General features: G+C 34.8%; 4 protein-coding genes across 29 annotated transcripts; all 4 read right to left on the minus strand.

Moving 5' to 3' along the window:
* Positions 1-27,664: 27,664 nt before the first annotated feature.
* Positions 27,665-40,756, minus strand: LOC113734988 (putative disease resistance protein RGA3). Of its 26 annotated transcripts, none has more exons than XM_072082617.1 (7): positions 40,648-40,756; positions 35,605-39,497; positions 32,472-32,661; positions 31,491-31,603; positions 31,185-31,297; positions 30,630-30,671; positions 27,665-30,523 (listed from the first exon to the last, which is right to left on the minus strand). In XM_072082617.1, the coding sequence occupies exon 2, from the start codon at positions 39,479-39,481 to the stop codon at positions 35,756-35,758; it is 3,726 nt and encodes a 1,241-aa protein (XP_071938718.1). In that variant the 5' UTR covers positions 39,482-39,497; positions 40,648-40,756; the 3' UTR covers positions 27,665-30,523; positions 30,630-30,671; positions 31,185-31,297; positions 31,491-31,603; positions 32,472-32,661; positions 35,605-35,755. The 26 variants fall into 26 exon arrangements, with proteins under 26 accessions (XP_071938718.1, XP_071938716.1, XP_071938711.1 ...); XM_072082615.1 differs by lacking the exon at positions 30,630-30,671 and adding an exon at positions 32,224-32,385; XM_072082610.1 differs by lacking the exon at positions 30,630-30,671 and adding an exon at positions 32,224-32,385 and having other exon boundaries at positions 31,185-31,362.
* Positions 40,757-53,469: 12,713 nt separating this feature from the next.
* On the minus strand, positions 53,470-55,775 carry LOC113735860 (replication protein A 70 kDa DNA-binding subunit B-like). Its single transcript, XM_027262837.2, has 10 exons — positions 55,632-55,775; positions 55,265-55,472; positions 55,086-55,221; positions 54,851-54,975; positions 54,673-54,751; positions 54,446-54,575; positions 54,208-54,359; positions 53,985-54,105; positions 53,684-53,912; positions 53,470-53,597 (listed from the first exon to the last, which is right to left on the minus strand). Exons 1-10 carry the CDS (start codon positions 55,773-55,775, stop codon positions 53,470-53,472), a joined length of 1,452 nt encoding a protein of 483 aa, XP_027118638.1.
* Positions 55,776-55,893: 118 nt separating this feature from the next.
* On the minus strand, positions 55,894-57,520 carry LOC113735861 (uncharacterized). The gene is made up of 2 exons (XM_027262838.1): positions 56,694-57,520; positions 55,894-56,605 (listed from the first exon to the last, which is right to left on the minus strand). Exons 1-2 carry the CDS (start codon positions 57,518-57,520, stop codon positions 55,894-55,896), a joined length of 1,539 nt encoding a protein of 512 aa, XP_027118639.1.
* Positions 57,521-57,589: 69 nt separating this feature from the next.
* On the minus strand, positions 57,590-58,567 carry LOC140037925 (uncharacterized). The gene has a single exon (XM_072083100.1). It carries the CDS (start codon positions 58,565-58,567, stop codon positions 57,590-57,592), a length of 978 nt encoding a protein of 325 aa, XP_071939201.1.
* Between the last annotated feature and the right edge of the window lie 2,381 nt (positions 58,568-60,948).

Genomic DNA, 60,948 nt, shown 5'->3' on the forward strand with positions numbered 1-60,948 from the left:
TTGGGGCTTAATCTTCAAATTTTCTTTGTTTCTTGAATTCTGAGAACACCTTCATGAATTCTTGATAGATTCTTAAAATTTTTTTAGGGTTTTGGTAACCGAATCTTGTTCAAAACAAAGTTGCAAAAAAATTCCAGCGGCTAAGTCTCTTTGTGACAGCCCCACCTTTCCCTAAGGCGAACCAAAGGATTCGGCGAACCACCTGCCCAACTCTCGCTAAGATTACGGAGACAAGATGCATAAAAACCCTATGTAACGCACAATAGAACCAAAACTACAGGTATCAAATCTCACAAAAGGGGTAGAAGATACCTCTACAGTTGTAGGTAGACTAACTCAAAGTCAGGTAAACATTTATCAAGTCCTCACGGTCCTAGCATAAAGGAAACAGGTCTTAGGTGCGAATTTTCTTACAACCTAGCCACCCTCTAGAGAAACCCTAACCAGACTAGTACAAAAGTAGTCCATGATAACACTTCCATATCCAATCCCCTCGATCGGTCTAATAACTAGGTCCAATGTGAAAATCTTTTGTGCTTTGGCCTTTGCCATCAATACTTACCTCAAGTTCAATCAAGATACAGATCTTTATTCTACCGCTCTCCACCTTTTGGTACTCAAGTTCAAGAATCCACAATAAGACAATTCACAAATCGAGCCGGCCGGTCCCAAGAGTAAATCATCTATATTAAAGATTCCTACCCGACATACATATCTATCATTCCCCAAGTGTCATGATAAAGGTCTAAAACCTAGAACGTTTCATGATTCATAACCTATGCTCAAAAGAGCTGCTTCGCGTGGTCTCTGCGCGGAGTGACCTTGAGCCAAGTGGTGTTTTGCTCCTGATTTCATGAATGAGTGTAAGGGGTTAAGTGCTTGGCTCAAGGTCACTCCGCGCAGAGACCACGCGAAGCAGCTCTTTTGAGCATAGGTTATGAATCATGAAATGTTCTAGGTTTTAGACCTTTATCATGACACTTGGGGAATGATAGATATGTATGTCGGGTAGGAATCTTTAATATAGATGATTTACTCTTGGGACCGGCCGGCTCGAGTTGTGAATTATCTTATTGTGGATTCTTTTACTTGAGTACCAAAGGGTGGAGAGCGCTAGAATAAAGATCTGTATCTTGATTGAACTTGAGGTAAGTCTTGATGGCAAAGGCCAAGGCACGAAAGATTTTCACATTGGACCTAGTAATTAGACCGATCGAGGAGATTGGATATGGAAGTGTTATCGTGAACTACTCTTGTACTAGTCTGGTTAGGGTTTCTTTAGAGAGTGGCTAGGTTGTAAGGGAATTCGCACCTAAGACCTGTTTCCTTTATGCTAGGACCGTGAGAACTTGATAAATGTTTACCTGACTTTGAGTTAGTCTACCTACAACTGTAGAGGTATCTTCTACCCCTTTTGTGAGATTTGATACCTGTAGTTTTGGTTCTATCGTATGTTATATAGGATTTTTATGCGTTTTGTCTCCGTAGTCCTGGCGAGAGTTGGGCAGGCGGTCCGCCGAACCCTTTGATTCGCCTAAGGGAAAGATGGGGTTGTCACAGGCCTCCCTAGCCGATAATACCTCTGACCAATATTGTCCCACAGTTAACTGTCCCATTGGGCCGTGGGTTTTGTTTCTAGAGGTGGGGTTATAGCCCACAACAAGTAAAGAGCCTAAACCCGCAGGTCAAGAGGCCCATCACCCCATCCCAATTTTTTTTCAACTTGCCCTGCCAATCCGGCCGGGTATCCGGCCAAGTTTTGGCAGGATTGTGACGTGGCGCGTTTTCGTTTCGTTTTTATTTTTTTGTTTCGTTTTTCTTAATGTTGGTAATCGATGTCCCATTTCACCGTATGGTTTGGTAAATCATAGTTTGGCTTGGTGGTCTCCAATTGTTATTTTCTTTTGGTTCTATCATGTGTTATATAGGGTTTTTATGCATTTTGTCTCCGTAGTCCTGGCGAGAGTTGGGTAAGTGGTCCGTCGAACCCTTTGGTTCGCCTTAAGGAAAGGTGGGGCTGTTACACTCTTGTTCATTGAGTTCTTGGCTAGTTCGACATTGACTAGAATTTGATCCATGAAATTGTTATCATAGCCACAATTTTGATCCCTTAAGAGACCAAAATCGCACCTTATTTGTGTTTTTGAAAGCTTTCAAGTCAGCTAAGTAGAAAAGCAACAAAACAACAGCATTTACCATTCCAATACCCATTTGGATTTCACCAAGTGTATCCAACAGCTTTGTGATTAGTTGTAGTTGGAAATTTCATGAGTCCAGCCTTGATTTTGATTCATAAGTATCCAGAAATTGAGCTTTATTTGTATTTTAGAGGTCTTGAATCGGCCAAACAAATAACAAAAGGAAACAACCGCATCTTTATAATCCAAATCCCATTTGGATTCCTCCAAGTTTCCTAAATTCGACAGCCTTGACCATTTCTTGCTGAAAAATCCATGAAACTAGCTTTGAAATCCTTGTGCCATTGGGAAAAAAGGGTAATTCCGGATTTGTTCCAAGAGAATCAGTCCAAGTAAATTTTTAGATTGCACAGCTCTTGAACTAGTTTCGAGTAACCTTGTTTCCAATTGTTCTAGAGTTGAAGTCCAGTAGTCCTTTGTGTCATTACTTTTATTCTTTTTTCAGTAGTTTTTACTCCTAAATTTTAGTAGTTTCCAGTTTTAAAGACGTCCTCACAATTTCAGTTAGTCTAGTGTTAAAATTTTCAGATTTTGTGTCATCATGAACTAGCTTATCAAGTCAACTCATTAGTCATTTCATTATCGAGTTTTTAGCATCAATTCTAGTAGTTCCAGCCACAAAATTCATCCTTAAGTCCAGAAATTATGTCCAAATTTCTAGTAGTTAGGTCCTAAGTTCGACAAAAAAATTTTCAGATTTTTTTCAAGTGTCGAAAATTCCAGGTTTGTTGGTGTTTTCTTACTAGTGTCGGTGCCGCATCTTTAATAGGCCTTTGAGTCGATTCTCTTAAGTTCATTCCAATAGATTTCCAGCGTTATTCTTGTTCCAAAGGTTTGAGTTTCTTCATCCAAATTTCCATATTTGTGTCTTTTCTTTGTACCACTAATTCCACTTGAAACATGTGAAAGTAAAGTTGATAGTAAAGTTGGCTACATTCAAGGCATGTGATAGTAAAGTTGATTGAAACACTTGAAGGTGAATTCTTACCTATTCAAGGAAGGCAGTCGAGAGTCCATATGAGAGCTTTGGTGAGATCAATAGAGTGGAAGTTAAGTGAAAACACGAATATGAGTAGATACACGTGAGGGAGTGATAAAGGACATATTTTCTTTTATACTAACATTTTTCTTGCAGGGTACCTAAGTGATGGAGGAACATGAACCAAAAGTAGAGCTTACTCTTAAATTAGAAGCCTTGTTTGGTGATTTCACTAGGAGAATCACTAATAACATGGAGGCTCTGCATAAAAGGATGGATCGATTGGAGTTGTCTCAAACACCATTTAAGGGATGACGAGACAAAAGTAAGATGGGAGAATCCAAAAGCTCCAATGACGATGAAATCGAGCAGAGGTTGAGACCAAGACGTCGTGACACAAACCAAGGAAGTGATCTTATAAATCAAAATAAAGATTCCAACGTTTCAAGAGAGGTCAGATCCTGAAACATATCTCAAGTGGGAGCAGAATGTGGAGGTGATTTTCGAGTGTCACAACTACACCAAGGAGCAGAAGACCAAACTCACGGTAATCGAATTTACTAATCACACAATTTTTTGGTGGGATTAGTTGTGCACAAGTAGAAGACGAAGTGGAGAACCCTTCAGCACTACTTGGATTGAGCTACGAGGTATTATGAGAAAGAGATTTGTTCTGAGCTACTACTACTGTGACCTGTACCAGAAATTACAAACATTATCACAAGGAAGTTGCTGTGTCGAGAACTACTACATGGAGATGAAGGTTACAATGCTGAGGGCAGATGTCCAAGAGGACCGTGAAGCCACCACCATGGCGAGGTTTCTCAACAAACTAAGACCTAATATAGCTAAGAGACTCAAACTACAATCATATGTAGAGATTGGCGAGATGGTTGACAAGGCCGTAAAAATTGAGTAAAGGCTCAAGAAGACTGGTTAACGACGATCGAGTTATACATACTCAACCCTAAATCCAAAGTCGAGCCAACCAAAGAGAGACTGCCAAAAACCAATGCTTTTACTCCACAGTCGAAGGGGGAATCACCCAAGGGGGATACTAAAATAGCCTCTAAAGTGTCTTCAGAGATGCAAAAGGGAAGGATTCGGGACACTAGATGCTTTAAATATCAAGGACGAGAATACATAGCTAGTCAATGCCCCAATCAACGGACAATGATTATGCTCCCCAATAGCGAGATAGTGTTCAATGATGAGGTAGAGTACGAGCGTATGCCACCTCTTATAGATGAGGAAGAAGATTCAGGTGAAGAGTGAGCCGTAGATGAAGAAGTTGGGCTCAAACTCGGGCACGAAAAGCATTAACGGCCCAATTCAAGGAGGAAAATGCACAGTGCGAGAATATCTTCTACACATGATGTCAAATCAAGGACAAAGTGTGCAGTTGGATAATTCACGGAGGTAACTATACCAACGTGGTGAGCGTATTGATGGTCGAAAAGTTAGAGCTTGAAATTACGGATCAGCCACAACCTTACAAGTTTCAATGTGTCAACAACAGGGGTGAAATTTGTGTCTCTAAATAGGTATTTGTTTCGTTTAAAATTGGCAGATATGAGGATGAAATTTTGTGTGATGTAGTTCCTATGCATGCTAGTTATGTTATACTTGGTAGACCTAGACAATATAATAAAAAATTATTTTTAATGGGGTTTGTAACAAAAACACTTTTACGCATAGACATAAGAAAGTTATATTAGCTCCTTTTACACCTAAACAAATGCATGAAGACCAACTTAGTTTGCAAAGAGAGTTTGAGAAGGAAAGTGAGAGAAGAAAATCAATGATTAAGGCCAAAATTAATGACCCAAAGAATCATAAGATAGAATCGGCCAAGTTAGAAAAATTAGGGAAGAAGTTGAACTTTCTTATAAAACTTAAGGTAGTAAGATATGCTGTAAGTGCGAAGCAATGTTTACTCTTACGTTATAGTAAAGAGGCTTTATTGTCTACTAACAAGTTACACCCAACTTTGCCGAAAGAGGTACTGTCTCTTTTGCAGGAGTTTGAGGATATTTTTCTAAAGAGATATCAAGTGAACTACCACCTGTCAGAGGGATCGAGCATTATATTGATTTCATCCTTGGAGCAGCTATCCCTAATCGACTAGCCTGTAAGAGCAACCTTGAAGAAACCAAGAAGTTTCAATGCCAAGTCAATGGGTTGCTGACCAAGGTTTGGGCGATGGAGAGTTTGAACCCATGTGCAGTGCCAGTCATCCTAGTGCCTAAGAAAGACGAGTCATGGAGAATGTCACCTACTGTTGAGCAGTTAACACAATCACAGTAAAGTATCGTCCCCTTATCACAAAGAGTTATGATGTATTAGATGAACTATATGGTGTAATTGTATTCACTAAATTTGACTCAAAAAGCAGGCATTATTAAATTAGGACAAAGGAAAGAGATGAATGGAAAGCAGCATTTAAGACTAAGTATGGGTTGTATGAGTGATTATTTATGTCTTTTGAATTAACTAACACACCTAGCACTTTTATGCACTTAATGAATCATGTACTATGATCATTTTTAGAAAAATTCATTGTACTTTATTTTGATGATATATTTATCTACAGTCGTACTTTAGATGAACACTTAGACCATTTGAGATCCGTTTTTGATATATTTCAATGAGAGCAGCTATACACCAATCTCAAGAAATACACCTTTTGCACTGATCGATTTATGTTTCTAGGTTTTTGTAGTTAGTGCACAGGGTATACAGGTGGATGATTGGTCAATACCCAAGTCCGTGGGTGAAGTTCGAAACTTTCATGGACTCGCGAATTCTATCGACAGTTTGTGAAGAACTTTAGCTCATTGGCTGCCCTATTGACCACAGTTATCAAGAAGCACGAGAAATTTGTTTGGAGAGAAACTCAAGAATAGGTTTTCCAAACCCTTAAACATAAACTCACACACGTACCAGTTTTGTTCTTACCTGATTTTAACAAAATGTTTGAAATTGAATATGATGCCTCAGGTATTGGAATAGGTGCTATATTGATGCACGTAGGGAAGCCGATTGCCTACTTTAGTGAGAAGTTTGGTGGGGTAGCATTGAACTACTCGACATATGATAAGGAGTTATATGCCCTAATTCGAGCATTAGAGACGTGGTAGTATTATTTGCGGTCTAAGGAGTTTGTGATTCACACAGACTACGAGTCTCTGAAATATTTGAAGGTGCAACATAAGTTGAGTAAGAAGTATGGTAGATGGATTGCCTTCATTGAATCATTTCCATATGTCATTAAGTACAAGTCTTGTAAGCCAAATACTGTTTCCAATGCTTTGCCACACAGGTACGCTCTAATCACTACTTTAGATACTAAAATTCTAGGGGTTTGAGTTTGTTAAGGACTTGTATCAACATGACAATGATTTTGGAGTGATTTATGAATCTTGTAGAGCACCTCATGAGGGTAAGTTCTTCATTTATAATGGATACATTTACTATGTCAACAAGCTATGTATTCCCATTTGCTCAATTTATGAGTTATTATTGAAGGAATCACACTGTGGGGGATTAATGGGATATTTGGGAATATCTAAGATTTATACCATTTTGCACGAACACTCCTATTGGCCGCGCATGAAGCGGGATGTGGAGCGGTTCCTTGACAAGTGTATCACATGCCGACAAACCAAATCTAAGGTACGTCCACATGATCTTTACACTCCATTATCTATACCTAAGGAGTCATGGGTAGATCTTTCTATAAATTTTATATTGGGGTTATCTAGGTCTAAAAAGGGCAATGATTCCATCTATGTAGTCGTAAATAGATTCTCGAAGATGGCGTATTTCATTGCTTGTCATAAAACTGATAATACATCTCATATAGTTGATTTGTTCTTTTGGGAGATAGTGAGATTGCATGGTGTTCTTAAGTCCATAGTGTCTGATAGAGACATTAAGTTCCTTAACTATTCCCTTAAAATATTGTGGTCAAAGTTAGGGACTAAGTTGTTGTTTTTGACAGGTAGTCACTGTCAGACTGATGGCCAAACAAAGATAGTTAACCGAACTTTCTCTTCTTTGTTGCGTGCCATATTGCATAAGAATCTTAGGGCATGGGAAGAGTGTTTACCTCACATGGAGTTTGCAAATAACCGTACTATGCATTCTACTACCTAATACTTACCATTTGAGGTTGTTTATGGTTTTAATCTACTAATGCCTTTAGATTTAGTGCCTTTACCTATTTCTAAGCAAGTGAACTTAGATAGTAAGAAAAAAGTGGAGTTTGTCCGCCAATTTCATGAGAAGGTGTGAGCTACTATTGAGAAATGGATGATGCAGTATGCTACCCAAGTCAACAAGGGGCGCAAGCGCGTGGTGTTCGAACCAGGTGATTAGGTTTGACTTCACCCGAAAAAGAGCATTTCCTAGTCCAGCGTCGAAACAAGTTGTTACCACGTGAAGATAGATGGACCATTCCAAGTACTCGAGTGTGTCAACGATAATGCCTACAAACTCAATCTACCAGGTGAGTATGGAGTTAGTGCCACATTTAATGTGTCTAGTCTAAGTCCATTTCTTGCAGGTGATGAGGTCGATTTGAAGGCAAATCTTTTTGAAGAGGAGGGGATTGATAGAGCTCAAGTTGTTCAAGTCAATCGTCGTGCTCAGGTTGATCCCATTGTGATATCGATGGATCCAATAACGCGAGCTCGAGCCAAGTGCCTTAATGAGTCATTGTAAACCATGGTTTGAGTTGTCCAAGAATCAATTGAGTGCCAAACATGGTTCAAGCCAAACATTCAAGTGTAGTTAATTTACTCCAAATCGAGGTTAAAAAGGGGGCTTGATGACCGAATGATCCAGCACTTATGGAGTTGTTAGTTCAGTTCTTAGCTTAGCATTAGTTAGTCATTATTTTGGGTAGGCTTAAGTTAATAATGGACCAGTTTTAGATCTTGGATCTGACTTTAGTTAGGGTTAAAAGGTCCAACTAGTTGTGTTTTTTATTTGGCCTAGTTTCGTTAGGAGCTTTGTATCAAGAAACATTAAAAGACGATATTTGTCTCTTCATGAAAGATATATAACATTTTACAAAACATTTCTTCAGAGTTGCTCTCTTGGCTCTATGAGTTTTTCTTGAACACTTAGAATCATTTTCGTGTTCATTCAGCTTATCAATCAAGTTCATCATTCTTGATTGTGGTGCCTGCTATTGTTCCTAGGGTTCGCTAGTTCGTAGGATTGTGGGTCAAGATTGTATCAAGATTTGTAATCATGGAGATTAGAGGGGTACGTGTAAGGATTCCGCCAAATTCAAACTTGTGTTAATCACCATCGATCTGGGGTTTGGTTGTTCGTGAATTTCATCATAAACGGGGTTCATATCATTTAGGTTCTGTTCTTAATTGTATTTTGGTCCCTAAACTATATTTATGACTAATTTTAAACCTTTATCTTTTCAAAATTATATTTTTAACCTAAAACTTTTAATTTTTGCAATTAGGTCCTTGACAGCTTGTTAATTTCTCAACTGTGATTGTTTCCTTTCTTAATTACTACTTATGCTTCTCAAGAATGCATTTAGCTAGTCATTTTGAGTGTTTTTAAATTCCTCTGCATGTTTAATATGGTAATGTAGGCTTGATTCATTTTAATAATTTCTTTTTAAAGTATTTCAAAGATAATGGTATCTATACTTATTTGTTCATATTTTGAGTGTTAGATAGGAGACATTATATTTATCTTAACCCACCACTTCAAAAAGGAAGTACTCCCATGACTCTTTAAATTCTCAAAACATATGCTCTTAATAGTTTATAAGTTTTATATGCTTTCTTTGCCATTTCTTTTGTTTACATTTAGTTTTATTTATTTATCTTCATGTTTATTTCTTTAGTTAAGTTTTTGTTATTATTTGAAGGGTACTTGAATATCTTAGGTTATATTATAATTTCTTTTTCTTTTATTTAAAAAGAGTTGTAAATAGAATTGCTTTTCTCCTCAAATATAATGGATGAGTTAGATAAACCTATTAGGTTGTGTATGTCTTGTGTGGCTTATGTGCTTATGTTAGGGGTAAGGGTGCTCATCGGTTGGTAATCAAAAATTCGGTAAATAAATTTGAGCATTTGGGACCGATTTTAATAGACCAATATCTGATTACCATCCAAACTTTACTTTGGTAAATTGGATATTAGTAATTGGATTTCAATTAGAAAATTGGTAACTAGGTAATATCCAAAATTCAAAATGTCAATAGTAAGATAAATATTTCAATTTTTTCCAAAAAAATTGTTGCACCAAAATAATATCCCACATGTTTTTTCCAAAAAAAAATTCAATCTATTTGGCTAGTAATACTTTACTAGACTCCTAGTTAGTAGTTAGTAGTTAATTAATTACTAATTCAATCAATTTCCAAAATGTCAATTTTGTATTCTCGTGACCCCTATAAGGGATCATTCTTGGATTCCAAAATTAATGCATTGGTACTAATTAGATCTTGAAAGGACATTTTTTCTCTTCCGATTTTTCCCTTAGTTTAGATTTTGCATCCATATAGAAACATGTAAATGTGATAGCTTTAAAAGTTAGATTATGAAAATTTTAACTAGACATCACAACCAGCTTAAGTTAGGTTGAAATGATGCTTTAGATTTGAGCCAATCAAGTCTTTGCCGTTTCTTTTTTCAACTGTAATTTCCAAACACATTTTCTCTTACTTTCAAAGATATGGAGTCATCCAAAAAGAGTCTTCTCAATTTTCAGTAAAAACTTTTTTCAATGACTTGATATATATATAAATTCAATACCAAATGACAACTTCTTTTTTTCTCAAAGCCTTTTAGACTATTGTTTTGGCCCAAATCCGTCGCATCTTAAAGTCCCCATTTTAGGCCTTTCCCTTTTTTTTAACAAAAACTATTTCTTGTTGGGAAATGAACTTCTTTTTTGATTGAAAAATGGCGCAACAACACAAATAAGACATTCTGAAATTTTGGGGGTCGAAATTAATATTAGCCATGAGATAAAACGAGCCCGCTAGGGCCGGTACAAAATAGCATAGGCAAATAGTCCTCTATTTCTCATTCCAGGACCTTCTTACTAGGGTGTTCAAACTTCGAAAAAAACCAAAAAATCAACCAATCCAATTTAGATTGAATTCCCAATACAATGGAACTCAGTAAAATCGAAATATATCCAATTATAATTTTTGGTAAAATAATTTGAGAACAGATATTGAGAATATATTGCCAAATTGCCAATTACTGGCTGAATTTTTCAAACTTATATATATACACATATTACTAAATACTAATTACTGATAAGTGATTAGTAAACTACTAACTACTAGCTAGTAGCCTATTGAAGTATTACTAGCTAAATTAATTGAATTTTGTTGGAAAAAAAGTATGGGATATTAATTTCGTGCTACAATTTTTTTAGAGAAAATTAAAATATTTAAGTTTACTATTGACATTTTGAATTTTGAATATTACTGAATTACTAGTTTTTCAATCAAAATCCAATTATCAGTATCCAATTTATCAAACTAAAGTTTAAACGGTAATCGGATATTGGTCTTGAAAAATTGATTCCTGAATTACCGAAACTTTTTTTTATTGAATTCCTAATTACCAACCGATGAACATACGTACCTCTTATCCTTTAGGTCCTTTATGCTCCTTCAACCCTTAAACAGAAGAAAAAAAATAAAAGCGAGACATGAGGTAAATACATTTTGTGGATTTCATGTATTTTGAGATAGATCAAGATTTCTTCTTTTTTGTATGCAAAAGTAAATCTTACCAGTATGCACATATCTTTGGAAGTCTACAGAGGAGTTTTCAATTTATGAAGGGTTTTTACAGTTCCTCTGAGTAAATTGAAGAAACAAATATTTGCCTGTCTTATGCAAGATTAACATCGTTATTCAAGAAAAGGCAAAAACTCAATTTTATTTAATGTTGTAAGTGTAAAAGTTTTATTGATTTGGCATCTTCTTTTTTGCTAGTTGATCAATTATTATTATTATTATTATTATTATTATTATATATATATATATATATATGTATATATATAAATCTCTTGTATTCTAATCTTGAGGAATGTGATACTATGGTAACCACTGGAAATTCAAAGATACTTGCTTTGCAGTTTAAATTGTTTTGCATCTTGCTTTGCAGTTTAAATTGTTTTGCATTTTGGATTATGGGAATTAAGGATTGATGTGTACTAAATTTTTAGAGAACTCTAGTGGATAGTGTGAGCTGGCTTCGTTTTTTAGTATCCTTATTTGCCAAAATGGCTTGATGCCCTGGTTTTATCTCCTCCCATTCTCACCTCTCAATGCCAAATTGTCGGCTTAGCATCGAACCCAATGGGAGTGAGAGCCAATGGTGATCTGCTTGAGTCCATTTATTCTGTAGCTATTTTGCTTTCATCAAGGACAGGCTAAATAAGTAATCTCACTATTAGCGGTATCCTAGGCAATTATATATAAGAGAGAAATCTCGTTTCTCTAAGTGACTCAAACTCATTTGTACGATTTTGTGCAGTGATAGTACAATTTGGATGGGTTCTAATTGGAGGTCATTCAGATGGGAAACCTTTATGGTTGGAAGCCTTTACCATTCCTACCGTAGGCAGCCACTCAGAGCATGACACGTATTGGAGTTGGATGGAGTGTAAATGGAGACGTTAAATTATGGAAGAGCACGTAAGGAGCAACATTAAATTTTAGTCTGCGGCTACAAGCAAAAAAGCACACGTTCGGACTTCCATTTTCCAATGTAGTAGGTTGGGCCAGGAAAGGGTAATTATAGGTCAGAACCACCGGCATTTATACATTTGCAAATGTACCCGTTAGCAACGGAAAAATACTGCAAATGGCTTCGACAAAAAAATATGCGTAAAGAAGGTACTGAAGTTTTAACAATTAATAAATGTAAATGTTACACGTGTCGGGGATAATAACTTGAAAGAAGGAAAAGTGGAGTAGAGGTAAACATAGTAATTCCACGGCAACGCGAAACACAAAGAGATTGAAGCCTTCATTATATTTATATACATATATAAATTTAGTACTCAAGTGTTCAGCTTAAGCATCCGGGAAAATGGTCCCATAACTATTGTTACGGTAAATAAAACAGTTTTAGACATGATATAATAGGTTCTAAAAATTTTAGCGACCATTTGATTACTCGTTAGACCTATCCACTTAAATAGGATTATGGGCAAAATAAGGAAGTAAATTTCTCATTTAAAATAGTAAATTAATGTAATAAATTAGTAACTTTTGCAGTCCAAAAGGTAAATTGTAAGTAATATGAAACATACTTTTTAAAGAGATAAATTACAATAGTATATCCCAAATATACTTTTGAGGGAATAAGTTTATTTGAAGTAAAAGTATATTTTTATACATAAATAGTGATTTTTACTTATAACATAGTAAATTTGATTAATGACAAAAACATGCTAATTTATGGCCAAAATATTGTATAATGCTTAAAAAACTTATACGAAGCCCATATTTTAGTGTTATTTGAAATAACACTAAAATGTATTGTTAATGATTAAAACTGAGTATGTTACTTAGTAAGTACTGTTAATATACTTGTCGCGCCCCATTTTTCGCGATGGAAAAAATAAAAAGAATGGGTTTGTAAAAAAGATGTGATTTTATTTTAATAAATGGAAAAGGACCAAGAATGGGACTTAAAAAAAATGCGACAATTTGGATCCAAAATTTAGTCTAAAAGGGTTTTGAAGAAAAATTAGAAGTCGCCACTTGGTATCGAGTTTGGGTGTACCAAGTCACCCAAAAAGTGTATTTAAATAAAATAAAATAAAACCCTTTTCGACAACTCCAGGTCTTTGAAAACAGAGAAAATAAGTTCGGGAGTCACGGTTGAAGAAAGGGAAGGCAAAGGTTCGATTAACTCAAACCTAAGGCACCCTTTCAACCTAGTCTAAGCTAGTTGCGTGGTTTAGTCAAAATTTTCTTAATCTAACCCTTAAATTTATCACATTTGGATATTTTCTATATGGATGCAAATCTAAAATAAAATATCGAATGGGACAAAATATCCATTCAAGGGTTTAATTGATATCAATCGCATTGATTGCGAAGACCAAAATAATTCCTTGAAGGGGGCACGAGTATGCAAATGATGAAATAAAATAAAATTAAATTAAATTATACATAGGTATAAGTGATCAAAGAAAAAGGAAATGCAGCATAATGGGTACGGGAGACAAAAACTCGTGACATAATTTTATTATACAGGGATTAATGGGGTATTTAAACTAAAGAGTTATAATCACCCATATCCATGTTCAAAAATAATTCTCCTACTATGAACAAGCAAATGAACTAACGTATTCCACAATTTCTTAAATGAAATGCAATTCTAAATGATATGATTAACATATGTAGAGGGTAAGGGGTAGAGGATAATATAATAGAAAATATCATGCAAATGAGAAAAGATCCTAAAAAATAAAGTATGCATGAAAATGTAATGAACATCACACAACAATGAATCTGATGCATGAACCATATACGGGTCTAGCGTTGGACTAGCCCATTTCTAAAAAGTCTTACTAGCGTTGGACTAGCAAGTGGGCGGAGGGAGAAGCCACAACTAGCATTGGACTAGTGTGGTGACGTCATGCATTTATAATACTCAGTAAACAAATAAAGTATAAATTAAAATAAATAAACACATAAGAGCACGTAGCACATAACACATACATATAATATCTAGATGCTAAAATCCTAAGAAAAGCGGATAAAACACATAACACATAAGCCACATAAACACACAACTTATCTATTACATCAGGGAGCGCCTGACTACAATCTAGGAGGGAAAAATATAATAAAACAAATCTAATTATCCTATCTATTACATTTTTGAGGTATTTAAATACCTCTCGAATCATTATAAAAATTAACTAAAACGTATATAAGAAAATTTGAATGAATATTTAAATCAAATAAATAAAGCATATAAAAATACATAAACACATAGGAACACATAGAAGCACATAAGAGCACGTACTTGACATTGAAATAATAAAAATAGGGGTACCTCCCGTTTGAAGTGGTGACTAAATGGAGTCAAATTGTTCTATTTATACTCACAATGAACAAAAGAATTATGGCACCACTTTAATTGAAAATAATAATAATAATAATAAAAGTACTAAATTCACACTAATATGTCAACATAAAGAAATTTAAAATATCTAAAAATTACAAGTTGAACATGTTCAAAAGTAACATAATTAGTTAAAAAAGAAACAATCATAATAAAGAGAGCCAAAATTTGTTAAGGACTGAATTGCAAAAATTGAAAACTTTTAGGGGACAAAATTATATTTTTCCAAAGTTCAGGGGTCAAAATTAAATGAAAGATAAAATTCAGGAACCAAAGTGCAATTAATTTAAGGACCGAGTTGAAAGGAAAATGTTCTGGGCTGCAGTAAAAGTACTTGAAAGTACAGGGACTGATATGCGAAAACATTTTCTTATTCCTTAACAAATCAGGCCACTGGGCCATCATTTATTTATTTCTGGGCCAAAAACTACCTAAGCCCAACCGAAACCCAAAGGAAAATAAATGGCCCGGCCCATCCCTTTTGTCAAACAAACCCAGCTGAAATACATGGGCTTCAACTCCCAAGCCCATGCGTAAAACCCAAAAAAAAAAATAACCAAAACCCAAGTCAAAACCCAACTAAAAACAAACACAAGCCCACTAAAACAAATAGCCCATTTCCTTTTTCTTCTTCTTTTCTTTTCTTTCTTTTTTTTTTCTTCTTCTTCCATCCTTCCGGTTCTTCTTCTTCTTGCCTGACCGGCTGAAGCCCTCCGCCACCGCCAACCATGGCTGACATGGCGGCTGCCGGCGCCGCCACCGCCGGTCGCCGGCCATTTTTCCGATCACCAAAATACACCCTCTCACTCGATTTTTCACGTAGATTCCAAATCCGGATTTAGTTTGTACAGAAAATAATCCGAAGATAGTCAAAATGCCGGAAACAGTCACGATTTTTATTTTTTCCAAATCACTTTATCTTTTACCAAAAATTATAAAAATTATACTACAACACTCCTTACAATTTTCACAATATAACTATAAACTGAAATCAATAAAATCAACAACAAATATTACAACATTAAATCAAAACAAACCCCCTAAAATTCCTTTTTTTCATTTTGGCATTTTCACAAGCACTTGACATGCATATACAAAAATCATACTTCTTTTCCTAGTTTTGTCCATGACTTATCCAAAATTTCAGCAACCCAACAACCCATAAAACCAGCAAAATGAAACAACAAACAAAGCAACCACACATACATTCAATCTAATTAATTAAAAAATAGAAAAGCATGGAAAGAAAGAAAAAAAAAAAAAAGGAAAGGGAAATACCTCAATGGAATTTATTCTCTTGGCTGAAGTTTTGATGCAATTTCCAGCTCCAATTGTCCCGTTGCTGCCCTTTTCTTCTTCTCCTGTCTTTTCTTTCCTCTGTCCGATGCCAAGAGAAAAAGCCAGTGGAGACTGAGGACTTGTGTAGCAAATTTGGAGAACTCCCTTCCTTTCTTCGTGTGATGCCTTTGGAAAAAACCGAGAGGGAGACTATTTTTCTGCTAGTTTTGCCTTCTTTGCGGCCCAAAGGACCTCTTGCAAAATTTTCTTTCCTTCTCCGTTTTCTGTCCGTAGCCTTCGGCCGAGAGAGGGAGAGATGCGAGAGTGAATCAGGGGCCTCTCTGCAAATTTTCCTTCGTCTGTTGAGAGCTTCTGAGGAGAGCTCGGGAGAGAATTTTTTCTTCTGTCAATTGGAGCTCCAGGGACTCTCTTGCAATTTTGGAGCCTTCTTCCCAATTTCATCCGTTGCTCCCTTCGGATTCTTTGGTCAAAGAAAGAAAAAGAAAGACAACATCATGATGTTGGTGGCATCATGATGATGGTGGTCATCATGATGCCACCACCACTTTTTATTTTTAATTTAATTTATTATTTTTTTAATTTTTTTTGTTTTTACAAAAATTGATTTTTCTTTTTGTTATTTTTCTTTTGCTAAAACAAACCTGCAAATATAAGAAAAATACACATTAAAATGTAAGAAAATAAATAACTCATCAAATAGAAAATAATCAAGAAAAATATTAAAATTGATAAAAATTTGGTGTCTACAATACTTGTATACATACTTGATCGTATGTGAATAAACAAGTCTTTTTGAAATTTATAGGGAAATTAATTTTTTCTTTTGCAGTTTAAAAAAAAGTAAGTGAAAATCTTTTTTCTCGGAGCACAAAAAGTCACAAGTCAAAGTAGTTGGTCTAAAAGGGAAAGAAACATTCTGAATATCATTGTTTACAGTATTAAGTAAATTAGATGTAAAATACTCGTTAAAAGCAGGTGCATTGACATATAATAAAGGAAAGTCATAAAGAGCAGGCTATTTGCGGGAAAAGTTATCATTCATAAAAATAGCAACGCTTCACGGTTTTCTTATCAGTCTTGCAACATATGAGCAAAGTGGCAATAATTAAAATAGTATTTTTTTCGATTTATACATATTTCATTAATTTTTTTTGCATTTAAAAAAATGAATGAAAATGTTTTATGAGAAAGCACATAAGTCAAAAGGAATAGTCTAAAAGGGAAAAGAATAGTAGATACGTACAGTACTTGTAGTTCATGTTCGAAGGACTATAGGGCTGTTTTTGAAAAATATCCCGAAAAATATGTAATCCAAACGGAACCGATTCTTCACTATTTAAAATGTCAAATCTGTGATTGTATTTTAACTCTTATCCATTGGTATCCTAAAGTATCATTTTCCCATCAAATGCCACCTCTTTAAAGATGTTTTCCCATAAACAAATTTAGTTAGCGGATAAAATACATAAAAATTCATTTTTCAATAAAACACTAGTTCTTTATGGATTTCTTCTATTATAAGAATAGAGTACCCATTTTTCCGTAAACAAATTTATTTATCGGCTGAAATAAAAATAAATCCATTTTTCAATAAAATACTAACTTTTTATGGCTTTTCTCTATTATAAAAACAAAGTACCCATTTTACCCCCTCTAGAAAAATTTTAGCCCCAGTGTAGAAAAAAATCTTGGCTTTGTCACTGACTGAAATGTTTGTAACTGAGATTTATCTATGGTGAATGTATGATACATAATTTTTTCACTGTATTCAATTTATATGATGACAAATTAAATGGGTCAATTGGATTAGTGAGCATCAGTTTTGTGAATGATTATGAGAGTAAACTATATTATGACAATAAAATACGTTGAATTGTGAAAATTATAATTTAAACATGCTCCTAAATTTTGGATATGTGACTTTCGTAGTTGCGAATTTCTTAAATTAACAGTTAGTTATTACTATGAGTAATGTGGTAAGTGTGAGATATGATTGTCAGTAATAACTGTTAGTTATTACTATCAGTAAGGTCAGCAGTAAATGTGAGACATTAATTGGAATTTGCAGATATCATTTTACATGGGTGGTTATTTTCTGTTAGTTAAAATTTAGGAGTTTTAATTTTATGGATTAGTGGGAGAAACGTGAGGGAAATGTGGGAAAAACATGAGCATGAGTATAAGATTTGTACGAGCAGTTATAGGATTAGTTGTGACATAAACATTTCTTAATTTTAGAAATGTAAAATTGAAATAAAATAGTATTCAGACTTTTGACAATTTGGAAAGCTCCTTATCCAAAATTCCCTCTGCAATATATATAGATAGATATAGATGACTTTTTTTAGTGGTTCAATCTCATATTTGTGAACTATCTGCACAAAAAAATAAAATTCTAGACTATACTAATTTTGTTATACCAACTCTATTATTCTTATTATTGTATTAATTGTTATGCTATTTCTCTCATTTTGTTAGGTCTACATTAATACAAGTTTAATTCTTATTATGTCTCGTGTCCCGGAAAATACAAATTATCCTATTTAGGTGGATATGTCCAACAGATAATCAAATTGATGCTAAAAATTTAGAATGAATAAGTTGCTTTTGCATAACGGTTGTAAAGGTTTCTTGAGACTTTATGAATTAGGTGTATTGCGTTTGCAAAAAGAATTTCTAGCATATTTTTGTAATGGAAATGGACTTAAAACTTGCTATAGGTTATTTTCTTGTATTTCAATTTTATCGTAAAAGGGTAATTTGCTGTTCAACCTAATTTTATTCTGATTTTATCCAACTAATAAATTAACTTATGAAAATAGATAATTTATGGAGGAAAGCCATAAGTAGTTGGTGCTTTATTCAAAAATGAATTTATTTTTATTTTATCCAATAAATAAATTTGTTTATGAAAAATGGGAACTCTGTTCTTATAATGGAGGAAAGTCATAAAGAGTTAGTGTTTTATTGAAAAACGGGTTAATTTTATTTTGTCCGACAAATAAATTTTTTATTGGAAAAATGGGTACTCTGTTGTTATAATGGAGAAAAGTCATAAAGAACTAGTGTTTTATTGAAAAACGGGTTTATTTTTATTTTATCCGATAAATAAATTCTTTTATGAAAAAATGGGTACTTTGTTCTTATAATGGAGAAAAGTCATAAAGAGTTGGTGTTTTACGAGAAAATTGATTTATTTTTATTTTATCCGATACATAAATTGGTTTATGGAAATACGGGTACTGTGTTCTTATAATGGAGGAAAGTCATAAAGAACTAGTGTTTTATTTAAAAACGGGTTTATTTTTATTTTATCCGATAAATAAATCCTTTTATGAAAAAATGGGTACTCTGTTCTTATAATAGAGGAAAGTCATAAAGGGCTAGTGTTTTATTCGAAAATGAATTTATTTTTATTTTATCCGATAAATAAATTTCTTTATGAAAATATGGGTACTCTGTTCTTATAATGCAGGAAAGCCATAAAGAGGTAGTGTTTTGTTGGAAAACGGATTTATTTTTATTTTATCCGATAAATACATTTTTCTATGCAAAAATGAGTACTCTGTTCTTATAATGCAGGAAAGCCATAAAGAGCTAGTATTTTATTGGAAAACGGGTTTATTTTTATTTTATCCGATAAATAAATTTTTTAATGGAAAAATGGGTACTCTGTTCTTATAATGAAGGGAAGCTATAAAGAGCTAGTGTTTTATTGCAAAACCGGTTTATTTTTATTTTATCCAATAAATAAATTTTTTAGGGGAAAATGGGTGTTAAAGAGGTGGTATTTGATGGAAACATGATACTTTAGGATACCAATGGATAATAGTTAAAACACAATCACAAATTTGGTATTTTAAATAATAAAGAATCGGTTCCGCTTGGATTACATATTTTTCGGGGTATTTTTCAAAAATAGCACTGTAGTACATATCTGCTATTCCTTTCCCTTTTAGACCAATTCATTTGACTTATGTGCTTTCTGATAAAAAATTTTCATTATTTTTTTTAAATGCAAGAAACAATTTAATTCTGTATAAATCGAAAAATTTACTATTTCAACTATTGGTACTTTGCTCGTTCTTTGGAGGTCTGGTAAGAAAGCCGTGAAGAGCTGGTATTTTTATTAATGAGAACTTTTTCCATAAATGGCTTGTTTTTTATGACTTTCCTTTATTATATGTCAAAGTACCAGATTTTAACCAGCATTTTACATCTATTTGTTTAGTACTTTAAACAATGATATTCAGCTGTATCTTTCCCTTTCAGACCAACTATTTTGACTTGTGGATTTTGTGCTCTGCGAAAAAAAAATTTCGCTTACTTTTTTTAAAACTGCAACACAAAAAATTTAATTATGTATAAATTTCAAAAATATTAATTTATTCACATACGATCAAGTATTTATACAAGTATATAAACAGTACTTACCAAGTAAGGTACTCAGTTTTAATCATTAATAAAACATTTTAGTGTTATTTCAAATAACAATAAAATATGGGCTTGGCATAAGTTTTTTAAGCATAATAGAATATTTTTGCCACAAATTAGCATGTTTTTGTCATTAATCAAATTTACTATGTTATAAGTAAAAATGATTATTTATGTATAAAAACATACTATTACTTTGAATAAACTTACTCCCTCAAAACTATATTCAAGATAAAAATTGTAATTTATCTCTTTAAAAAGTATGTTTCATAATACTTTCAATTCACCTTTTGGGCTGCAAAAGTTACCAGTTTATTACGTTAACTTTCTATTTTAGATGACAAACTTACTTCCTTATTTTTATGCATAATCCTATTCAAGTGGATAAGTCCAACAGGTAATTAAATGGTTGCTAAAATTATTATAACCTATTATATCATGTCTAAAACTATTTTTTTACCATAACGATAGTTACTACTCCATTTTCCCACATGCTTAAGCTCAACACTTGGTACTAAATTTATATATGTATATAAATTTAATGAAGGCTTGAATCCTTTCGTTTACCTCCACCTTTCCTTCTTCCAAATTATTATCCCCCACGCGTGTGCGATAATAATTTATTATTTCTTAAAATTTCGGTACCTTCTTTACGCGCATTTTTTGTCCAAGGCATTTGCAGTCTTTTTCCATTGGTAATGGGTACATTTGCAAATACATAAATGCCTCTGGTTTTAACCTGCAATAACACTTCCTGGCCGAACTCGTACGGAAGTCAGTGTGCTTTTTGGTTGTATCTGCAGACAATTCTATCTAATTTCCTCTTCACGCGCTATGCAACAATTTAACGTCTCTGTTTGGACTGTATGCACCCCAACACGTGTCGCTCTCTGCCAGCCTTCCTACCATAGGTAGGTTCCTACCATAAAGGTATCCCATTCAGATGAGTGCCAAATCCTTTCAACTCATTTGGTTAACTTGAAATTCTCCTCTGACATTTTGGTTGATAATTGACTTCTTGAGAAGCCTTTTGTTTTTTGTTTGTTGAAAGTTGCTCTTGTTCTTACACTAGACGGTATATTATTCATACATAGTACACTGATTTTGTATAATTCCACTTATTATGTTGGAAAAATTTAATCTTGATTTAGAATAGAAGAAAGTTGGCTTTTACAATAGCATAAAAGTTCCTTATATGGCATCTCTTTTTATAAAATTAAATGAGAATCATGATAATTCGAATTGCTTAAGGTTTCAAGAAACGCTCATACATTTAGGCTGCCATATCAAGTTGCCAACTTTTGCTTTTATCAATTTATTCTTGCTTGTGATGTTTTAATCTCCAATATGTATTTCATTCCAATTGTGCTTTCTTGCACATAAGGAATAGATCATATATGAAAGATAGTGGGGTTTGTCATTGATAGGGATGGCAGCGGGTGGGTATTCTCAAAAAACTCTCTTATGAAATCCTAACTTGCAAATTTAAGCATTTTACCATTACCGAGTAATCCTACATATTTTAATTCCCATCACCAAATCTTTTTACGTTCGGGTATGAATTACTATCAGGTATCCTCTACCCACTAAACTTAATAGTTCAAGAAAAGGAAAATTAATTTTTGGAAAACTAAAATCAATACATACATCATGTTAAATTAATATAGTATATTGAGTTTTAAACTTGGGTAAAACCAAAGAGCTTGCATAGGAAAAATCCAACATTCAATGAAGGGTTAAATCAACATTCTTCTATCTTTAATCATAATTTTCTTCGTCCATATTGGGTTAGAGTTGTATCTTATTGGATTATATAAAAGTAAGTAATGTGTTATTGGACAATAAAATTGGAATCAGTATATATGTATACTAGGTATGGGAGAAAGGCACAAATAGTTGGCAGTGTAACCATTTATAAATGATGTAATACTTTTCAAATAAGTTGTAAATTATCACAAATAATTTGTACAGCTTATAACAGTCATGTTATAATTAGCTATTATTCACGTGGATTGTATATGTCAATTACGTCAAAGTTACATGCCATGATCTGGGCTATACGTTTTCAAAATTTGTACTGATGGCTAAATTTGAACCTTAAATTTTTTGGGATGGTTGCCTTTGCCACGAACAGGGCTATATGTTTTCCAATTTTGTACTGCTGGCTAAATTCGGATCATAGATTGTTTAAGACAGTTGCCACTGCTCCTTGTCTATTAGGTATCAAGTATCAATTTTTGGGTTCCTTCTACCATGCCCTATTGAGTTACCTGTCGATAACTCTTCATCAAGATCAAACCAAATGGATAACCTTTTGATCGTGTAATCAGATCAACCATCGGATTGGATACCCTTGGATATCGAGTTTTACCCTAGCCATTGCTATCCCTAATCATTGATAGCCATATGCATGTATTGATGGGTTCCTTTAAATAGGATTATTTGTGTTCTAACAATGTGTTTATTACTTTTCCTCAGAAAATTAGTTGCATAAAATCATATTTAGTTTGTGTAAATGTACAGTGTTATTATGTAACTGTACATTAATAATTTACAAGTCACCAGCCATGTTTTAGCGAATGATTAACAAATTTACATTTTAAACCTTATGGGAGCATTTAGATCTCCTCTCTTATTAGATAGTATTTTTTGTTTTATGACTTCTTGACTTGCTATTAGTAAAATATATAGAATTATTGATATTGCACATAATGAATATAAAGATTTCAATGAGAATTAAATAAATATAGTTTTGTCAAGTAGGGCATTGAGAATATAATATTGTTGACTACTATGGGAAATTGTTTGCCAACTCGAATCCGTCAGAGAGAGACTTGAGATTGGTGCTAGAGAGAGTTAGAGCCAAGGTTTCTGCAGAAATGGATGGGCGGCTTCTTGAAACTTTTTTCAGCTAAAGGGGTAACCAATGCTCTTTCCAAAATGCAGCCGTATGAGTCTCCCCCGGTCCTGTCGGGGGTGGGAATATTTTCTTCCAAAAATATTGACATATTGTTAGTCATGATAGCTTACTTTCGTGCCATCACGAAAACCTCGGGAAATCACACAATTTCGTGCCATCAATTTCTGTAATGTGGTTTGTAAATTATCATCAAAAGTTATTGCAGATAGAATTACACCATTTCTACCTAGCATTATCGCTAATCTCCAATGCGCTTTTATCCGAAGTAGAATCATTACTGACAATATTTTAGTCTCCTATGAGCTCCACCAATACCATAGAACTAAAACTAGATATGAGGATAGCCTTTGACCATGAGTAAAGCCTTATAACTAAAACTTGGGGTGAGGAGGGCCTTATTTCTCTTAAGCTAGATAATGTTTACTCACCACCTGATTTTGTCAAACAAATAGGTCTGGACGATTTCCAGCAAATCTTATAAATGAAAAATTTTATGTTTTCCTATCAAAATAAAGTTTTGTCAAGGACATTCAATTACATTTGTGAGGACTGCACAAACTTGGGGAAATTTTAATTAGTTTTTATACCATGAGATAATTTTGAACGTCGAGTTTAACGTTATACTTTATACTATGGGGTTTGCTTGAACTAAAGGGTTACTTTATATAGTCCTTTTGAAGTGAAGCAATGATAACAAAATTAAATTCATAGGTACAATACTGTTGTACACTTTTACAATAGTTTCATTACAAGCATGCTAACCAAATTAGTGGTAATCGTACTTGTCCCAACTATTTGTGAGAATGAACTTAAAAGAAAAATTAACTCATATTGCAATACTCAAAATTAAATTAGCCTTGTCCTAATTCATCATGTTAAATGTAACTTCAAAGTTGTTGAACTGATTTCGTTGATAGGAGCATGATTATCCACCTGCAATATTAGCAAAAACACAATCAGTGCCTTTGATATAGATTCAGAAAAGCTAAATAAAAATATGAAAGCATCCTCCATATGTTTTAATTCAAAATTTCAATTACCCCAAATTAAACATTAATACGACACCTCATGACACCTCACATCCACCAAACTCATTTGTTGACTCAAATATAGACCACTGATGCTTCAAATTTGTCCAAGAAACAAAACTAGCCAAATTATTAACAGACCCCATAGAAGAATATGTGGCAAAAATATATAACAATCACTCATGACTACAAATTTCCAACAAAAGTAAGTGCACATTCCAAGATCATATTTAACAAGTTAGACACATTTTTAAATTGGCTGCAGTAACTCTCACTATCCTGTTCATTTTCCTCAATACACCCTTTTTTTTGCCCACTCTAGGTCAAAGTTGAACACGTTTTTTCCTCTGGAGTTACATACAATCTTGAATAGCATCCTTCCTCGATCCAAGATTCGTCATGCATGGATAATATTAGATAAAAAGGAAAATTATCCTTCTAAATTCACAAAGCTCTGCTATGATTGAGGTGGTGGGTGGCTATAGCCGGTGAAGAGATCAAGAATAGCGTGAAGGGCTATGTTTTTAAACTACTAACTGGTCTGATCGGTTGAATTGAAAACTGACCAAGTATTCAGTCCGAGTTATCATACAAAATCGAATAGATAGAAACTCAGTCAAACTCGGTCAAATTCCATTTTGATCGGAAAAATCGGAAGAACCGGTTGGTGTCAAAGTTTTTTCTTAAAAGGTCAAAGCATTTTCAATATTATGTTTTGATCCCTAGGTTGTTAAAAATTATTAATATACCTCAAATATTTCATACTTTATAAATGTTGTCCTAAAGTTTGGTATTATTTTTTCAATCAAGTCCATAATTTTAATTCTAAACTTGTTAATGTTCATTAAATAATATGAATTACTATTTGATCGTTCTAATTCTTTGTATTTTCTTGTTAAATACATTTGAAACATCAAATATATATGAATATATCTTTATTAATAGTAACATGCTCTTAGGTATTTTACGTTCAATATTTTAATTTTTAAATAATTTTTATTTATGATATCATTTGGTTCAACTCCAATCGAACCTGTTGACCTTTGACCCTTGAGTTTGACCGAGTCGATACCCGGTTCGAGTTTGAAAACATAGGTGAAAGGTAGAAAGCGAAGTGTGCTGGCAAAAATCCGGTGGAGCCGAATTGCCAGCCTACGGGCATGGTAAGAAGCAATACAGAATCGGAGCTCATCTCCGGAATGGTTTTGATGCTTAAATTATAGTAGTCTATGTGGGCTTACATTCAAGAGTTGTGAGAGCAATTCTTCAATTACCTCAATACCGTTCTTCCATCTCACATCCCAAGATCATATTAAGTAGTGCACCTATGTAAAAATAAGTAATTAAAATACTTTAATCATCAACATATTAAACACCTTCACTCCATTTAATTTCAGAAAGCATAAAATGCAAAATATATGTACACTAAAATAAGATGGAAAAGTAGACAGATTTGATCAAATATGTTCAAGTATGCTAACCATAATGCATACCATGAGAAAAACGAGTTTCTTATGCACAAACAAAAATGTCAAGTTGCGAAAGAGATTAGAAATAGTACAAAGTGCACTCATGATATATATTCTAGTGCGAGGTCATCCATTGTCTAACATAATAAGCATGAGAGAACTAAATGTCAATGATGATAACTCCCAAACTCGAGAAAAACTTTTTCAAGTCTCATTTAGATGTTTTAAATGTGAGAAGTAAATATGAAAGTGAAACTCACAAAAGCAAACTAAACCTTCATGTAGGCATATTGGTTTTTAGTTTTGACTCGTATTATTTTGGACTTCAATATAATTCCATAAATTTCTCTTTTTGATAGTAAATTCTAAAGATGACCATTTGAGATGTTTTAATAAAAGAAACTCTAATGCTTTAATAGCTAGAAAAGAATAGAAAAAGAAAGACAAATAAGAACCCAGTTTTCCTTTTAGTAGGATATGATATTAATATACCATCCTTCCTTCCAACAAGAATGCATTACACCTTGGATTATTTATGATACCTAGCAAAAATATGTAAATTGACTGAAATAATTTGTTAGACAGTCATTTTAGCCACAAATTTACCTATACCACCATTTTTCTGAAACATCAACATAATATTTTCATCAAAGATTGACTGAAAATTAGTTTGTGACAAAACAAGCTAATAAAAAGGAACCACAATCTACAATTTCAAGTTCAATAAAAAAAATCAAAATCAATTTCACAATCATTTTATCGAACAACTAGTAGGCAACAACAAACTAGTTCTATGGTCAATCCCAGAAAGCAGTTCTATTATCAAAACTTCCAAATATTAGCTACTGCAAATGGCTGCAAGCTTGTCCAATATGATACCTCCTACAAGAAACTCAAGTGTTTTTCCGAGTATATCCAATTTTATGGTATAAGACAAATCAAGCGACAATTCACTTCACCCCGTAGGAGATGAAACGACGGATTTCTCTGAATTCTTTTCTAAAGAGAGAATGGAGCTTTAGATTTTAATAATAATGAATGAAAATGCAGATTAATCATTGGAAAATTCCTTCAGCGTCAAACGATATCAGTATTGGAAGATAAGGCGGAATTAAAAAAGACAGAGAACAAAGGAGTGGAAGTATAAGAACTTCAGATGTTTTAAGAACTAACACTGGCTGATGAAGTTAGTGCTCCAAAATTTATTATCCCTCTTCTTTATTAACCGGATCAAAAAGACAAAACTACTGTGTTTTGCAGCTGCATTTTGACAAGAAGTGCGTAAACATTTTCTTCCCTTAGATATCTTCATCCTTATCGTCAATTGCAACAAGCACACAAAAGAAGAAGAACATCTGCCCCTGGTCCGGACAGATGTCACTAAATAATGGTGACCTGAACCTGCCAAATAGTTTAAACGAGCATTTGGGGAGTTGCTGATGTTGATCTGATGTTTATGTTGAGCTTCCATTCTAACAACCAAAGAAGGTAACTGGCCTTGCACAAATGTACGATTGTAAGTTTTTTAAACTTGGTAGAGGCAAGGTACCTTTTAACACATTCATTCTTCTCATTCTTAATCTCCTACCCCAACTCCACTTGAATTCCAACTTGTACAAATTTGTCTCTCTAAACAAATCAGCCCTCTGAGCAGCTTCTTTTTCTTTGACTTTGTCAAGATAGCAGAAAGTCAGCCTACCAAAAGGTTTATTTAGCTATACCAATTCTTCAATCTGATGACATTTGTCTTGATTCGCATGAATGAATCTTAATGTTTAAAGATAAGAAAAACGTCCCATTTCAAGCAACATTTCATATATGAAAATGCGGAAAAATCAAAAAGCCTTACGATTATCAAGATCACTGAACTGGTCCAGAGGTTGTCATTGAGAGTAGCGGTCCTTGACTCTCAAAATCTCTGAAGTGTAAAGCTTGCAAACAGATCACGACAAAGTATTGATTGTACTAATTGATTGATGAAGGTAAAGCAAATGTATTAACTTGCTAACTTATGTTGGCAACTGCTTAATATCTACCAAAATCAAAACAAAAAAAAGGCTCAAAAACTTGCCCCGTCTACACGACAAGCGAAGCATTAGTCTCAAAAAACAATAATATTAATAGATATAACTTGCAAATGATTTAAATCCAAGGTAACAAATCTTGCAAATGCTCTGCATCAGATTTTCCAAAACTCAAAATAAATTGCGCAAGATCATGTGCAAGATCATACACTATACGATGTGTTATGTTGTAATACTCATTGACTTTTACATCAAGCAATAAGGAATGTGTTATGCTGTAATAGTCATTGCCTATTACACCTAGCAATAAGCAACTCTTCCTCAAAATGTCAAAAAAATGTATAGTATCATGAGATTGAATACACACAACTGAAGACAGCATAATGGTTGGAATATACTGCACTGAAACATCCTTAAGCATAGGCGTAGACAAGAATTTTCTGACAAAATATGATCAATCTCAAAATGAGAATCTGGTAATGCTTGCACCACTCAATGTTGGGCAGCTGCTCATGTTGCAACACCTTCCCTTTAGATCAGAAGAATGCATCGTATAGGGAGGCTTCGGATGGATTGGTAGGAGGTTTACAACTCAAGCTGTTCAGATGTGCCAACTTATAATCCTTCAACAGATGAAAGCTTCTTGAGGAGACCAGGTTATGTTGCATTAGAAGGGCTGACAAGCTTTATTAGCAACATTTGTCATCTGAATAGATACAAATTTTGTTTCTGCAAGGCTATAAGCATTTCAAAAATCATTAGGTCAAGTGCAATAGTAAGTACACTCTAGAAAATGGAAGCTGCAGATCCAGGAAGTATAACCATGATTATGAGAGCAAGGGAATACCTTGACTTAAATTCCAACCAGTAGCTTTCCCATGTATTGGTTTATCCATATCTCTTTTCTTCTTGTAAACAATGGGCGAAAGATTCACAATTTTATTCAAGTTTAAAATAAATGGCAATGTATGAAGATCATTTTTATTCTGCTGATTATGAAACTCGATCGAAAGCACAAAGAAATCAGAAGTCATGAAAATCAGATAAATTTCCTTGAATCAAAGTAATAAAATCACAAAGAGAAGTGTACATCATGCATGAGAATCCCTATAGTCAGCCAGAATCATCTTCATGCAGATTCTTGAAAATCTCTAGGCCTCAAGAAAATCTATCACTCTCAGCCTCATGTATATTTCCATGGACTCGCTATTGTGATTGTAGACTCTCAATGCCGATGACCATAGGAAAAAAATGGCATCAGACTAGAAGTTGCACAATGAGCATACTCCAATGATCAATGTAGATTGGATTAAAGTGAATTATAACTTGACCTTCTCTGTGTACGATTAAAGTGCAAGAGTCTTCCTTTTGAGAGAGACTAGGTAGATTGCTACAACTGAAAAGGTTTTCTCCTTACTTTTTCTAGTGCAACTACGGAAGATCACTTCAACTAGGCCAATTAAAGACCTAAATCTTGGAAGTCATATCCTCATAGCATACTGTTAGATAATATAGCAAAGGTTCCTCAAAAGGTGCCATGCCTTTTCTGTTCAAAAAGTGCCTTGTGAGCAAAAAATATTGAGCTATCCTCAGGCCTAAGTAAACAGCATTTTGAATTTCATGTTACAAATTTTATGCAAGCCATGCTGACTCCAAAATGCAGCAAATAAAAGAAAGTACAGCATAAAAACAATCAGTAAAATACAGTTATTAGAAGATAACAGCATAAATCAATGCTAGGTTTTTCAACGAATGAAATGGTAGATTTTTTTTATTGAGAAGTTTTTTTTTTAAAAAAAGGACAAGTATTAAGAGTGTAACCAGCTAGCTAAATTAAGGTCACCCATTTCCAAGTTATTAAAATTGACTTTAGTTCCTTAGGTGGAAGTGGAACCTAGCATTCGACTGTTTTAGGTGCACAAGTTTGTCATGAATCAAATTAACATCAGGTTAATGACCCCAGAAACCTTTTGAACCTGCAATATGGCCACACTCAAACTTCATATCTAAGAGATCAAACTATCTAAACAATGTATCTGGACTTTGGATCTTGTTCAAATCACTCTAAGATGATAAGAAAACCTGTTTCAGTAGGAGTAGTCCTTGCATTCTTGAAATATAAACTTAGAAATCCACAACAACATACAGAACAAATCATGAATAAAATGAAAAAGGATATGAACATTAAAGGATGGTAGTGGCATTCAGGTACCAAATCCTTCCCAAAATTTCTAAACAAATGCAAAATTTTGTAAGAATTCACTAAGTACTAATTGAAAACACTGAATTTGCAAGAAACTACAAATATTAATCTTGAAAAATGATTTTTTTAAATAATTAAATAGCACTTTCTTGCTATTTCTTCCAACAAAGCTACGTAGCTTTGAAAACACTGAATTTGCAAGAAACTACAAATATTAATCTTGAAAAATGATGTTTTTTTAATAATTAAATAGCACTTTCTTGCTATTTCTTCCAACAAAGCTACGTAGTGGAGACAATGGACATTATTTATTTCACCGGGTATGGAGTGATTATATATTATGAAGTTACATATTGTCCTTATAGCTGATTTTCTAAGTTAATTTTTTATTGGTAGTTAGCAAACCAGAATACTCTAGGGTGGCTCATTTTCTTCGTTTTTATTTATTTATTGATCTCTTTATTTGTTTTTCTAATTTCAACATATTTACAAAAGGAATTTGAATTTTTTCAGAGCAAAAGTAACTCACCAAGTATTTTTAATAACAGTTCCCTTACAAGGCATGGACACTCTCTTTCACCAGTGGATTGCAATCCACATGAACTGTATTGCCAAGAAGTTTGATCCTTCCTCTTAGAACACTTCCTGGTTGAATGATATGAATCAAGATTTCCATGTATACCCCAGCATTGAACTCGACCTCACCTACATAAAAATTTTTACCTTCTCCATAGTCCATTCGACTGTTTTAGGTGCACCAAGTTTGTCAAGAATCAAATTGACATCAGGTTACTGACACGAGAAAACCTTTTGAACCTGCAATATGGCCATACTCAAACTACATATCTAAGAGATCAAACTATCTAAACAACGTATTTGAACTTTGGATCTTGTTCAAATCACTCTAAGATGATAAGACAACCTATTTCAGTAGGAGTAGCCCTTGCATTCTTGAAATATAAACCTAGAAGTCCACAACAACATACAGGACAAATCATGAATAAAATGAAAAAGGATATGAACATTAGAGGATGGTTGTGGCATTCAGGTACCAAATCCTTCCCAAAATTTCTAAACAATTGCAATTTTGAAAACTGCAAAATTAATTTTGGAAGAATTCACTAAATAATTGAAAACACTGAATTTGCAAGAGACTACAAATACTAATCTTGACAAATGATGTTTTTTGATAACTAAATAGCATTTTCTTGCTATTTCTTCCAACAGAGCTGCTTAGTGGAGATAATGGGCATTATTTATTTCACCGGGTATGGAGTGGTTATATATATGTAGTTACATATTTTCCTTATAGCTGATTTTCTAAGTTAACTTTTTTATTTGTAATTAGCAAACCAGAATACTCTGGGGTGGCTCATTTTCTTCGTTTTTATTTATTCATTGATCTCTTTATTTGTTTTTCTAATTTCAGTGTGTTTACAAAAGGAATTTGAATTTTTTCAGAGCAAAAGTAACTCACCAAGTATTTTTAATAACAAGTTCCCTTACAAGGCATGGACACTCTCTTTCACCAGCAGATTGCATTCCACATGAACTGTATTGCCAAAAAGTTTGATCCTTCCTCTCAGAACACTTCATGGTTGAATGATATGAGTCAAGATTTCCATGTTATACCTCAGCATTGAATTGTACCTCTCCTACATAAAAATTTTGACCTTCTACATAGTCCATTTATCTAATTCATTTCAAAGAATCACAATTATCAAAGTCTTGTGAAAATGCAGGTTGGAGAACTTTATCAGATGTGCAAAGGAAGCGTATTAACCATGCCATCTCTTCCATCAACTTTGTAATAGCCTTGAACTAGAGTATTTGCCCCATCAGATTGAGACAACAGCTTATGCTGAACCATTCATCAGATTTTTAGCACTCAAACAACTGCATAAGAAAGCAGAGCTGCATTTGAGAATTCACAACATAAAAGAATGTAATCCCCCAATTAATTTTGTTTAACGGACACATATATTCATTAGAGAATAAGAACTAACTCTGCAACTAAGGGATCAACCACCTGAAAATATTCTGGTTGGCTAACCACAAATAAACAAGTAATATCAAGGACCAGCTACAAATCATTGCATACTGGGCGAAACAAAAAGTAGAAAGTTGCCTATTATTACACCAACTAGCTCTAATTGGATGACATATCAAGCAATTGCTTCAAGGCTACTTGACAATTTAATCATCCGAAAAACTTCACAATTAAATAGCATTGCTGCTTGAATTTGTCTTTGAAGTCAATTAAAGTTTTCTTGAATCATAAATTTTTCATCTGAAAGAGGAATGTTATCTAATGCATGAGAATCCCCATAGCCCATCCAAATACAAAAAGCGGTGCCTTGTTGGGGATGGTCTGAAGATGATTCTGAAAAGAAGTATTCCTGATGCTTGTGAATGTGATTATGCAGAATGGCAGATCATTACCCCTTTAAATTGTCTTTAAAGTCAGACAAAGCTTTCCTGACTCACAAATTTTTCATCAGAAAGAGGAGTGTTACCTCATACATGAGAATCCCCTTAGCCAAGCCAAATAATCTTTGTTACAGCATGTTGGAGAGCTCGAAGCCTAAAGAAAACCTATTAGACCCTCAGCCCTCTAGACTATTCCATGTGTTTTTAAAATGGTTCATTGTAGACTCTAAAACTAAACTTGGTATTGCCTATAACATAAGAAAAGACGCCATTAGAAGCTGCACAACAATTGAATATAGCAAAGAAAAAGCATTAGAGGAATGCTGAACTGTACCTAAATTGTCTCCATACAAAGGAGGAGAAAGAGTTTCTTTTGGGAGTGCCCTGATGGATCTATTTGAAACTAGAAAGCCCTCACCTAGCAAACAAACCATCATTTTGCAAGTGCCAAGAATGTGTAGGCACTTATCTGATCACCATATAACAGGAAACCATGATAGCTAAAGACTTTTGTTCCAATATATCTGTTACCATATAAAGAAAAAAATCATAAATTGAAAAACAATTAAAAATAAAAGCAGACACACAAAATAAGATGGTTGTCAAATACTTTGCCAAACAACACAAAATTGTGATCACCTTTGTCCCAAGTAGTGAAAGATAGATTTTAGCATTTGTTCCTATAGCATAAATAGCAACAGATACAAAAGCTCCAACAGGTAACTGGTCAATGGCCTTGAGCTAATTTCAGAACAAATTAAGGAGCAAAGTATGTTCACAATCATTACTTTAAAGGTTAACAGTCACCCAGTACTGCTACAATTTCTTTCAAAGAACATGACATAGGATCAAAAGCATGTTCACAATAATACGTTAAGAACATAGTGCGTTAAGCTTACGTTATGAAGTGCATTCTTTGACAGGTAAAAAAAATCAGTATTTTTGAGTAAAAAAGCCCTTAGTTTCAGCTAATAAGTGGAATTCCTCAACTGAAAACTTTGCATAACTGATCACTGCTTGAAAATATTTTCACTTTGCTCATTGAACTACAAATCTTTTACCAGAAAGACACACTCAAGTATCTATAATTTTATGACTCACCAAGCTTCTCCACGGTCATTCTCATGCAGAGCATTCTTATGGCTTAAAAACTATCACTTTGCTGGCTGGCTACATTTATTGTCGGCCATAACAATCTGACAAACACATTGCTTATGTCAAATTTTCAAACCATAAACTCGATATGGCATACTCTTGGCTGAATACATAAATGCTAAAAGAAATGAGAAACTCAAAACCCTCTGCCTTCGAGTAATGCTATTATTTCTCTAAGTCTAATAACTTGTTTGAGAAAAAGGCAAGACTTTATTAGTCCAAAACTTTCACTACTGAATATAAGTCCAGAACTAAATTAACAATTAACTGAAATAATCAACAATGCAATTAAAAATACAGCTAGAGATAAAAAATTCAGTCTACAACGTATGTACTAAGTGCTTAAACAAAGTAGAAAGAAAATAAGATGAAAAAATTTTATAAAAAAAATACATGATTGGATATGCTGAAAAAACTAACCTAATTCATAGCACCGAATTGGGAAAGTTTATGCTATCCATAAAAAAGTGCAAAAAACTAGTGGTGCAGTGGTTAGAAAATATTTTCCGCTGTCAATACTAGGAAAATATTTTAAGGAGAAAGAAATACAGATGGATAGAACAAGCAAAACAAATTGACAAATCTATGCAGTTGAGTACCGAGTAGCTATAATTTGGGAAACTAGCATTATTTATGAGCTTCAAATGGAGATTAGCCTTTGATTCGCTCCCCATCAATTACAATTTCGAGAATGGGAAATACCGAGTAGCTTTAATTGGGAAATACTGATTAACCTTTTAAGTAGTGAATGTTGCCATAGCAGATTAACTAGTTAATAGTCCTGAGCTCCTCAAAGAAGGTTAGAGAGTTGATTTACCAGAACTATTTAAACCCAAAGTGTGTTATCCTAATCCCACTAAATATTGACCTTTTTCAAGTCCAGTACTTATTAGCCTAACAATCTCCGAGTACTACTACAATTTGTTCAAAGAAAGTGAAAAGACGATCATGCTCAGAGTCATGCTAAGTTCAGAATCTCCATGTAAACATAGGGAAATCAGTTTACTTCATGAAGTCCAAAAAACAAAAAAAAAAAAATCAGCATTTTGAGGAAAAATTTCTTACATTGGGAATTCAGTTTACTTCAAGAAGTGCATTCTTTGACAGGGGGAAAAATCAGCATTTGGAGTAAAAACCTCTTGCTTTCAGCTAATAAGTGAAAATTCTCAACTGAATAGAAAGCTTTGCATCACTGCCACAAAACATTATCCTTTTGCTCATTATGTTACAAAGCTTTTACTAGAAAGACACCGATAAGTACCTATACGACTCACTGAGCTTGCCCACTGTCATTCTCGTATAAAACATTCTTAACACTTCAACATGATAGTGGTGTTAGTTAGCCACTTCAGTTGTCAATCCTTACAATCTCATATGCATAGGGGTTGTGCAAGGATGACTATAAAAATGCCAGAATAAAGGAGAAACCAGGAAGAATGATTGTTAAGCATTAATGGCGCGCCGAAACAGCTTGTGTAGCTAAATATTGTGACACAGAAACTCACTCATACCAAATATACCACTTTTAGAACTTCAAAAGAAGCCCAGGCAGTCTCGTAATCTGTCTGAGCAAAAGGCAAGATTTTACACTTCCACTGCTGCCTAAAAATCTAGATTTGAATTAACAATTAACTGAAATGACCAGTAATGAAATTAAGGAAAAAAATGGACATAAAAGATTGATACATAACGCACACAGTGCTTAAGCAAAGTAGAAGGAAAATAAGACCGAACAAATTTGATCAAAAATACTTGTTGGATATGGTGAAAAATTAGCCTAAGTGACTGCCCTGAGTTGGTTAAGTTTATGTCACCCACTAAAAACTGCAAAATTTTGAAATTTTCCATAAATATGGCAACTGGAAATGGTTGTGGATAACCATATCAGACACGAAAATTATGTTTCGCAATAAATTCCAGGTATGGTCTCAAAAAATTGCTGTCATCAACCAACTTTCGGACACTGTTAATTCTTTAACAAGTTGAAACATACGATCAGTAAGAGGAAGTTAAAAGTGGTAGTAGATCACAAATGAATATCTAAAAAGTGGAAACTCAGAGAAAAAGACACACAAACACATTAACCGAGAGGTTAACTGGAAAGCAGAAATTCAGAGAGGACCAAGGAAAGATTTTGCAATAGTTATTCGGCAATAGTTAGGCTGCACAATTAAAGATTCGATAGAGAAACAGTATCAATACATTACCACTGTCAATACTAAGAAAAGCTTTCAAGGGAAAAGAAATAAATATAAATGGATAGAAGAAGCAAAAATTAATTCACAAAACTGTGTAGTAGTACAGAGGAATACCTAGTAGCTTTTATTGGGGAAACTGACATTATTTATGAACTCAAAATAGAAATGGAGATTAGCCTCTGATTTGCTGCCTATCAATGGGAATGTCGGAGATCTTCAACCACTCAGAATTGAGGTAGGTGCTGCTGCTGCTGCTTTCTGGATTTCATCTTTCCTTTAGAAGGGGACACATAATAATCTGCAGCTCTCTTAGTCTGGTGAGGCTTCTCATAGATTGGTGAGAGGGTAAATTCTCCAACTTTTCACAATTACAGAGATTGAGTTGTTCAAGTGAGGAAAGCTTTCCAAACCAATCGGGTAATGATTTTACTCCAAAATCATATAGTCCAAGAGTTGTTAGGGCAGAGAGGTGCTGAAGTTGCTCGGGCAGGGATTCCCAATGAGGCCATCCTCTCAGATGTAAATATGAAAGGGAGGGGAAGTAGGGGTGCAGTGGTGGGAGAGCATCAAAGAGGACTAGGAAGGAATGCAACTCTGCGGTGGTTTCTGAGAATGGTCCGATTTCTAAGTATCTCAAGCTTGTAAGAGAACAAAGCTGCCCACTGGGCAAGTCGGTTAATTTCTTACATTGTGATATGTCCAGGTAAGAGAGAGAAGGTGTTCGGGTTAAATCAATTGGAAAGGAGATAAGATTGGGGCAGCTGTATACATACAATTCCTCGAGAGGAAGAGGAGGACAAGTACCGAAGGAGGAGAAACGTGAAGTAGTGGAACCCCACTCTGACTCAGATATTTGGGGGATGGACAAGTGGGTTAACCCATTGCAACGAGAAATGCTTAATTGTCGCAAGGCAGTGAGGTATCTGCGTCCCTTGGGGATTGAAATTGACTCTAGCGAGTGGCACTCAGTAACAGTTAATTTCTCTAGGGACTCGAGGCCAACCAAATGTTGAGGAGCATTATTGTCGGTACCAGTGTGCTCAAGCACTGATTGACAATTTGGTCCTTCTACAGTTTGAGGAACATCAAATGGAAAATCCGAGAATTGGGCCAAATCACCACAATTGACTAACTTCAGATGTGCAAGATTTGGATTGTTTTGAAATAACATATTTGGTAGCTTGGCAAGCCCATTCACACTCTTAACGGAAAGTCTAGTGAGAGTGCTGACTCCGCTACAAATACATGTCATTAATGCTGATCCATTTTGGGTGTTATCGATCTCCAATTCCTCGAGACGTGGAAAATGACTTGGCAAAGTGGCTAATTGAGGGCAATCAGTAATCCATACCGTATGAAGGACTGGAAACACCACCACTGTCCCATCGTGAACTGGTGCTTCCATCCATTCCCTCAAATTTGGTATTTTTTCTAGAATGAGAAGTTCAAGTGCTAGAAACAAGCTTAGGGGTCTTTGACTCCTACTGCCACTATGCATGCCAGATCCGCCATAAAAAGAAGGGCCTATACTTGTTACGCTGTCAAGTCCTTTCAATTGAAGAGATTTGAGCAAGGGCATGTTTCCAAGAGTTGGTAACTCTTTGCAGTTTTTGCAATCTTGCAATTCAAATTTCACCAATTTCCCAAGTTTTCCAATCCACGTTGAAAGTTTATCACCAAAAAATCTTTCAATAATCAAACCTTTCAAATTTTGGTGAGGATGCAAGCCTTCCAGCACTCGATTGTATTCACTATCATTATTTCTTGAATTATCTATTTCATTCCATAGTAATCTTAACTCATCAATGTTTGGCTTCCCAATCAGATTTGCAGACTCAGCTTCTTCTTTGCTTTTCACTAACTCAAGATTACGTAACTGAAGTCGTCCACTGAGATTCTTCAAATTCCTCAATTCTCCAATTTGTCGACCTCTTTCTTCACCAATATTGAAAAATGGCAAAGTTTGGAGAAATTGCAACTGTCCGATCTCAAAAGGCATGATATCACTTGATCTATCATAATTGAAAAAGTCAAAGTGCCTCAAATTCACCAAATTCTTGAAATTCTTAGGAAACTTTTTCAGTGAGCGACAATATTTAACTCTTAATGTCTGCAAATTGTAAAGTTGACATAGAGACTCAGGCAATCTATTGATTGAAGCTCTTGATGAATCAAGATATCGCAAATGAGTTAGCTTGCCAATTGATTTAGGAAGCTCTTCGACACTCGATGCCCTCAAGTTCAAAACTCGCAACATAAAAAATGACATCTCCCTGTCATTAAGTGATATGTTTCCCTGCAAAAACAATGTTGTAATACATTTGAAACTTTTAGTGGAAGGAAATGTCATTTCTTCTTGTATTCTCTCCAATGCAAGATACCGAATAGAAGACGTTTCCATATCAACACTACCAGACTCTGTCAACCTTAAAGTTTTGGAATTGGAAATGGATTGCACCATATCATGCACAAGATCATGCATTTTGCAATTCAAAACATTCCCATAATCATCCTCCTCTGCCTCTTGAAATAAGTTACTATCCAACAAAATGGTAAAATACCTGTTACCAACTTCCTCCATATGCATATCGTCTGTTGGATTTGAATGAAGAAATCCTTCTGCTGCCCAAAGTTGGATTAATTGATTCCTTTCCATTTGAAAATCCTTGGGAAAAATTGAACAATATGCAAAACACTTTTTAAGAGAAGGATGTGAAAGATGATCAAAGCTCAACTTCAAAATTTCATTAACGTTACTATTTTCACCTCCACCTAAAATTTGAAGCCCACTCTCTAATTTTTGCCATTCATCTGGTTCCTTGTTGCGCAGCATACCACCGAGAACACTTGTAGCCAATGGTAAGCCTCTGCATCTTTGCACAATCTTCAACCCTATATCTTTCAACCCATCGGGCACTTCCCCAGCACCAAATGCATTTTCTTTGAGAATGCGCCAACATTGATCATCTGATAATTGTTTCAAGGAATAACCCTGAGGAAAAGAAATTCTGGTGATGTCTACCACCTGTTGCTCACGAGTGGTCACAAGAATCCAACTCCCCATGGCTTGGCTAGTACCTTTCAGAGACCCAAGAAAATCATTCCATAGCATGGACTCCTTATTCCACACATCATCCAAGACCAATAGGTATTTTTTACCGTCCAATAATGCCTTAAGCTGCTTGACTCTGGCTTCCCTATTCTTAGCTTCAGGCTCTTGACCTTGCAGTGATTGTAGAATCATTCCAAATAGCCCATTGGCAATGAAATCCTCCGAAACACACACCCATATTCTCTTGTCAAAATGTTTTTCAATCTTTGTATCATTGAAAACTTTTCGAGCCAAGGTGGTCTTCCCAATCCCGCCCATCCCTACTATAGGGAGAACGGAGATAGTTTCATTATTATTTGTGGCAGTCAATTGTGTTACTATTGCTGAGACATCATTATCTCTTCCAACAAAACTCGCATCAACAGTAACAGAGTCAGTCTCTCTGTTCTTTATAAATGCTCCTCCGCTAGGAGGAGAAAGAGCAGGTGCATCTCTAGCTCCATTCTGTGACTGGAGGAGGCCAAGTTTCGTTGCTTGTTCATGGATACTTTTCAAATCCATATTGATTTTTTGAATCTTGCAGGCCATTTTGCAACGAAATGCAATGGGATTGGAGAGTGAGAAGAACAAGCATACCTCCCTCTTCATTTGGTTTTGAATCTCAACTTTGCGCCGGATCATCTCATAGTTGAAGTCATCCAGCACATTTTCAGCATCGAAAGCCACACGTTCAAGGTTCTCCAGCCATCGCTTCACGATCTCTTTAGTCGCCTGCTCTTTCTCTGCGTCACGGAGGACAGCCTGGATCAGTGTCAACGTATCCTTCAGTTTCTCCAAATCTTTCTTGAAGCCAACAAACTGGCCAATTTGTTCGGAAGCCAAATTTATTGCCTTCTCCACTAGAACTTGTACTGCAGATCCGAGCAGTGCATCCGCCATCAGGTCAGGTCGATATCTGGGAGAAAGAAAGAATTTGATAGGTTTGACAGTGTGGAATGGAACCGGGCAACTTGCAACTTTGAATGTGAGAGGAAGAGTAGAATGTAGCAGTAGATGAAACTGAAGTCTACTAATTGGTGGTGGTTTTTAAGCTTTTGAATACTCTTATTAGAATTGCAGCAGTAAAAGGAAAATGAAAAGGAAGAAAAGGTTCCCGACAAGCAGATATGTGATAGACAGGAAAGGCAATGAATTCTTTACTTTTCTAGCCATCACGTTACTGTGCATTAACAACCCACCATTACTAGGAGATCCAATCCAAAGAAACTGTAAGAAAATTGCTAACAAATAGTTTTGTAAAGCAGAAGACATTTGAAACTGTAACCACAAATAGATCAAAAGCTAATGTACCAACTTTATTCATCCCGAAGGAGCACGCCGCAAAAGGAATAGATAAAAGTGATTTTCTATGTGGAACCACCAACTTTATTCAGCATTAAATCAAATGCAATAAACTGGAAAAATGGTGACATTGGTTCAATAATAACAAGAAGGTTTTATATCCTCTTGAGCAAAAACCATCATAATTAGTTCCATTATAGTAGTAGTGGAAATATATTTCAAACAATAGATGTGTTTGGATAGGAGAATATTTGGAATAACACTGTCGTACTTTTATGATATGACGTATAAGATAAAAAGATGGTTAAAAATTGTGTTTATAATACAATTTTAATAATATTTGAATTTTTTTGGCAAAATAGCAATTACAACTTTAATTGTTAAGCGTAATGCAAAAGAAATTTTCTGATATCCTATTACTATGAGCTGAATCTTCTTAGACTACACTGTAATGAATTCGGGGGGAGAAAAAAATTTCTTATTCTGCTTGAATTGGTCTTCACCTGTGGTTACAGACTTACAGTACAATATCTCACACTCTACCCACTCTTGTTCGATTAGGCATCAAGTGATGGATTTTATCTAATCTAAGTATACAAAAAGCACAATCAAGTACCTTGTAAACAACTAATACATGTAAAATTTTAGATTTCATTCATTAGCAATTGTGGAAATTGATAAGACAAAAATGGAATTCCTTCATATATCCCAAGTCAATGTACCCGTAATATGAAGAAACTACCAATGAAAGAGAAGATTATTACCTGGTCTTGGAGCAAAAAGATGGTCTCTTTTTTCTCTCTAGCAGTGTCAGAGGCTGTTGTGAAGAGAAGGAAGTGTGAGATGAATTTTTGATTGAGTGGGCTTCATACGGAAGCTAGAAATCAGGGGGAATTTAATTTTTCCCTATGAACCTTTTAAGGGTAAAGCTGTCATATTGTAAAAGTAAACTCTAAAAAGTTTTCTTCTTTTCCTACCATTTCAGCCGAATTTTGGGTGGAAAATACTTCTAAAATTCATAGTCAGCAGATTTTTGGTACTGCTTTGGAAGTTCCTTTTCTTTGAACTTCACTTCAGAAGTAATAGAATTTCCCAAAAGAAGTTATGGCTAGATGGAGTTCACAATGCTTTAGAAAAGTGTACTACTTCATTTAGCTTCCTAAAGCTAGAAAATCCAGATGACAGAGATAATAAATAATATGTACCAATTAATTCCCAAATATTACTTTTTTTTAGAAGATTAAAATCATCTTACTGCTGAGTAAAAAATCAGATGCCAAATATTCGGGCAAAAGCTAGTAGGACGGTTTCTTAAACAAAAGCCAATAATATGGGATGACTTTCAATGTTCTTGAATGTCTACGAAGGATCAATGTGTGAATTGTGAATTGACCGTTGAAGGTGGAAATTTTTTTTTTTTTTTGACAGTAAACATCTAAGGTGGAATTCAATTCCATCGAGAAAAGGAAAAATAAAAATAAAAAAAAAGGAAGCTAGAGTTCAATTTCTCAGCATCTAACTCCGAAAAACAACAGCTTGCATTTACTAATTGGGCTGGCATTGAAAAACTACAGTTTGCATTTACACTCATTTGTTATATGCTAACTTTTTCTACTTTCTTCTTCACGAGTAGACAGACTTGCACGAAGAAAACAACTAAGCAGAGTCTGAAACGCATAAAAGCTTGACTGAATCTTTGGATAGTGTATTATTTGAAATATTATTTGGAATAATTACTGTAGCATTTTTTGTGATATGATGTATATGAGATAAAAAAAATGGTTAAAAATATAAAAATATGGATTGAAAAATGTGTTTATGATACAAGTAAAATATTATTTAAAATAATTTACCATTCCAAACAAACCCAATAATGAACTTAGTGGGCCATTTTAATAATTCACTTTGGATGGGATTGAAAAGAAACTTACAACCATAGTCATCCATGGCAGACAGCTAGACGCATTTTGTTAGATGCATTTTAGATTTTTTTTTAAATTTGTTTTAGACTAATTTGATTAACTTTTAACTTTGTCCCTATTTTTCATTGAGCAGAGATTTAGAAAGGGATAAAGGTTTTAGCACACATTCTGATAAATTTTTTATTTTTTGTTATTTTTTAAATACGATAAGTTTTAATCTACTCCTACTCTTATTTTTTCTTTTTAATTTTTGTTAACAGGAGAGGAGTAGAACTTAAAAACTAGGGAATTGCATATAACTTTTGGTCCACAGGTCGTAGGCGCAGTGCATGTGTGTACAAGTGACTACATTCAATTTGGTTATGGTAGTGAGGTTTCATGTCTCATTAGTCTTGCACTGTTTAAGAGTTATTAACTGATTATCAAACAATTAACAAAAAATTGTGGGATGATTCTTGAGCAAAAAGCTTGTGGGCTGATTAGATTCCTGGATGTCTAAAAAAAAAAGTGCCTGAATTGATCGCCTAAGATGGAATTCGATTCTATAAAGAAAAAACAAAAAGAAAGTTTAATTTCTATACAATGGAAAATACTGCTCGATAAGGTAATTTGTTTGGTGAGAGTAGAGGAATTATGATGGTTATGTAGTTTAGATATGTTTTATTATGATGTTGAAGGTTAATTTTTACTTTATCTATGTAATAATTTTTGTCAAATACACTAGTCCTATAGTATAGACAAATCATTCGCATAGGTTGTTATAGTTGATGGAACAAGTATGGTCAAGAAAGTATTAAACCCCACCATTGTTATCCAATTGGGAAGGATGGATGTTTGAGATGAGTCGAACGAATTTGGGAAAAGATCAATGCTTGCTTGTTTGTTTAGGTGTTAGCTTTTGACTAATACATTAAATCAATCATATGCAAATATAATTTTTAACATGATTAAATTTCCTTTTATTTTCAATTATTTGTTTCCGTGTCATAACTAACGTAAGGATGCATTAAATACATTAAAGTTATAGTAATGAAATTTAATATATATATATATATATATATATATATATATATGTATATATAAGGAAACTAGAATGACTTATTATAAAAACACATTTTTAAAGAGAAATTAAATGAGAAATTATTGGAGATAAACATGTTAATTGATCAAAAGAAACTTGCTGTCGGGGTAAAATTATAGAGTTCAAACTTAAATCTAGTACTCTATATAGAAGTTTCGAAAAATTTTTGGGAGGGAGGAGGGCAGGCAAGGTCCGTCGTTAATTAATTTAGTATCAAACAATTAACATAAATTTGTGGGATGATTTCTTGTGCAAAAAGCTTGTAGGATGATTTCTTTAGGTTCTTGAACGTCTAAAATTGACCACTTCAGATGGGATTCGATTCTTTAAAAAAAAAAAAAAATGAAGTTCAATTTCTATGTTGTGGAAAATACCGCTCTATGAAGGTACAGGAATAACTACTTGTTCTGATTATGGTGGTTATGTAATTTAAATATGTTTTATTATAATGTTGATATTTAATTTTTACATGTCTATGTAATAGATTTTATCAAATACATTAGTCATATAGTATAGACAAATCATTCGGATAGGGTATCATAGTTGATGAAACAAGCATGATCAAGAAAGTATTAAACCCCACCACTGTTACTCAGTTGACTACAGATTCATCCAATTTCTACATAACATTAATCAAATTTCTTGACAGATTCAAGAGAAAGAAGGATGATGACAAATGGACAAGGGGCAGGGATGGTCCTGAACAGTTAATGGTCATGATTGAAAAGAAACTTACAACCATAGTCATCCATGGCAGACAGCTAGACGCATTTTGTTAGATGCATTTTAAATTTTAAAACTGTGTCTATGCCCTAAAGTCTAAAGCAATAATTCACTCAGTGGACCAGTTCAATAATGCACTCTTGGTGGGATTGAAAAAGATGCTGGAAGTGCATATGAACTTTCACCTTTAGGCTCTGGGTCGATGCATGCAATCAGCTGTGACTTGTGAGTCAATATGGTTAAATGGTTTGTGGTGGTGTTGGCACGAAAAATCCCGCGCGATGAGCGGAAGTAATTTTTACATATATAAAAATATATGAAAAGAGGAGGAGAATAAATATTCAATAATTTATTTTACTCAAAACTTAATAGTAACAAATACTAAGTCGTATCCTTTCGCTCACAACAATTCACAAATTTCAATTATAAGATTTTCTTTCAAGTCTAATCTTTAGACTCAAATCAACTCTCCACTTCAATTAATAATCTACTGGAGTGGTAGTATTTATAGACTCTAAAACAAATATAATTGTGAACCAAAACTTATTTGGAAACTGATTTGAGATTTCCTAATCTAATATGGAAACTAAACAAATAAGATACCAAAAAGAATTAGGGAACTAAAATACAAAAATAACTTGGTTTAATTTCCTTCATGTGATCACAATTTCCTCTTACAGAGAAAAGATCGAAAGTTCTAGTAGTTTGATTTGTTAGAGATTTGTCATTTGTTTTATAGTGAAAATTACAAACGGTCACAAGCTATTCAACCGCTATTTCACACTTTTTATGCACATTCGTGGACATCAAGAGGCAGCACTTAATTTGACAAAAAAAAAAAAAAAAAAAGAGGCAGCACTTAACATCCTTTGTTCGATAGAAAGTGTCAAAACCATTTCAGAAACTTTTTTGCGGATGGATCCACCTTCACAATTGCGGATCTGGTCGTGGATCCACTATGCTAAAAGAGCCTCAGCGTCTCGGACGGATCACTCTTGCTTGGAACCAAATTTGCTTTGCACATTGTGACCACAGAATACAGAGCTCCTTGGACTCAATCCGTTGCTAGAATTCAGCTCACCAAGCCTAGATCCATAGCCAGATCTGGATCCACAGAGGGATCCTCAACCTCAAGGATCCACTCACGGATCTTGTGTCTGGTTTTGTCCTAAGGTTCGGAATTTCTTTGTTCCAACAAGCCATGTTTCTATTTCATTTTACAAACTATTCCAACAATACATATGTTCTTGTGTGGTTAAAATTACAAAACTCAAACTCATTTTTGTTTCTAGTTTTGTCCAAAGGTTCTGAGTTTCTTTGTTCCAACAAGCTACATTTCTATTTCATTTGACAAACTATTCCAACAATACATATGTTCTTGTGTGGTTAAAATTACCAAACTCAAACTCATTTGAATACTTAGTGCACGCATTAGAAATTTTAACGCCGTCATTCATGGCGGATGCGTCTGACAGATGCATTTTACCCTTTTTTCTTGTGTTTTTAGGCTAATCTGACTAACTATTAACTTTGTCCCTGACTTTCAATGAGCAGAGTTTTAGAAAGAAAGAAAGGATTATACACACCTTCTGAAAAATCTTTTATTGTGATGCAAGACATGCAATCTCGGTGCATTAAAAATTCTTATTAGCGAAACAAGTTAGATACTAAAATTACATGTTTAGAAACAGAACTGAACAATGTAGATATTAACATATGTGTAGTAGATGCACTGTTCATCTGTTTAACCTGCTGCAAACTTTAAAAATTTTGCTGTGTTTCAACAAAGTTCAAATAGCGAAATTTTGGCCTGGGATTGTTTCTTAGAAGAAAGCCATCCTCAGGAAATGCATATGGTTTTTCGGTCTGTGGAATTGGCTCAATTACTGCAAGTTTACTAGTGACTACATTCAATTTGATTATGGTAGCGAGGTTTTCATGTTTCCTCAATCTTGCACGTTTTTCGAGTCGCTAACTGATTATCAAACAATTAGCAAAAACTTAGGAGATGATTTCATATGCAAAAAGCTAGCGGGATGATTTCTTTAGGTTCCTGAACGTGTCTAGCATCTAAGATGGAATTTGATTCCTCAAAAGAAAAAAAATTTAATCTCTATAAAGTGGAAAATACTACTTAATTAGGTTACTTGTTTGGTAAGCGGAGGAGTAATTACTTGTTCTGGTTATGATGGTCATGTAATACAAATATGTTTTATTATGATGTCGAAGGTTAATTTTTATATGACCTACATAACAATTTCTATCAAATACATTAGTCCCGTACCATAGACAAATTATTTGGATAGGGTATCATAATTAATGAAACAAGGATGATGAATAAGGCATTGAACCCCACCAACGTTCCCAGTTGACTATAGATTCATCCAAAATCCTATGTAACTTTAATCAAATTTCTTTACAGATTTAAGAATAAGAAAGCTGATGACAAATGAAACATGAAGGAAGTTACTTGTGAAACAGGAAGACAATACCATTGACATTATTTATTACCATTTTCCCTCTTGCGCTCTAATCATAAAGTAGTGACCAAAAAGAAGAACTTACTAGTGGGCTTAGACACATTCAAATTGACCTTATAAGCCTATGTTTATGTGTCCCTTCCTAAAAGCTTCCTAAAGGCACAACCCAAGCCACCGTGCATCTTCTCCTCAACATCTTAACATTTTCCCAGCTTTGAATTCACTCTTTTTGTTTATTTATCTTTTATTTTAATGTCCTTTTGTCTCGTTCCTTGTGGTTCCTCAAAGTACTTGTAAGGCCACTGCTACTACGTCTTTAGCTTGGCATTGAAATGACCCAATATACAGTTTAAAATAAATAACGAGCTAATATATTGACTCCATCATTGTATGATTCTTTTGCCATTTTATCCATGATTCTTCAACTGCCCTTTTTATCTCATAGGCTAATTATTCAAGTGTGGTATAATGCTTCCTCAACTCAAAAGAATAGAAAAGAAAAAAAAGGTTATTTGAAGGCTTCCCATGCACCAAGTATACTATTCAGCATTTGACTTGTGAGTATGATTTATTAGTCTGCAAAAAATCAAACAAATTGTTCCTCACATATTGGTTTTGTACCTTTTACATCCCTTATATATAAAATATTAATTTTTTATCCCTCGCATATAAAATGATAACTTCTCATTCCTCACAAATGAAAAATTTTTAGCCCCTCAACTCATTTTTACTCATATTCTTGCCAAGATGAAAAATCTCGAGGTAGTAGCCATGGTTACCTCCAACTATCGCACTAGCAATATTGCGATTGACCGGCACAACTTTCAATCACAAAATTTCACCAAAAATTGGTTTCTCACTTAGTTTTTTTGCATAAAATCTATTTTATATTAGTTTTTGATCTAAAAGTAAACAAATATGGATAAAAAAAATGGAAAAAACACTAGCAGGTAGAATTCAATTTTGATATTAGTTTCGTGCTTTTTTCTAAATTCATACAGCTAATAGAAAAAAAACTAATGCTTTTTTTTTTCTAGATATTAGTTGTGGCAAATTCTGCCCGCTAGTGTATTTTTCTATTTTTATCCAAAATTTTCCTTTTTTTTTTTTTTTTTGCAAAAAACTAATATCAAGATTAGTTTCTGCATGAAATTTTGAGTGGGGAGTTGAATTTCAGTGAAATTTGTGTGATTGAAAGTGGTGGCGATCCATGGCAACACCGCCAACACAATGGCCGGAGGCAACCATGTCTATTGTCACATTTTTGGCTTGAAAAGTATGACGAAGAAGAAAGAAATGTAAGGGACATTTTCCCCTTTATCTTTGTGATTTTTTATTTTGTCTCTAATGTTTGTGAGACATGAAATACACATCATTTTTTGTTTTCAATAAGAATATGAATAGAAATGAGTTGAGAGACTAAAAAAGTGCATTTTTATTTGTAAGGGACCAAAAATTTTCATTTTATATGTGAGAGAGATGAGAGGTACAAATTCAATATGTGAGAGAGATGAGAGGTACAAATTCAATATGTGAGAGATGAAAAATCATTATTTCATATGTAAGACACGTAAAAAGTACAAAACTAATATGTGAGGGACTATTTGTTTGATCTTCCCTTAATCTACAGTAGTTTTTTAAAATTCTTTTTTGTTGTTGTTATTTTAAGTGTGTATATTACATTGCTTGGTAAAAGTGTTACTTGTAATCGGTTACCTTACTTAGGCCCTGTTTGATAACCTAACTCAATATTTAAATTTAATAAATTCAGATCTTAACATGTTCAGACGCGTTTGATAACAAAAAAAATTGAGTATCCGAATTAATTAAATGACATTGAATTTTCTAGGCAAAACTTACTCCCAAAAATAAATGATAAGTTATTTACTTTTTACTGAATGTGATGTAATACTTTTTTTTTTTTGGCAAACCCCGTGTACGGGGGAGGGACGCCACCGTGAACATTGAATTTTTTTTCTCAATAAACAACTAAAAAACTTGTTCTGTTCTTTTCCCACCATTGACAAAGTCTGATTTACACAACAAGACCATTTTAACTCAGGAAAACAAGAAAAAAGTGCATATTACATCATTCACATGCAAATCCAGGAACTACTTGCATGAGATACGCATCCATTCAGTGGGATCACTTGCTGTATCGGCACAGAAGAACAGAGACCCCTTCTATTTATGCAGAAGATCCTTAAGGGCTGGCCTCTTTGCTGCTGTTCTCACCGTTGTCCAAGTACCAACATTTTTTTATTTGGAATTTGGTGCATTCGCCTTAATATCCATTGCTGTTTGCAGCTTGTTTGGTGTTCCATGTATTAGAATGGTTCTCCTATTCTTCCGTTTGAAAGTAGACATGAATGGCTTGGAAGGTGATTTAATATTTAACAATTCAATAATTTAATGGATTTAAATTTCGGATTTCAAATTTTAGTTTTTAAACTTCAACTTTATTAAATGCACACTTGGTACTAAAGTTCTTTGTATAAACTACTTGTTTCCCTGCAAAATTTCAAAGCAATTGTTTCCTTTTTTAAAGCTTATGTAAAAATTATAATGTACACTAATTTTATGACTATTTATTCTAATGATTGCAATGGTACTAGACTCCGCTCTATTACACTCTCTGCTCTATTACACTCTTCGCTCCAATAAAATGTTGGAATTGGTACGTTTGATAAAATTGAAGTCTGAAATTTGAAATCTAAAGTTTGAATCCATTAAGTTATTGAATTATTAAGTATTAAATCTAATACATTTGAGTACATATCATATTCAGTGATAAGTGAATAGTTTATCACTTAATTTTAGAAGCAACTTTTGCTTAGAAAATTCAGTGCTACTTAATTAATTTAGATACTTAATTTTTAGCTATCAAACAGTCTGAATAGGTTAATAGTTGAATTCATTAAATTTAAGTATTGAATTGGATTATCAAACAGGGCCATATTTCTAAATCTTAATTGTAGAATGTCATCCTATTAATGTTATCTACTAAGGAAAGTTCTAATTAGTTGCATTTATCAAGATTGCAACCGATATATCTTTTCTTCACTTTTAAAAAAATGTAAAAGAAACGAAAATAATATAAATTATAGGTCCTGTTAGTCATTTATAAAAAAATTTTAGCATCCCATACAAAAAAGGAAATTTGATTTTTGATCAATTTTAGTGCTCATTCTTTCTCTTTTCTTTTTTTTTTTTTAAATCAACAAGTCAAGTGATCCTAGCTTTCATAACAGGAACCGTACAAAAATGAAAATGTCATATTGATTTTGATTATGAATCCTAATAATCTTTCTGTCTCTAAACTTTTGTCCTTCCTTGAATCCCAAAATTTGAGCTTCAACATTTAAATTTTGTGTCTTCCAGTTGTCATCGCAATTGCTATTCAGCAATAGTTTTCAGTTGGACTATAGTAACAAATAGAAAAGACATTCATCAAATAAAAAAGGGGTGCCAAAAAAAAAACAACAAGATAAGATTGATGAACCGCCAAAAATTAGCTGGTTTATGGGATGCATAAGAATTTTCATAAGTATCTATTTCTCTTGTTTTCAATTGTTGCAATTTTTTTAAGTCAGGAAAAGATATAAACTTGCTGAATTTTTCACTGTTTATAAAATTCATTTCATTTTTATTTGTTGGAACTTTGTAAACTAGATGAATATGCTTTTTCAATTGTTGCTATAGTTCCAATGAAAGCAAAAAGCTAGACAGCATGTTGAATAAGATGCAAAACTACAACAATTAGAAGAAAATTTAAATGGTAAAACTATAACTTTTGGATTCAATAAGAGTATAGTAAAACTCATGAAATAAGAGGATAGTACCCTTATCATTATTTCTTATGATTTTCCCTTTTGTACTATAATTATGAAGTAATGACCAAGAAATAATGCTTTTCTAGTAGATTTGGATTCATTGAAGTTGACCCAGCAGGCCTATCTATCTATCCCTCATGTTAAAAGCTTCTTAAAGGCCCAACCCAAACTACCATGCATCTTCTCCTTGACTTCTTAGCATTTCCCAGCTTTAATCTCACTCTTTTTTGTTTCTGAAAAATACCAATATCCTTTTGTTTCCTTGTTTGTGACACCCCAAAATATTTGTAAGGCCACTGCTATTTCTTGAACTTAGTATTGAAATTAACGACTATACGTTTGCAAATAAATAACGAGCTAAACTACTTATTCAATCATCGTATGATTGTTTTGCCATTTTATCCATGATTCATCAATGACCCTTTTTATTTCGTGGTCTAATTATCCAAATGTGACATAATTCTTTCTCAACTCCGAAAGACAAAAAGAAAAAATGGTTACTTGAAGGCTTCCAATACACCAAGTACACTATTCACCACTTGTGAATTTGATTTGTTAGTGTACAGTGGTTTTTCTAAACTAAACTTGCTTTTTTTGTTCGTGTCTTAAGTGTGTATAGTACGTTGATTTGTAAAAATGTTACTTATAATTAGTTGTCTTCCTTATAGTGTTTTGCCGAATATTGAACTTGTTTGTTCCATGCTAAATTTCAATGCAAATGCTTTTATTTTTTTTAAGCTTATGTATTATGTATGCTCATTTTATGACTGTTTATACTAATGATTGCAATGTATCAGGACTCCTTATTTGTAGATTTGGCATTACGTTTGCATTGATAAACTTTTCCTTACCTTCTAATTTGAGAGCTTTAAGACTCACTAGGAGGGGTTCACCGCGCAATGCGCGGTGTTAATTTCATGATGCCCAGAAAAAATGCCCATATTTACAAGCGAAAATATCATAAATTATGTATTGCGTTAGAGTTAGTTGCTAAAAAAATGAGTAAGCTTTGAAGTAAGCAATGTTGCAAGAGAACAAGTGAGTAAATAAAAGTTTGCATTCATCATGTTGTTGAGAAAAAGATTGAATAGGAAAAATCGAGGCGAGTAAAATTGAAGTTCATCAGGATGGTTTTGTTTTATGTAGAGACGTGGCAAAGCGTTGGGAGAAGTAAATGAGAGATCTAAAAAGATTAAACAACGAGCAAAGGTTATTAAATTTTTTCAATTTTCCTGTGGAAGGTTGATCATTTTTTGCTGTTTTTAAATTTACAATAAGAATTGACTCCGATGATGTTCAATAGTTTGCAATTTTTTTATTCTATGGAAATGTCTTGCAATTGAAATTTATTGTTTCTTCACAGGGAATGGAAATGTTTTCTAAATGAAGTTATTGTTGGGAGAACGAATTAACCAGTCGATGTATGGAAAGGTGGAAATTTGTTTGTGGAGTTGAGTTTCATGGCAGAGTCAATAAAATTAATTGATAAGTATGCGAAGAAAATTAGTGGCAAAGGTTGATGTTAGGTATTTGAAATGTAGTTGTCGCATGCATAAATTCATTGTAATGCAGTTATATTTAGTAGGAATGTATAGTGCGCTCGAAGGGGAAAAAAATTCCGACCATGTCTGATAAAAAGCTTCAAGAGAAAAGCGATTTTTTTTACAGAGAAAAGGATGCTGCTTAATCTAGGTAAAAGCAGGACAATTAGAAAAAATTGTGAAGATGCAAGACCATGGAAAGATCCTCTCAACTCCACGATCATCAAATATTAAAACTGTGAACGTAGTTGCCGATTCTGGAACAAACACAAGGATCTCATTGTGCTGCAACCGATGCTGGAGAACGAAGTTTCTCCAATTTTTTTTTAGTTTTTTCCCTTTTACACCAATCTCTGTAAGATTTTCTCCGGTCCTAATGAGAAGCGTTGGAGTTCTTTGTTCATTAACAAAGTGATCGACGAATCTTGGGATTTTCTAATAGAAATGGACGAAAGTTAAATTCGAATACATAATGTATAGAGTCTGTTTATAGCAGTGCAGTAAGAGGAGGAGAAAGAAGTAGGGTAAGGATTTATTACCAATGTGTTTGGAGTTGCTGTATGAAAGGTTTGGTAGAAGGAAACCGAGTCAGTGAGGTTTTGGGCTAAATTGGGCTTTATTGATGAAGCAACTGACTGCTGAAGTATTACAGAATCTGCAGCGTGAGAAGGTATTTAGCAGATAATAAATCAGGACGAAATTTTCGTACAAGCAACTGCATGATATAAAGTGAGGCATAAACTGACCTTGGGGATGGTCAGCACCAGAGAGCGATAAATTTGGCAATGGAACTGTCCAAGATAGGTAAATTTGTTTTTGCAGCTCGGAAAAATGGATGACATTGAAGACGAGATCTCCGATATGGCGCAGAAGCAGCATATCATGTCTGGTTGCGATATTTTCATGGCAATATTCATCCCAACCTTCTTCAAATGAACGATCGCCGACGACAACAGGCCATTTATGAATTCCATGCCTGAGAATGATTGTATTGTGGCGGTGTTGGTTAAGTAATTGCTTGAATTCAGCTGGCAGAATCTGTGTATTTAGAGATAAGAACAGGAAATGTTAAATGAATATATGTAAATGTGTTGCATATCATTAACATGCATTGTCCAGCAGATGAATGAATGATTATACCTCGCCTTTGTGGTTGCATTTAAGCAGAAAACAACAGGCCATTGAGCTGCTGTTTGTTAATCCATGGGTAGCTAATGCTTCTGCCATCGATCTAACTATACGCAAGCAAAGAAAAGTGGCAAGCGGTAGGGATAAGTCGGGGGAAAGGAGTGGAAAAGTTAACTTGTAGCCGTGAATTGGTTGAGATGTATACTCTATTTAAGTAGCAGGTATATATAAAGAATGGATGGCTCACAGGAAATTTAATGATCCCAAGGCTTTTATATTTAGTCTGGCTCCCATTTTTCACAAGCAAGTGGCTCAATCATCTGTCATATCTGTCTTTGTTAAATTATTTAACGTTGACCAAAGGGAAAAGTTGTCTAGGCTTAAATTTATTGAAGGCTGAGCAACTATATATTTTACGGATAATAGATGGCCGAGCCTGAGCTGGTGAGAAGAGTAAGTTCAGGTCATAAAGCAGGTGCGATATTTAATAAGAGAGTTATGTCTAGGGGAAGACTTGAATAGGTTCTGAGGAATGCATTCTGAAAAATTGATGCACAAGAAATATCACATCCACCAGGAGGGTAATTAATAAACTGAAGACAGCAGAAGTTGAATTTAAAGGCCACTGCAACAAGTACATAACAGCTGCAAAGCACGAATCTAGATACATAGTTGATGTTGATTGCAGCTTTGTAGGAAAGACAAGAGCTGGTAGAACAAAAAGAAGTTTAAGGGGTATCCATGGACAAAAACACATGTTTCGTTAGCACCTAAATAAGGCTTGTAAGTTTGCACAAAAAACTTTGGGAGAAATAGAGGACAGCAGGTTAGGCTCAGCATCTAAAGATCAGGTGGATGCAAAACGGCACAGCAACAACCTAGTTTAGTTTTTGCTTCTTGCTAGAGCTGCACTCTGCATTTTCATCCTCATCTGGTTCAATGTTTTGAGGCTCATCAAACCTATCAGAAAGTCGAACACAAATCTTTGAACGAGCACTATTTCCTCCTGCGATCATAAATTTGTGCCATGTCAGGATATGCATAAATTTAGCAGATAGGTGTAGAACAGAAATCAGGTATTTTGATCTATACCTGGAGTTCCCAACTGTATGGTGTCAGATTCTTTGGTAGGAAAAGGAGAGCCATCTTTTGGTTGCATTGCTAACTGGGCAGAAGCGGTAGCATCATCAATTTCAGAGTAGTATAAAATCGTGTAACGCTGTCTTGCATCGGCGAGCTGTGCTTGCACAGGTTTGATGTGTAGCAGAAAGGTTTTTGAGCTGAGCTCATTATGGACAAACTCTAGCGGCAGTTCAACATTCTGTCAAGGAAACAAAGAACAAGAGTAAAAATTGTATAATATCTTAAGTACTAAGACTTACGAGGTAAGAACCTCATTAAAATGCTGCATTGCTTCCAGCGCATTAAATGTCAATAGCTTTTCTGCCAATTCGCCAAACAATGAAGCTGGTATCACACCAGTGCTATCAGTTAAATCAACATCAAAGCGGCATCTGAAAAGGGGCACACAGTAAGCAGGGAGGCATTTATTGACTTTATCAGTATTAGATAACACTGAACAGAAAGCAATATATGAAACATATATTATTTAGTACCTAGGAACTGCAGGATGTTTCTCTTTGCACGAGTTACATGTAAACACAACTTCATGGCCTGCAGCTGTAGCTCGGCAACAGTTTTTACAGCTCATGTACCAATATTTTTGGAAGATGTGTTTGAAAGAGACCTGCGCCTTCACCCATATAGTCTGAAAGGCCAGCAAACAAGAGTCTAAAAAAATTGTTCATACAGCAGGAAAAGTACGAAAGGAGGTAAAATTTGCTCGTTACAAACCTTCTGTGATGAAGTTATGTTACAAATCCAAGTTGTTTTTTGGTCTGATTTCAATGACAGCTGTGGATCATATTTAATATAGGCCTTTTTTCCAACAATTTCTTTAATCAGGTCAATGTTCCTTAAAGCCCTGTGCCATAGGAGACATTTTAAATCTTAGAACTGGAAGCCAGGATAGCATTGCGATCTAAACTATGTACAGAATGATGACTGTAAATATATTGTACCAGTTCTTGAGCTCTCTTGCTTCTTGTATAGGCGGATCAACAAGAATTGCTGAATCAAACCAAGTTCCAAGTGCGACTCCTATATATTGAAAAAAAATGGAGAAAGAATTACAGCTGGTGCAGGCGACTATAGGAGGATAAATGTAAATAATGGAAAGAATAAATGGTTGGAGCAAACCATTATAGTTATTCACTCTGACTCTGCGAGCAATTATCACAGGATAGCTGTGAAGCTTAGATAGCATGTCCTCTCCCTCATTAGCTAGAAAGTTATCCCATAAAGACAACAGGACTGTCTGTGATCTGTAGTTGGGATTAAAACTAAGAGTCACAGACTGGGAAATCAAGTTGTAGAGAAAGAGCAGGAGGTGTAGCGTGAAGTTTTTTGCTAAGCTGAAGTTTAAAGCTCTTACTCTTCATTAAGCAGAACAAACTTTTGAACATCTGATTGCCTTGAGTTTTTAGTAACTGTTTTCCTCTCAAGTGCACTGATCACTACTCCCAGCACATCTATGAATAACTCAGAGAAGCTGACTATTAAAAAGTTGACTGAGATGTAAACATATTAAGAGTAAGGCATTGAAGGACTCACCCATTGATTTAGTTTTGTCATCCATGTACTGAACTAAATTAGTAAACATTGAATAGCAGAATTTCACAGGCATGACTTCATCATCATCTGGAATTTTGTCAATGACAGTCCTGCTACTGATCACCCATTGAACTGTAAGGTCAGATGTCTGGAACTTTGATGGTATAGGCCTGACTTCAGCATTGGAGATTCTATACTTTTTATAAATCTACAAGATCTGGCTCATTCTAGGAATGTCATCATTGAAGATGATTCCTTCGACTCTCGATCCCTATTTAAAACGGCGAAAGAAACACAGGATTAAGAAAGCAAATGAACAGCCTATTTAAACTATTACTTCTAAAACAGAGTATCAGTTCTGACTAACTTCTGAATCGTAGAAAACAAACTTTTGCTTTCTTGTTGGTGTGCCCATTGAGCTTGTAATCTGCTGCCTTTCTTGAACAGTGATGTCGCAGCTCCAATTTGTCATATGAGGCACAATATCTCGCATTGGCAGCAAGTTAACCATTCTGTAAACACATAAGTTGCTGCATAAGTGAAAGGAATAAAATATCCAAGAACACAGCATCTAAGAAGTAATAAGCTGAATAGCACCTTGTTGTAGCATAATTTCAGTAGAAAGTGATCTATTCCTGAGCTAATTTAAAAATTTCATGAAAGACAACATTCCGAGTCTTGCAATCTATTTTTGTGCCTCCAAATGTTCCAGGAACAAGAAGAATTTTGACTTTAGCTGCAGTTCTAGCTCTGGACAGAGCAACATACAACTGTCCATGAGAAAAAACTGGCTCCCGTAAATAGATTCCGACGTAGTCAAGGGTCTGACCCTGCGATTTATTGATGGTCAAGGCGAAGCAAAGGCGGACAGGAAACTGTGTTCGTATGAATGGAATTCCATTTTTGTCGCTGTCAGGCGATCGAAGAGGTATCTTTGGAATAAAAACTGTTTTTCCTCGGTGATGGCCAAAAACAATCTCGGCAGAAATTGTGTGCTGTCCAAGATCTCTGCATATCAACCGTGTTCCATTGCATAGACCTTCAGCTGGGTTTAAATTTCTTAGAAGCATTAGTGGACAGTTTTTCTTCAACAGCAACTTATGAGAAGGGAGACCTTTAGGATTTTGCGAATTTAGGAAGTCCTCGTAATCACTTTGGTGCCGCTGATCAACAGTCTTGTCTGAGCTAATGTAAGTCTGAAGGTTTCCAGGAAACCTCTTAATCATCATTTCATTGAGCTCGTCGACAGAGCTATTTTTAGGAGCAAGGATGCACCTATTTATCAGGTTACAAGGATCGTGGGTATAGAGGTTAAGATCTGGAAAAACACTTTCTATTAACCTGTATATAAGAAGATTGATTAATAATAATGGTAGTAGAAGGAATAACTATAAAAATGGCTGAATTTGATAACATGTGGCTAGCTAACCTGTTCAAAGACACCTCTTTATCTACATAAGGAATAACTATATCTGGGGATAAAGTTATCTCGCCCTGATCGTCGACAGGTTCTCTCCCCTCTCCCACCCTTAAAAGGAATTGAGAAAAGCCTGGATCAAACATAGCTCGCATGTTTTCTGTGAGCCTGATTTTGTGTAGTTGAGACCACAGGGGAGAAACGGGAAAGGTCGATTCTATGAGAACTTCCTTAGTTGCTTGCTCAATGATCGGCAGTGTTTGCCGGAAATCGCCACCGAAAACAACTACCTTTCCTCCAAAAGGCAAATCTGAATCCATTAAATCTTTTAGCAATTCGTCAAATGCTTCAATCGTTTCCCGTTTAGCCATGGAAGCTTCATCCCACAAAATAAGCGTAGATTCACTCAGGAGTTTTGAAATCGAGCTCTGTTTGCTAAGTTGACAAGTCTTAGTTTTCGAGAAATCAAGCGGTATCTTGAATCTCGAGTGAGCTGTCCTTCCTCCGGGAAGGATTGATGCTGCAATTCCAGATGTTGCCACTGCAATTGCAACGTGGTTCTGTGAGCGCAGGGTGGCGAGGAGCGATCGATACAAAAAAGTTTTACCCGTCCCGCCGGGGCCATCAACAAAAAAAGCTTGTCCTTGTAAGGAAAAGCATGCTCTTAGAATCAGATCATAGGCATGTTTTTGCTGAGGGTTCAGCTTGTGAGACAACAATAGATCCTCAGGTTCTACGATTAAGCTTTTTTCACTCTCAATCTCTTTTGTTAGGCTTTTAGCATAGCTGGAGGTAAATTCATCAGAGACAAAGTGAAATTGAGCAAGGCTTTTGCCCATTTGTTCGAGCGAACTGTTTATATCCTGCAGTACCTTTCTTTTAATTTCAAGAGAAGAAAGTCCATGGAACTACTGTCGGTGATGGTAGTCGGCAGAAAGGTCAAGTTCAAAGTTCTCCCAAAGCGACTTAGGATTTGTCGGAGAACAGTACACAAGGAGAGTGGCAAACAGCAGACGCAATGAGGATGGCATTTGAAACGCCACTGCTTCCTGAAGCGTGTCCTCTATGTACGCATCAGACTGCAGAAGGCCGAGAGCTAAAGCGGACTCTCTAAACGAAGCTGATCTTTGTCCGTTAACAGACAAAAGGGCTTCAAAAGACGTCGGTCCAGCAACGTGGGTCAAAAGCAACCTCAAATAATACCTCTCTCCTTCTTTCGGACTAACAGTCACCATCCGGCCAATGACTTTTCTACGTTTTCGTTCAGTCCACTCTTTATATTTAGGAGACCAGACAAAATATTCAGGGAAATCTCTATAGAAGCATTTCAGGGCCTGCGCTCTTTGATTTGTTCTGTTCATGTGAAAAAACTGAGTTAACATTGTTTTAGAAAAATCAACTTTGCTCAGTAATTGCAACAGGTCAGAATTCTTGTTGAAGGAAACAAATTGCTGGTCTGGAAGGTGAACTTGAAGAGTGTAAACTGCTGGAGTCATTTCACTGAGTTTGAATTCATAAATGCGCCAAAAAGCTTCTGGAGGTGAAACCCATCTACCTTTCTGAAAGTCTCTTATTTCATCAACATCACTGACTGATTCACAAGAAATAATCTTAAAGCTCACCAGATCATGTCCTTTGAAAACATACTTATACAAGTATTTCACGAGTTTAAGAGTTGAACAGATTTCGACATTGATGTGGCAATCAAATAAAGCAAGTAGGTAAGGGTTATAAGGCACAACCCACCGATTGTCAAGAGTAAATCTGCGAACTCTGATACTCTTGCCGTCGTCTCTCCTTCTGTAATATGGATAAGTATCCTCACCATGGGTTCTTTGAGGACAAAAGTTCTTTGGATAGCGATTTTTGCAGGTTCCATCTCTCATGCAAGGGCAAGATTTATCATATGTTTGATAACAAGAGAATACAAGTGAGGAAAGCGATCTTTGTCGGGCAGCTCAGCACAAACAACTTTGTCATATGACTCCGGGTTAAGTAGCTTATGACCAGGTTTTAAGATCAATAATAAATGGGCATGAGGAAATCCCCGCTTCTAAAACTCAATCACATAAACACACGCTGAAACTTCGCCAAAGATTTGCTTATTCAGGATCTCGGCTTTAAGCATTTCAAACTTAGCTCTAAAAACTCTAGCTAGAAGGTCTGGCCGATCTTGAGGTTTTTCATGGTATTTCAAGTTCTCTTGAATCTCCTTCCAAACTGGATTACATGTCATCGTTAGGAAAATGTCCGGTTTCCCGTACTTTTGGACCAGCGACATCGCATCAAGGTAGCGACGACGCATATCCCTCGGCCCGCCTATAAAGGAACCTGGCAAGATAACCTTACGACCAACCTTAGAACCAGCAGTTTGGCCAATAGAAACACTATCAAGAACTCCTTGGAGAATTTCTGAGCGTATTTTGTTCTGCCGATGTCTATGGAAGTCAAGCCTAGATGTTTCTATCTTCACATAACCATCAACCGAAAACTGCTGTAGCAATCTAAGGGTGTGTAACAACATTGACTCATCATTGTCCCTTATTTGAAACCTATAACAGTAGTACTCCCTAACCGATACAGAATCACCCTCTGTTTTGCCTCGATCAGCAGCTAAAAAGATGAAAAATAGTTTATACGGGATTAGATGATACAATGCAATGGCTGCATTAAGTAGCTCATAACAAGGGATAAATGTACTTGCCTCTCTGTTCTAAATCAATTAACTCTGATGAGGAGTTAACTGAAGCTGGATCAAGGGTAATATCGCCCTCACAGGAGTCCTGTCCTCTTTTCCTTTTGTGAAGTCTCTTAATTCCATGGTGCCAGCCACACTCACCACGGGAGAAAAGGAGAGGGTACTGTAAAGGGTCATAACAGCCATAATAATGCTGGATTCTATGGCTACCAGCTGAGCGAGAATAGACCTGAATATGAGCGCGTCTATCAGATGGCTGATCTTCACTCTCAGTCCATATAGCTGCTACTTGCGAGGCAGAGGGAAGATTATAAACGCGCTGGTCAAGGGAAGGATAACAATTAAGGACAATGTTCAGGTTGTCAACGTTTGGAACATCCCTAAGGCTTTTAAAGAAGCGAGTATAAGGATTATCAGAAAGAACGCGCATAAGCAATCTTAAAGTGGTTTCGCGCAGTTTATCAGAGTTACCAAGCCTCTTTGCTAATTCTTCATCAGTGTCAAAGAAATATAATTGAATGCCAGATGGTTTTTCGCCCAAGTGAATAAGGCCATCAAGGAAGTGGTAGACCTGGCCTTGGACACGGAAGGTATAAACACCTTTCGTGTTCTTTGTTAGCTCAGAGTCATACTTTGCAGCAAAGGTTGTAAAGCCAAGGTTGTTGTTATAAGTACGAACATTGTTTCTGAAATGAGCACTCTCTTCATCGTTGCCAGTGAACAAACGTTTCAGATCATAAGGCATTGGAGGAGCGACGATAGAGATCTCTCCTCCCGAGCAGCAAAAGGTAGGAGGCTCCAAATGGAACCTCTTCACTCCACAATGCTGACAATCAGGAGCATCTGGTAGCACCAGAGATGTGGAAGGAATATTGCCAAGACGAGGTAGATATGAAGTTGAAGGGGCTCGCTCCATCGCTGCAGTTTTATTTTGCACACGAGCGTTGCGTCGAATGGATATATAGGTAAATCAGAATATAAGGTAGCCAATGGCTAAGGGAGTCTAGAAATCGACGACAACCTGATTCCTTGTTGGCTACAGTTTCAGAAATATTGCGTTTCCTAGTACGAGGTCGACAAAAAGATGGAGCAGCAGAAGGATTCCCTTCGCTGCTTCCCATCTCCAAATGACCAGCCGGTGGTTTAGACCTGACGACATCCTTTCCAGGAATGCCTGTGGATTGCAGGACTGAGTAAGCCATAAAAAATAGTCCGAAGTCCCTTAAAGGGACCCTGGTGAAGAAAGGCCAAAGGTTCTCAGAAACAAGCTATAAAGATGAGCATCCATTATTTATAGGCTGGACGAAGAAGCTCAACACTGATACAAAGACAATGAATATGCCAAGGTAAGGTAGTACCTGTGTAAGGAGGGGGTAAAACAGAATCCGAAAGCATAGCAGGGAAAGAATTACTTTTACAAGCAAGATTTCTCTGAACTGGTTGTTCAGAGTTGATAAGAGTTGAATTCAAGGAAAATAAGTCCAGCATAATTTCAGAATGTTCATTGTTCATCAAGTGTTCATTTTCAGGGGAAAGGGGTAGTATGTTCCTAGGGCCTCCTTCATTTGA

The sequence above is a fragment of the Coffea arabica genome, chromosome 3c (assembly GCF_036785885.1).
Source record: "Coffea arabica cultivar ET-39 chromosome 3c, Coffea Arabica ET-39 HiFi, whole genome shotgun sequence".
Lineage (NCBI taxonomy): Eukaryota > Viridiplantae > Streptophyta > Magnoliopsida > Gentianales > Rubiaceae > Coffea > Coffea arabica.

What these genes read in the sequence shown, in the direction of transcription:
- LOC113735860 (XM_027262837.2), bottom strand. Translation starts at nt 55,775, where the DNA reads ATGGTTAACTTGCTGCCAATGCGAGATATTGTGCCTCATATGACAAAT. An exon ending in TGACAAAACTAAATCAATGG is followed by an intron (nt 55,222 to 55,264) that starts GTGAGTCCTTCA and finishes TTTACATCTCAG; the next exon opens with TCAACTTTTTAATAGTCAGC. An exon ending in TTTGTTCTGCTTAATGAAGA is followed by an intron (nt 54,976 to 55,085) that starts GTAAGAGCTTTA and finishes TCCCAACTACAG; the next exon opens with ATCACAGACAGTCCTGTTGT.
- LOC113734988 (XM_072082603.1), bottom strand. Translation starts at nt 39,481, where the DNA reads ATGGCGGATGCACTGCTCGGATCTGCAGTACAAGTTCTAGTGGAGAAG.
- LOC140037925 (XM_072083100.1), bottom strand. Translation starts at nt 58,567, where the DNA reads ATGAGAGATGGAACCTGCAAAAATCGCTATCCAAAGAACTTTTGTCCT.
- LOC113735861 (XM_027262838.1), bottom strand. Translation starts at nt 57,520, where the DNA reads ATGGGCAAAAGCCTTGCTCAATTTCACTTTGTCTCTGATGAATTTACC. An exon ending in AAAGAGGTGTCTTTGAACAG is followed by an intron (nt 56,606 to 56,693) that starts GTTAGCTAGCCA and finishes TCTTATATACAG; the next exon opens with GTTAATAGAAAGTGTTTTTC.